Below are 60,948 nucleotides of genomic sequence, written 5' to 3'. Positions count from 1 at the left end.
GAAGGCAGAGTATTATAATGGCAGTACACGGAGAGCCCGCCTGCCGGCGGGTCAGCTCTGCTCGGGCACGCTGTGAGTCACAATGACTCGGTGTCACGTAATGTGTTGTACACAGCGTGTGATGTCAGCCTGACTGGAAGAGGCAATCCCACAATGCTCGTCTGTCTGCAGCTCCCCCTCCCGCCAGAACAATGAGATCACCGCTGACTGTGAGCCATACCTGGGAACGTACCATAGTTACAATTACGAGGGGGGAACCTGCTCAGTGTACAGTAACACAGACTACACAGCATCTACCCTCCACCCCTACAACCCATTCATCCGGGCTCCCAAGCGGAAGAGGAATTACCTCCCGCCTTCTCCTAGCAGCACGTCACCATGGCAGTGACGTCACTCCTTACGCTGACGTCAAGCAAAGGCCTACCGGACGTCGGACTAGGTGTACCCCCTGTGCGGATGAGGGCGCTGTGTCCCGCCTGGACTTGGCCCCGCTGGGTTTGGCAGTTTCTCGGTTCCGTGTGTGGGACTTTGTGAGGTTCTTCCTGTGACGGGATCCGAAGAGGAGGCGGCTCCCCTGGGGACCCGAGACGTTCACCCCGGTGATTGGCTGGAGCGGCTCCCTGAGCTGTGAGTTCAGAGGACGCAGGTAATTAAAGCAAAACAGCCGCCTGGACGGAGGAGGAGCGGAGAGCAGGGCGAGAGCACCTGGCCGGGGGACGGGGAGCCGGCCGGAGGCTTCCTGGGGCCCGGCGCCCCCTCCTGAGCATTTCCCCGCGCGTGCCCCATGTGGTGGCGGTGCAGCAGAGCTGGCTTTGTGCTCAGTGATCAGGGCCAGGGTGTCCTGCAGGAGCCTTTAACCCTTTGGTGGCGGCAGGACCTGTGCAGCACTCCCTGCGGATAATAAAAAGTTCTTTGGCATCCACTTTATTTATATTTTATTGCCCCTTTTCCCCCCATTGGTCAGTAGTGGCATTACCAGGTAGCGGGGGTCCCGCCAGTGCTAGACTATGGCCTTACTGCCTGATCAGCGGGGGTCTGACTGCCAGCCCCCTCCCCCTACTGATCCCCAGAATGAAGGGCGTCCCTGCACAGCTAGGCTTATGACTTGAACTCCATTCACTTGAGGTCTCAGAGTTACTATCCTGGTGATATCAGAGTTCTGATCGTTATGGCAGAACTCCTCATCTTTGAATTGTTGATTTCAGTTTCCCTGAGGGCGGACCTCCGTGTGAGCGGTGGAAATGCCCCGTGCTTGTCTGTTCGGCCCCGTTCACATTCGCAACCGCATCCGATCCACATTTTGTTGCAGATCCGATGCCGACCCATTCATTCCAATGGGGGCGCGAAAAATGCACTGTCCACCGGCCTGCAAAAAAGACGGAACATGCCATATTCACCTTCAGTTTTTGCAGACAAATGTAGGACATTTCTATAGGAGTAAAATGCGCCATGCTTGTGGACCGCAAAACACATCCTGCCACGTGCACGGGGCGTTACATTGGTCTCCACAGAACGGAGGTGGGGACATCAAGGCTGAGGGGTCACCTTCTAGGTACAGCGGGGGGCTAGGATATCCTCGGTATGCCCCCACCGATGCGGTCGTTAATAACAACATATTTGTTTTAACCCCAGCTTCTCTTTCGGGGGACGGGTACACGGGCAGACCTTCCGCGTAGCACCCCTGGTTATGTGCCGACTTGTCCAGATTCATCGGCAGATTTCATCCTAGGCTTTGTAAAGGGTGAGATCCGTGGAGGAAATCTGCATCATTTAAAGGGGTCGTCCAGTTTCTTTATCTATTACCTATCCGCAGGACAGGTCATCAGTATGAGATTGGTGGGGGTCCGACACCCAGCAGCCCCGTGATCAGCTGTTTGAAGAGGGGCCACCGCGCCGCAGAATCCTTCCAGCTTTCCTGTTCACTTGAATGGGATGAACGGCTGTAATTACCCTGCACCGCCGAATGGAGGCATCGCTCACATGAGCATCGAAGCCCCTTCAAACAGCTGATCAGCGCAGGCGCCGGGGCCCCCACCAATCTGATAATGATGACTTATCCTGAGGGTAGATCATCAATCTCGCCAAACCAGACACCTCCGTAACATCTGCGCTACAGGTGAATTCACTTTGCTGGCACTGTCACACACGGCCACCACCACATGCATCCATCACGTCGGCTGGATTTCTGGAGGTCTGTAATACCTGTCCCCGCCTGTGATATAGAAGGTGAACCGTGCTCGTCCCCACAAGGGCATTGAGACTAAGCCTAAAAGCCCCTGTCAGCTGAGCCCCCAAAAGGACTGTATTGGGCACTACCTCAGCAATGGCTTAAAGTGGTTTCCTGAGCTATTTTTACTGATGACCGTCCTACCCAGTCCCACCCCGCAGATCAGCAATTTGAGAGGGCAGTAGCGCGGCGGCCTTCTCCAGTTTTGCCTAGGCCATGTGACATCACATTCTTCGGTCACATTGACATTGAAGTGAATGGGGCTTAGCTGCGATGCCCCACAATGTATGGCGCTGTGCTTGGTGAGAAGGCCACGGTGTTACTGCGAGCGTCGCTGCCTTCTAAGACGGCTGATCAGCGGGGCTCCGGGTGATGGACCCTCCACCGATCAGATACTGATGACCTATCCAGAGCATAGGTTATCAGTAAATATCTCGGAAAACCCCTTTAAATGTATCTCCTCTCCACAGGATGGGGACTGGTGGGGCTCTGACCACAGGGATCCCCACTGATCATAAGTGGGGAGGTCCTGGGTATGATGGAGCAGAAGTCAACCATGCTTATATCTATGGTACTTCTGGAGATAGCTGATGGTGAGTTTAGCAGCATGCCGGACCACCGCTCTGTTCATATGGGGGGCACCTGCCCCCTGTGTTGTGGATGGAGGTCTTGGGACGATCCCTTTAATCATTAGGCCTTCTGAGGGAGTCGCCAGTATCTAACAAGTGGCACTCTCCGATACTTTTATGTGGCTGTCGGCCGTGGTTTGCTCGCTCCCCACACATCCTCCAGGGGAGCTGTGCTTCTCTGTAACAGGCATTTCAGTAATAATATTTACATTTTATGTCAATCTGAAGTTTAGAAGACGTTGGCAATTGCATAAATAACAATACCCTAATATACGGGTACATTATAAGATAGTAAGTGGAGTCCGTGTGACAGGAGTGAGGCCGGGATTTACAGCAATCTGTTTACATTTTTTTTTTTTTTTTTTTTTTTACAAGCAAGAATATAGAGATTTGGGAGTTGCGAGATGACCGGTCACCTCTCCCGACATGCCATGTCAGGAGCTACTTGCATTCCCAATAAAATAACAACTGTAGGTCATAATTTCTTATATCTCGCTTGTGCTGCCCCTCTGTTATTCCTACTAGAAGTTTATGAAGGAATTGCCAGCAGTCTGCAGTGTAGGTCCAGATGGGTGTTACCATTCGGGGGTGTCCCTGCACAGTGCGACAACACTGATTGGGCCTTTATTGCAGACTGCTAGCAATTCATAAACTTCTAGAAGGAATAATAGAGGAATGGCACAACATAGCCAAACAAATAGATGCTCATTGGGAGACCAGGCAATGTGGAGCAAGACAAAAAAATAAAGGATTGCTGCCAGTGCAGGGGACGTCAGGGTCACATTATGTCACCGTTTACTTGTGATTTGTAGTGTCTTTATCGTGGGAAATCCAGGCATTGTGGGGAATTCCTGGGGGATTACAGTCATCTATAGAAAGAGAAGAGACAAAGATGGCATCTCCCGTCCCCACTGACCCACGCTAGGGGACATCAGGTGGATTTTCCGTGGCGTTGCACTGGGGAGCTCATAGCTTATGTTAATTTGCTGTGAGTTTCTGCTGATGTAGCAGGAAAGTGATGATCTGACATTGTGGTCACATTGAGTCATCGTCTGAACGTACGGCATGCTGCCAGTGGAAGGTTCCTTGTGAGCCCCAATCGCACCATGGTGATTAACGGCATCACACGGGCGTTTTTAGAAATAATTGAAGTCCGTGGGGCTCTCAAAATAGGAAGATTTTTTTTTTTTTTTGGGCTATACGGACCCCATTGAAATTACTAGACCGTTTTTAGGTCATCAGTATCTGGTCGGTGGGGATCTGACTCCCGGGACCCCTGCCCATCAGCTGTTTGAGAAGGCAGTGGAGGTCGCAGTAGGGCCATGGCCAGTGACGACACGTTCATCAGTCACATGGCCCAGGAGCAGCTTAGCCCCACAAAAGTGAATGAGGCTGAGAGCGCGATACCAAGTACAGCCGCTATACAATGTATGGCGCTGTACTCACAGGAGCGCGGGGGTGTCGGACCCTCCACTGATCAGATACTGATGACCTATCCCGAAGATAGGTCATCAGTTAAAAGATCCTGGAAACCCCTTTAACAGCCATGGAGACACAAGTGTACCCGTCTAACCGCCATTAAAATGGGTTTCACCCGAAAAAAGGGCCTTTCCAGGCACACTCGCTCCTCACCGTAGGGAACAGAACCTGTGCTCCCAGCGTGATGTCACATGTTCTCACTGAGAGCGCAGGTCTGCCATGAGATGTGAGGGTTTCAGTATTTTAAGGTGATTAAGTAGTTAAAGGGGTTATCAGAGTAATGTGGGGGGGACATTATAAAACTCATCAGGACTTAAATATACATTAGTTAAGATTGATTTCTTTAAAAAAGAAAACCCACACTTACACCTTTGCATGGTTCTGTTATTCTTGCTTTGTTTACATGCTGCAGCAAAGCTGTGGGGGCGTGTCCAACAATGCCTGAGCTCTCCCTCGTGAATATTTGTGGGCGTGAATAATCTGCTCTTCCCCGCCCCCTGCACGGCACAACCTAACCTTGCATGCAAACACTGTCACATGATCATCTCCTAGCTCATACAGGCAGATCTGCACTACATACATCGCACACATGTATACATCCCACGCTGCCCCACACACATGTAGGTAGTGAATGCAGACAGGCTATTATAGCCAAGTGATAAAGTACAGAGAAGATCTGCCATATTGGACTGGACTTTATCACTTGGCTATGATTGCCTGCTGTTAGACCAGTAATGGTTCCCTGGATAATACCCACCTCTTAGGTCCCATTTACACCAGCGCTATTTATTTCTGTTGTTCTTCTCATCTAATGGAGCAGTATAAGGGAAGTGCTGGATCAGGCACGTAAGGTTGGGTTTTGTCATATGCTCAACATGCACAACAGATGCCATACTGTGACATCATCACCATGGAGCTCCATTGTAAAAAAAATTGAGGACTCTGCAGGATGTGAAAGTGTAGTGTACCACGTTTTTCCATCCTGCAAAGTCCAGGATAGATGATAAATTATATATATATATATATATTCGTATTTACCAATCTATATCACTATATGCACATTTCTTTATAATGTATGTATGTGGAAATCGTATCGTCCGACGCCCGGGACATGCAGTTCCGGGCACCGGCAGGTAGTTTGTTCAGTAGCTTAGCCCTGCTGCGGGCAAGTAGTAGGGCTGAGATGGCTTTGTTTACGGGGCAGTGGATCGGCGACGAGCTGGGCGTGGAAAGGCGTTCCCATGGTGATGGGGACACTTGAAGTTAAAATATACCATCGGATTGGAGAAAACTCAGATCCGATGGTATGTTCTAAACCTGAGGTGTTCCCGTGATGATGGGGACGCACCTCTGACCGCGGCACCTGAGGTGTTAATTGCACGGACGGCAGCTCCCTGTCAGACGTCGGGTGCCGGGAATGTTTCTACAATGTTTGCATTGGTGGGCAGACATTCCCCAAAAAAGTATTGCGATACTCGATACCACGCAAAAAAAAAAAAAAAAACACCAAAAAAGCCGCGCATTCCGCATTTTATGGAATGTTCAGCCCTACCGTATTTTTTGGGGGGGACAAGGTTACAAAAAAAAATGGGGAATCGCGCTGTTTTTATTAATTTATTTTCTGTTACGGCGCTCACCGCTTAGGACATTTTTTTAAAATATTTTAATAGTTTGGACTTTTCGACATGATATGTTTATTTGTTTATATATTTTATATGTAAAATTGGGAAAGGGGCTGATTTAAATGTGTTATTTTTATAGTTTTATTTAATAACTATTACCCCCCCCCTAAGGGGCTAGAACCTGGGATATTTTAATCCCTTGTCTATTCACCCTAATAGAGCTCTAACTCTCTCCCTGCTGCCCTGTGCCTAGTACACAGCAGCAGGGAGCTGACTATGGCAGCCAGGGTTTCAGTAGCTTCCTGGCTGCCATGGCAACCGAACTGAGCCCCAGCATTACACTGCTGGGGCTCCAATCAGAAGCTGCCACTGGACCACCAATGATTTTAATACTAGGGGAGTTGAGGGGAGGGGACGCACTGGGCCACCAATGATTTTAATACTGGGGAGGAGGGCGCACAGTGCCACCAATGATAATTAACATTAAATAAAGCAGACGGGTGCAGCACCTGAGGGGTTAACTGCCGCTGATTGCAGCTCCCCGCCAGCATCCGCCTCCTGGATTTGTATTAAACATTTACTTTCATTGGTGGCGCAGTGCACCCGCCCCTCTCTCCTTATTGGTGGCAGCGGTTCCTTCTCTCCTGTGCTGAGAGCAGCGCGATCCATGTTCTCTGATACTAGACTGTGCAATAGCGAAGCCTAGTATTAAAAAAAGGCAAATCCTGGTATCTAGGTCGATACCAGGCAAAAGTATCGAAAATTCAATACCCGAAACAACCATATATAGATCTATATCTTTGTCAGCTATATATAGCTTCAATCATGGGCAAGACTTTACTTGTATGTGGTTGTCCGGGGGCAGGTGGCTTTGGGGTCCAATCACCAGTGGGTCAGGGCTCTTCAGCCAGATACAGGGGGAGAGAGCTGCGGGCACCCAGGCTCTCACGCTTCGTGTAGAGAGCCGGGCCACTCCCTGAGGCTACATGCACACGACCATAGTTCTGGTCCGCATCCGAGACCTAGTTTTTGCGGCACTGTGCTGTCCGCATCAGTTGCTCCGTTCGCAAAAAAAATATAACCTGTCCTATTCTTGTCTGTTTTGCGGACAAGAATAGGCATTTCTACAATGGGCCTTCCGTTCCGCAAATTGCGGAAGGCACACGGGTGGCTTCCATTTTTTGTGGATCCGCGGTTTGTGGACTGCAAAAACCCGCACAGTCGTGTGCATATAGCCTAAGGCAGGGATAAGCCTGTACACGAAATGTCAGCACAGGGGGTCTGGTGGATGACGTCGTGGGTCACGTGACCCGCATCGGCCCTGCAGAATCCCAGTACTGTACAAGAAAAATGTAAATTACAAAAGTATTATTAGATAATTATAAGGCACATGGTCATATATTTATATAACTCTGAGAACCCCTTTAAGATGAGTTTATCTTTGGTCCCGCTGAAAGGGGCGATTTATAATACTGGGGCCACAAAAGGGGCAAATTACATTGTCCCTATGGGGACCATTATATATACTGATGGTATTACAGGGTTTGGGATAAAAAAATAAATAAAATTCCTCAATTTTTAACAGCCAACAAAAACTGATGCAAAACGGCCAGAACATTGCTGCACACACTAATGCAAAATGACCATGGGGGCTTTGTTCGGCCAGTCAGGGTCTTCCACACCAAACTCGCCCAACCCTGCTTTTACGGACCTTGCTTTGTGCACTGGCACAGTGTAGGGATGAGTGAAACTTGTTTTATGGTCCATGGTAGCGGAATCCAGAACGGAATTCTTAGATAAACCGAACTTGAAACACAAGTTCGCTCAACACTAGTGTAGTCATTCTGGATCAGAAAAGGGCCTTTCTCTAACTGTTCCACGAAGTTGGAAGCATATAGTTCTCCAAAGCGTCTTGATATGGTGAAGTGTTGAGATTTCCCCTCACTGAAACTATGGGGCCTAGGCCAACCCCTGAAATACAACCTATAGCATTATCCCTGCTCCACAGTGCAGCCAGGCAGGTCACCTTCTCTGGCACGTGCCACACCCAGACTCGACGATCAGACTGCCAGAAACCCATGCCATGAAGCTCCCGGCACAGGTTTTGCCCGAGTAGGTTTGGACTCTAGAGTTATGGAGTCAGCAGAGCGTTGGTGTCTTATGTTCTATGCACCTCAGCAGTCGATGACCCCGCTATTTTCATGGTCTCCACTTTGATTTGCGGTGGTTCCTAAATGCTTCCCCTTTGTAGTTATACCACTGATTGTGGAATATCTAGAAGGGAAGAAATTTCATGGTGACCACACTTGAATTCAGTGAGCTCTTCAGAAGGAGCCATTCTTCCACAGATGTTGTAAAGGCAGACAGCATGGCTAGAGGCTGGATGTTATACACCTGTGGCAATGGGACTGAATGAAACACCTGAATTCAGTGATTAAGGTGTGTCCCAATACTTTTAGCCATATAGTGTATATATAGCTTGTCCACCTCCAGAGTTGGATACAATTGGATCCCAGTGTAGACAATCTTCTGAGCTAAACAGCCTGGACCCCAGCAGTCACAGGAGAGAGTTTTGGCAGTGCCTGTATCTTGCACAGTTTGATCAGGATGAGTGTGGGTCCCAGAGCTTAGATTGCATATCCTAGGAATAACGTGGGAATATCCCTTTATATGTTGTAAATGCTGATACCGGCTGACATACCTGTGAGCTACATACCGCTCCCACTTACTCACTGACATGTATTGTCATCAGGGGCGTAGCTAAAGGCTCATGAGTTCAGCTTGGGCCCCCCTTTCCTCAGTGCTTTGTGGCCAGGGGCAGGGAAGCACATAGCCTTTATGCTGCACGAGGCAAAAATTCTTGACCTAACCCATTCCCTCCAGCCAGAGGTGAAATCTGACCAGCATGCACCTTCTATAATACCGGTGTCCTCTTATGTGGCACAAGGGTCTTTGGGCCCCCTCAGGCTCCAGGGCCTGGTAGTGACTGCTACCTCTGCACCCCCTATAGTTACACCCCTGCTTGTCATTTATCACCAGAAAAGACCTCTCCAAGCCCCGGACTACATGGGGAATTTTTAGCATCACCCCTGCTTGATCAAGTAACAGCTGCATACAGCTGGGTTCTGGTTTTCAGTCATAGGTGTACCTTGGAATCTCCAAAAACTGTGTTCATTTGTATAGCGCTTCAGATCCATTACCCTCAGCAAGGCAATCTAACCAGAGGATTCTTCTTCAGACTCTGTTTGATCAGTTTTCTGTATTTTTGCAGTGTAAAATGCAGTATGAGCTCAGCCTTAAAGGGGTTGTCCCATTACAAACGCTTATCCCCTTCCAACTGGATAGAAAATAAATGTCTGATCATGGAGAAACATAGAGATCAAGCGCTCTGTTGTCTCCAGCAGTCCCATAGACTTGCATGGAGCAGCATCATGTAGGTGTGATCAACACTACATTCAAGTGGGAAACAAAAAATAAGTGGGCATACCATAAAAAGGTGCAATCCATGTAAGGCTGGGTTCACATCACGTTGTTCCCATCCATTTAACATATACAAAAAACGTATACATTAAATGGAAGCCTTAGACTGATGCCATACAGTGGCATCCGTTCACCATAGAGTTCCATTGTGTGTGTGTGTGTGTATGTATGTGTATATATATATATATATATATATATATATATATATATATACAAACACACACACTGTTGTACCATTGTGAAAAGAAAAGTGTACTTTCTTTTACTGGACTCTGCAGGATACAAGAACGTGGTGTGCTGTGTTTTTGTATGTATACATCAGAGGCATAAAACATGATGTGAACCCTGTGCCATATGGCCGATGCAGACTGATACAGCCCCATTCAACTTCAATGGGTTTGCGATCTGCCTGCAGAGCAAAAAAAATAGAGCATGTTCTATTTTTTTGCAGTGCAGAGGCACGGACCGAAATGCCACAGAAGCACTCATTAGTGAACGGGTCTGCATCTGTGACATGGTGTGCAAATGTTTGCGGGCCGCAATACGGCCTCAGCCAGCACATGTTTGTGTGCACGAGCCCGAAGCCTGATAACATGACCATCTACTGATTTATACATGACCTCAAACCATCATAAATTAGACAAATCTAACAGCAGTGCAGAGGGGAGACCAACACTGGTGTAAAAAGTCGTTCTTAGTAAATGTGTCCCACGCTGCATCCCACCTTGGTGCTGTGTAGCTGCAGACCCCTGTCCACCACCAAAAAATGCCCTATAGTGGTCACTTAAAGGGGGTCATTTCACTTTAGTAAGTTGCATTTATCATGTAGAGAACGTGAATACAAACCACTTCCTAATGTACTGTGATTGTCCATATTGCTTCCTTTGCTGGCTGGATTCATTTTTCCATCACATTATACACTGCTCGTTTCCATGATTACAGGCCACCCTGCAATCCATCAGTGGTGGCCGTGCTTGCACAATATAGGAAAAAGCACTAGCCTATATGTGCTCCCATGGTCCCCACCACCAGAGGCTGACTCTTACTCCTGTAGTGTACAAGCATGACCAGCACTAATGGATTGCATGGTGGTCTGTAACCATGGAAACGAGCAGTGTATAATGTGATGGAAAAATGAATGAAGCCAGCAAAGGAAGCAATATGGATAATAACAATACATTAGTAAGGCTAGTATTGCACTAGCGGCAGGGGACTCCGGCAGGCTGTTCCAGCGGGTGAATCCGTCCTGCCGCTAGTTCACGTGTGCCCCCGGACTGCTGCTCCGTCCCCATTGACCCCCATTGGGTGCGGGGGCGGAGTTCCGGCGGCGCACAGGGCGAGAGGCAGCCAGACTAAAAGTACTGTATGTCGTACTTTAAGTCCGGCTGCATCTTGCCGTGTGCTGCCACCAGAACTCCACCCCCATTATAGTCAACGGGGACGGAGCGGCAGGACGGATCCGACAGGCTGTTCACCCGCCGGAACAGCCTGCCGGAGTCCCCTGCCGCTAATGTGAAAGTACCCTACGTGGCTTGTATTAACTTTCTCTACATGATAAATGCCACTTACTGAAGTGAGACAACCCCTTTAAGCATCCAAACTCAACTTCGGATCAATGGAAGAAGCTGATCCAGTCTTCTGTGGACAAACGGCTGCGTCATTTACTTGGAAAGGAGATGGCAGATCAGAAGATGTGGGAGGCGGTGTGATGCTCCGGGCAATGTTCTGCTTGGAAACCTCGGTTTCTGGCATTCCTTCCTATATTTTGGCAGGTTACACTTACCTAATATTACCTAAAATATTGTTGCAGACCTGGTACTCCCATTGATGGTAACATTATTTCCTAATCTCAATGGCCTCTTTCAGCAGATAATGCACCTGCCGTGTTACAGAAATGTTCTAGATTAGAGATTGATCGAGCATAGGTGGAATGTGCTGGACCATCTATGGAGGCTCCACCTTGCAACTTACAGCTTGGACTTTTTTTAGACCTCATGTGGAGTCCATAACGTGATGAGGTAGAGCTGTTTTGGCCAACATGAAGGGGATCTACACTAAAAAACCCAGAGGAAGCTGCATTATTGCACGTCTTTTTCTACCGTATGTGAAACCATCATTTTACGTAATATATGTAGCAATAAGTAAAAACAGAATCCTGGCGATATGGCACTGAATGAAGAAATAAACGTTTCCAGCGAAGCCATTTTTGCGTTTCCCAGACATCAAGATGAATGACAGGACCAACCGTTGAGGCTCTGACATGCAACAAACATCCACATCCAGACTCTCTGAAAAGCGTAGTGCCAAAAACCTACACCTTTCTCACTTTTCCTTATGATTCATGCATTTCCTGTACCCCGTCAGAACACTCTTGCCACTCTGAAACCTTTTTACGATGCTACGTGGTGTAAAAATAAGTTGCAAATGACAGCGCACACAATATTTTCGACTTTGCACTTCTCATGCCACTTTTCCAAAAATGGCAAAAAAATATGGGGTGGTGCTTAGCAGAAGGGGGAGGGGCCTCCACAGCTAAAGAATTTGTATAATTTACCCTAAAAAGTGGGGTGATAGTTCAGCTTATAGCTAGTGTAGATTTGAATTTCTGGCGCACAGACTGCCTAGAAATGCGCCAAATTTATTAAGAGGATTGTGACGAAAAACCTTGTACTAAGGCTGGCATTTTCTGTACCAGTCTTAGTGCATCTACCCTATTGATTTCAGTGGTCTGTCATGTATGAGCTAAAAGTGGTTGCTGAAAACCAGCAGTATAATCGCGGCTGTTCTCTCCTTTGTCTTCTCCCTACGATAAAAATGGCCACCATGTGTAGGTGGGCCAGGAGAGCAGGACTCTTCTCAGGCAGCTGTGACTCTCTTCCAGCGCGGCCTCTGACAATTAGACACCAGGTTCTCAGCCACCAGTTGCTTTTTATCTAGAGATGGGAGTTCAATGATTCGGATTTTGTCCCATCAGCAGGACTTCTGCAATACCAAGCACAGCCAATATCAAATGGTCGGCGCTGTGCTTGGTGAGCGGCAAGGAGGCTACGGTGCTCATTGGAGCTTCAGTGAGCGCCGTAGCTTCCTCAAATGGCTGATTGGGGGTTGCTAGGAGTCAGACCCCCGCTGATCCTGAAGACAGGCCATCAACAAGAAAATCCCGGAGAGCCCATTTAAATTAATAAAATGGTGGTGACTACGGAATAAGTGACATTAAAGCGGTTGCATGGGGGGATATGTACCAAGACAGTACACAACTGTGATACCTCTTGGCGCAAACACGACTCCAGTAGAGATTATAAAAAATAATAATAATAGTGTGGAGTGACAACGCGTTTCGGAGTGGATGTACTCCTTTTTCAAGTCTTTTGGGTCAGTGCTAATGCAGATAGCGTAGCTTCTCACATATGGATAGTCCAAGCTGTAAGATCCAAGCGGCTGCAGGCAGGGGTTGCGGAAAGCTTAAAAGGTTAAAGGTTATCCCCTATCCTGTGGAGAGGGCATAACTATCTGATTGGTAGGGATTTGACTGCTGGGACCCCGCCTATCCCATCGGGTGTAGCGGGGGCACATGTGCTGTACTGATGTCTTTACCAGTCCCATAGAGAATGAATGGATTAGCAGCACACATTATCGACCTGTTCTTCATTCACATGGGAGAATGGGGCTCTGTTTTTGGGTTCGGTGGGGTCCCTGCAGTCAGGCTGCCACCAGTCAGATAGCGATCCCCTATCCTGACAATAGGGACAACTTTTAAACATGGCACGAGCAGATGAATGGGATCAGACCTTATTGATCACTCCTCATACTTTTTAATTTGGAATAGAATAGGACGTGTGTTGTCGGTAGCTTTTTCTTTAACAAGCATACAAATGTCTTGTCTCTCTGCTACAGCTTATTATGGAAGAGGTTTCTAAGAAAACGGATAATTCAGACACCGTACATACCATTTCTTTCCCAGCTTCAGCTTTCCAGGCATCACATCTGGCTCAACAGGTAAGATCCTCCTCAATAGGTCATCGGTAGCTGATCGGTGGTGGTCTGAACCCCCGACGCTCCTGTCGATCAGCTGTTTGAAGAGGCTGCTGTGCTCTGGAGAGTTCTGCAGATTCTTCCTGGGCCAGTGACGTCACGTTCATCGGTCACACAGCCTAGGTGCAGCTCAGTCCCATTCAAGTGAATGGGCCTGGGCTGCAATACCAAGCACAGCTGCCACACACTGCACGGTGCTGTGAGGAGGCTGCTGAGCTCACTATAGTGCTGTGGCCTCTTCAGACAGTTTGATGGGGTGTTGGGTGCCTGACCCCCACTGATCAGATCGGTTCAGTGCATGAATGTTAAAGGGTTTCTACCACCAGAAATACTGTTATGTAGCTGACTGACATTAGCGATGCGCTAATGTCAGCACTTCACTTCATAACAGTATGTTTCGAACATTAGTCCCTGCAGCCGTTTTTGTAAAACAAAAATTACATTTATAATATGCTAAAGAGCCTCTAGGTGCTATGTGGACGTAAAATCAGCACCTAGAGGCTCCGTCTACTCACCCTTTATCCCGCCTAATCCTCTTGATTGATGGCACGGTCCACCGCATCTTTGACAAAATCCAGCGCCTGCGCCGTTCACGTCTGTCTTCGGCGCAGTGAGTGAATGATGCGCTCCTGGTGCCCGATTTCTCACTGTGACGTAGTTGGCGCAGGCGCAGTGAGGAATCCAGCACCAGGAGCGCATCATTCACTCACTGCGCTGAAGACAGAAGCGCAGTGCTAAGAAATTACATTTGTCCCACATGAAACAAGGCCTCGGGCAGCCAAGTCAATGAAAAAATAAGTTATGGCGTCTTAAATGCAGACTTGAAAAAAATGCTTGTCATGAAGGCCTTTTCATGGTCAGGAAGGGGTTAAAGGGAATCGGTCAGTGGGCATTCACTGGTAAACCGGGTACAGTTCCTTGCAGGGCTGGTTCAGCTGACTGCAATGATGCATTTCAATTAGGGATTCGTTACTCCATTCTGGATTGTTTTAATCCATATGCAAATAGAGATGTGGGAGGGGCTGGCAAAGGAAGCAGGAGGAGCAAGGGTGCACAGAGTGGATTGGTCCCCCGGTGCGCTTAACTGCTCATTTGCATATGGATTAAAAGTACTTTTTCTCAGAGAAAAAAAAGTAGCAGATCAGTAATTGGAAGGTATTACATTCAGCTGAGCTAGGCCTACAGTGAATATCAGTGACATTCCTGGTGGCAGAGTAAGATCTCTGGCAATTATGTGGACTTCTGTTATATGCCAGCTGCGTTGACCACTATTTGAATTCATCATATATTAGTATTTTTTCTTTACTACAAAATTTTTATCATGAATGGTTCTCCCAAAGGGAGTAAAAAAGCCTTCTGTGTTTTCTCTGTGGTTATTTTCACATTTTGGCATATTGCATTTTCTTTTTCAGATGGCTCTAAGAGGTACCCCCCTGACTGTTGTGTTGCCTGGAGAACAGCAGATCCAGGTACAAGGTGTTATCCAGACTGCTCAGTCCTCCGTCATCCACTCTCCTCAAGTTGCTGCATCACAGGTAGCTCACTGACAGGACTCTTCCTCACCGCATCTTATGTGTTTTGACGGTCGTTGACTTGTTTGGTAGCAAATTGTCCAGATATTGAGACATAAGTAAGCCATGTTTTGTTTTTGTAGGCATCGTCACTATCAGATAGTGAAGACTCTCAGGACTCATCTGACAGCATTGACTCCTCAAAAAAAGCCCGTGGCATTTTAGCTCGTCGACCTTCCTATAGGTAAGTGAAAGTAGCAGGCTAAGGATACATGTACACAACCATATGTATTTTGCTGTCCGCAAATACGGATACGTTCCATCCGCTTTTTTTTTTTTTTTTTTAATGTGTGGACCCGTTGGTTTCCCTATTTGACTTATCCGTGGTGTGCATGAGGCCTAAGAAATATATCTTGACTCATGTGATTTAGACACTTCCAACACTTCCTATGTTGCTTCTGATTCCTTTAACCCTTTTGGCATATTATACTTTATTTCCAAACATATCATCTAAGGCTACTTTCACACTTGCGTTCGGAGCGGATCCGTCTGGTATCTGCACAGACGGATCCGCACCTATAATGCAAACGCTTAGATCCGTTCAGAACGGATCCGTTTGCATTACCATGAACCAAAAAAAATAAATTTTTTTTTTTTTTTTTCTTCATGGTAATGCAAACGGATCCGTTTTGACTTTACATTGAAAGTCAATGGGGGACGGATCCGTTTGAAAATTTAGCCATATAGTGTCAAATTCAAACGGATCCGTCCCCATTGACTTCCATTGTAAGTCTAGACGGATCCGTTTGCCTCCGCACGGCCAGGCGGACACCCGAACGCTGCAAGCAGCGTTCAGGTGTCCGCCTGCTGAGCGGAGCGGAGGACAGACGGAGCCATACTGATGCATTCTGAGCGGATCCGTTCGGGGCCGCTTGTGAGAGCCTTTAAACGGAACTCACAAGCGGAGCCCCGAACGCTAGTGTGAAAGTAGCCTTACAGAAATGGTCAAAATGTTAATATACAAAATAATACACCCCCCCCCCCTCTTCTCCTACCTCCGGATGGCAGCATAGAAAAGGGGAAGCACAAAACCAAAATCTGCGCAACCCAGAATTCTTCTAAACTGCATTCTCTACTTCATCTTCAAATAAATTTTTGTTGGAAGATTTTGTGACATATTTAGAGCCTCCTTCAAAAAATATGATTTTGTTCCTCTAGCAGTTGCATTCATTTTAACGGCTGATCGGCGGGGGTCCCGGATGTTGCACCCCTGCAGATCTGATACCGATGACCTATCCTGAAGATAAGTTGTAAACATCTTTTACTGGATAACACCTTTAAAATGATCCTTTCCATCTTTGTATATCAATACTATCAAATTTGCTATTTTGTCATATCCCATAGGCATTTTCAAACAATTCCAAATGCTCACTTAAAGGGGTACTTCTGTTGATTCATTGTTATTTTACAATACCTGTTAGTAAAACAGTAGGTGTAGGATTTGGATGGCAGTATGACAGCCCAATTCGGTTCTCTAGATAAAAATGTCCACAGAAGAGCATTGCCTTTTTACAGTGTAAGGTGTGGTGCTCTAATTGAGTCACTCATCCCCCTTAGGGCTTATGCACACGACCGTATCTCTTTTTTGGTCTGCAAAATACGGATGACATTGTGGTTTTTTGGCAGATTTATTGTAACAATGCCTGTCCTTGTCCACAAAACAGACAAGAGTAGGATATGTTCTTTTTTTATTTATTTTTTTTATTTTTTGCGGAACGGACATACAAACGAAGTGCACATAGAGAAATCTCTGTTTTTTTTTTTTCAAGCCCCATTGAAATGAATAGTTCCGTACACAGACTGGTAAAAAAAAAACCTGAATGGAAACGGAAGAAAAATACGTTTGTGTGCATAAGCCCTTACTCTGTGCAGTCGGAGTGAGAAAGTTAAGCAAGGCTGTCTGCGTGCTGTCCGAACAAAGAAGGAAGTTAAAGAATCAGGAAAGGAAGTAGAACACGTGGAGTGACCTCAAAAGGTTATGTAAACCGTCTATTGAACGGATTAGTGTCGCATTGCGCCTCGCAAGGTGTTGCAACCCCACAGTTGCGAAAAAAAAATCCATCACTGCAGAATTTCTTGGAATTCTGGCAACTTGCGATGGCTGCATTACTGCACAATGATCATTGCTCGCACAACGTCATGACCAGCATCTCTGAGTAGCCTCAGCCTTAGGGCTCATACACATGACCTTTTTGCGGGTCAGATGCAGAACCATTCTCTTCAGTGGGGCCACAAAAGATGCTGTCTGCACCCGTGTGTCTGTTCCATGGCCCTGCTAAAATATATAACACGTCCTATTCTTCTCCGCATTACGGACAAGGATATGACTGTTCTATTAGGGGTCGGCCGTTCCGTTCTGCAAAAGGCACGCGACCGGTATCCAGAATTGCCAATCCCTGAAGCCTGCAACTTAAAGCGAACCTTTCACCAGGATTTCACTTAATAAACTATTACCAGTACCTTATAGATTATCCTCATTGTGTTTCAATGCATTCTTGTGCCGCTTTCCTGGGATGGATATTCATGGAAAAAAACGACTTATAAAGTCCTCGTCTCCAGCTCCTGAAGTCACGCTAGCAGTCAAGGGGGTAGCCCTTCCCTCACTCCGGGCTGTAGCGCCCCTGCCCTAACCCCGCCTCTAAGTAGTGTAACTGACACCCGGCTCAGTCGCCGGGACCGCGCTTGTACAGACGGCGCATGCGCCGTCGGACTCGAGCGCGATTCTGTAACTGAATGGCGCGTGAGAAAGAAGTCAGGCAGGCATCGGGGACGGCGCATACGCGATTCAGTTACAGGATCTCGCTCGAGTCCGACGGCGCATTGAAACACAATGAGGATAATCTATAAGGTACTGGTAATAGTTTATTAAGTGAAATCCTGGTGAAAGGTTCGCTTTAAAGCTAAGGGGAGCAGAAAACACTGCATCATAGGGTAAAGCTTGTCCAATCATTCATTGTGGCTTGTTTTCCTGCACTATAAAGTCTTATTTCACACAGGCCAGTTATCTGGAATAAATATGTAAATGTTTCGCCAATCGCCCAATGAGCGAGCATCAGCTGAAGGCGTCATTGATGTCATCATTTCTAGGCTGCAGGTTATGCTGTGAAAACAGGGATCTGCTGCCCAGAAATCAACCTGTATGGAAACAGAAGCAATTGTCCCTGTACAGAGGAGATGCTTGCTGTATGCAAATGCAGCTCTCACCCCCTCTCATTATCAGGAACCAATGTTTTTTTTACGATAATTGACTGGTCAGTCGGCCTGTGTAAAAGTGCCTTAAGGATATGCCTTCTTTGATGCATACAGGCTTACATTAGGCTCTGTCAACATGTCTTTGTGGCAGAACCTAAAGAACCTCTTGTAATAAGTCAGTATGTCTGTTGGTCAATTGATCTGGTATAGTCATGTAGCTTGCGTTACATCTGAATAGAGCCTTATTACCCACTCGCATTACTTTCAGTGAACCCTCTTTTTCTAATTATGGTTGTAATTTGCTGATATTTTCTCAAGGCAAATCTTGAAAGATCTCTCTTCTGAAGACACTGGAAAACGAAGTGAAGAGGGTGCTGGAGTATCTGCTGCAACCACCACCATATACCAGACCAGCACTGGACAGTATGGTGAGTCCCACTATGGTGCTTTAGTGTCACATCTAAAAATTCCAATGTATGATATAGAAATAATTGGTAATATTTTATATGCATGCTATTGGCCCTATTATTACGACTTGCATCAGTACAGATATGCATGCAATGTGATTTTAATTATATTTCACTTGGTTTCCCCTCTAGTAACCATTGGTCCTAATGGAACCTTCCAGCTCGCTACGGGGGTAGATGGGTTACAAGGCTTACAGACATTGGCAATGGCCAATACTAGTAATAGCCAGCAGGGCACAACTATACTTCAATATGCACAAACATCGGATGGCCAGCAGATCCTTGTTCCCGGCAACCAAGTGGTTGTACAGAGTAAGTATTTGGAGATTGAATTTGATATCCAGCTGAATTCTGACTGCATTATTCACACGCATGTTTGTGAATTACCTGTGTATTTCAGCTGCAGCGGGAGATATGCAGACTTATCAGATCCGTACCACTTCAACCACCACCTCACTACCACAGACTGTGGTTATGACCTCACCCGTTACGCTGTCTTGTCCCCCAACGAAGTCAGACGACCCACAACTGAAGCGAGAAATAAGATTAATGAAAAACAGGTAAGAAAAGGCATCTAATACTGTGTGAATTAAAACTGTTTTATCTTTCATCCTTGTGCTGTCCGCAAACTGATGCATTCCTTTTATGGAGCCACGCACATCCATATTTGTGGATCTTTGACTGTTGCGCATACCATACCGGAGCCGGACGCTCGGCCTCACTATCAGCGGGGTCTGCGCTGCTCTATTTTCTCCACTCTTTGCTATTTTGTTGCGGCCACACACCATCAGTTGTGACCACCCTGTATCTGCGATTACCGAGCTCTTACAAAAATAGGATTGTGCTGCAAATATTCCTGAAGTCCTCTTTCACACCATGCGGTTATACATCATCAGATCCAAGCATGGGTCAATATAACGACGCCAAACAATAAGCCCTCCACATTCCTCCCCTCCCTTCAGGACTGGGTCGATGTTCTCTCCCTCCCACAATGCCATAAAAAGGTTTGCGAGACCGGGGGCAAATTTCGCACCCATCGCAACACCAGAATGCTGTAAATAAAAAGTGTCGTCATAAAGGAAAGGTTTTTGGACTATTTACCATAAGTATCATATTGGTAGGTTGGATAATAGGACCTTTGTGTGGGCGGGGGTAATCTGTGAGTGGTTACCATTTCCATGTGATCGTGGCCATGTGAGCTAAAGTTTGGGTCACAGGTCCGGTCATGTGATCCAATATGTAGTGGTTGCATACAAATTAGGTGACTAGCTTTTTAAAAAAAAGTTTGAAGCAAATTATTTTAACTAAAGGGAACCGGTCACCAGGATTTTGGGTATAGAGCTGAGGACATGGGTTACTAGATGGCCGCTAGCACATCTGCAATACCAAGTCCCCATAGCTCTGTGTGCTTTTATTGTGTAAAAAAACGATTTGATACATATGCAAATTATCTTGAGATGAGTCAGAGCTTGAAAATATGACTCTTCTCTGGTCACACAAATATGACTTTTATGGTAATTTGCATATATATCAAATCGTTGTTTTTTTTTTTTTTTAACACAATAAAAGCACACAGAGCTATGGGAACTGGGTATTGCGGATGTGCTAGCGGCCAAAAGAAGAAAAAAGGCCAGCAGCACTCCAAAAATATCAAAAAAGCGTGTGGTTTATTCACCCAGAGTCAACAGCGACGTTTCAACAGCTTGTTGCTGTCTTTTTCAAGCCATCTAGCAACCCATGTACTCCGCTCTATACCCAAAATACCGGTGACAGGTTCCCTTTATAGGCTTGGATTTAATTTTTTTTGTATTGTATTATGTATGTATGGATGGTATCAGAGTGTTACACGCTGGGAGAGGGAGGGCTAATGAAGGGATTAAGAACAGCCGTGTTTGAGGCTAAGCAGACGCCCCGACTGACGAACCTCAAGCAGCGAAACCTGGGTCAGGCAGCGTGGAGAGTTTAGATTTGTGACATGCTGATTACAAGTGTAACTTTGTGAGTACAAAAATCCTTTTTACGGGACATATATGTGAAAGTGCTTCACTATTCTGCGACCCCCTTGGCTTTTATAGGTTTTGGAAGAGGGGAGAAATATTTGTGTACTTGCATTTTGACCCATGCTTGGATCTGATGATGTATAACCGCATGGTGTGAAAGAGGACTTCAGGAATATTTGCAGCGCAATCCTATTTTGTACGGGTTTAATTTCTGCGTTTCTCCAGATTATTACTCACTCATCTGGAGCAAAGTTTGGACTTTAAGTGAACTTGACCCACATCACTATATTAGGATCTGCATTGCAAGGAGTCCAGGCAACGTATCGGAGACTTTTTTTCTTTCTGGGTTTTGAAAATAAATAAGGGGAATATTAGTTGTTGTTTTTTTACCCCTGTCATTGATGACTTGGTTATTACTGTTTTTGACTACTATGAGGGGTTGGATGATTGTTCTTACTGATTTATCCTCCCTCAATTGATGCGCAGTACTTTTTGGAGGCAATGCCTGCGATGTTGAAGGCACCCTGGCCATTTTGTGAGTTTTAAACTACCTTCAATAAAGATTTATTATTTTAATTTTAGTATCCTTTCATGCAGTGACTTTTATTTAGAGTTAGATACATATTTTCTAAGAACATATTCTTCAGTGGCTTTACCTTTTTAGATCTGAAATATAGCCAGAATGGTAGAATGCAAGCTGTGATGTGTTTTCTGGATCTGATGGAGGGCTTTTAACCCCAAAACATGTTATGTTTGGACACTTCATCATTATAGAGATTGTCCAATGTCATGATATTGATGACCTGTTAACAGGATAGGTGATTGACTGTTTGAAGGGGCTGTGGCGTTTATGGACGTGCTGCGTCCGCTTCAGTGTTTACCGGGACACCATCTGGACTGTGGAGGCAGTACAGCTTCTTCTCCCATCTAACTGAGAGGGCCAAACTGTTGTGATTACTTTAGACAGCGTTCATATAAAGTTTGAAGAGGACACATCGCTCGCATAATCACCGGGGCTCCTTCAAACAGCTAATCAGTGGGGATGCCGGGAGTTGGATCCCCATCTGTCTGATATTGATGACATTTCCTAAGTATAGGTCATCAATATCTAACACGGACACCCCTTTTAATAAAAGCCTTCTTAACAACATCTTACATCCTGTATGTCTTTCTGACTGTATTCTGAATATTCAGGAGGGGGTAGCATGTTATGCGGGCGGTTTATTTTTTTCCCCCTCCAGTTCGAGCATTTTGCAGCAGGTAGGTGGCCACAGTTTGAAGACCACTGATCTGCTGGATATGGAAAAAATAAGCAGTGCTTACTAAATCCAGTCATGGCGACTTTGGACGTTGAAAATGCCATCTACGTATAGTAATAAATTTTCAACATGAAATTATGCACATTCTGTGACCTTTCCAAATCCAGGGTAATTTAGCAGCAAAATTAGCATGTGGATTTTTCTGTGGAATGCTGCAGATTTACAGCATATGATCCATTGTGTACAGACTCCGTGTTTGGATTGAGCCTAAGCCTCTTTCACATGGGCCATACAATAGTGTCAGGGTCGGTTCAGTGAAAAACTGATGGTTTTGCAAGTTGAATCAGTTTGGTCTGCAGTTGCGTTCAGTGTTAGTTAGCTCTGTAATTTTTCACACACATGAAAAGAAATTTAAAGGGGTTATCCAACCCCAAATTGCCTGGGCCATCTCACACAGATTGTACTTGCCTCGCTCCCTGGAACCCACATCGCTCCTGATGCCCACACGGCCAGGGCTCCATCTCCTCATCGCGTGGGGTCAAAACATACAGCCTGCTATTGGCTGTCCCACCACTTGGGGTGCACCTGGTATCGAATTATCGATACCCAATCAATACTTTTGTACCGGTATCGATTCGATACCAGGATTTGCCTTTTACCGATGCTAGACTGTGCAGCCTAGTATCACAGAACATGGCACACGCTGCTCTCAGCGTTCTCCATGTTCCCTCAGCAGCTCAGTGTGCCCGCGCCCCCCCCCCCCCCCCCCCCCTCAAAACCCCCAACGTGGGTGCTGAGGAGCCAGGTAAGTACAATCTGTGTGAGGGGCCCGGGCATTTTTGGGGCTGGATAACCCCTTTAAGACTTGCACACCATCTCCTATCAACTATCTAGATGTCATGCATGTGTTGTCAGTTTTTTTTTTTTTCACTGACCTGTCCTGTGTGAAAACCGGATGGACAGAATGTGCTGCAAATTATTTTTTTTTTTTCCCTGAGCGGACAGATGCTCAGTGAAAAACAATCCTCGTGCACATACCTATTGAAATTAATGGGTCTTGGTTCGGTCCGGATGCTGTCCATGTGCAAAACAGAACACGTCAGGATAGAAGGCTTGCTTGTGTGAAATTAGCTTTAGGACGTCCAACTTTGAGTACAAAGTGTTATTTAATTTTACCTGTCTATTTGCTTTCAGGGAGGCAGCCAGAGAATGCCGGAGAAAGAAGAAAGAATACGTCAAATGCTTGGAAAACAGAGTCGCTGTTCTTGAAAATCAAAACAAAACTTTAATTGAAGAGTTAAAGACTTTAAAAGATTTGTACTGCCATAAAGCAGTGTAAATCACTTTGGCTATCTGTACACACATTTTAGATGATTTTCTTTTTTGTTTTTTTCCTTTTATACCAAAATTTTCTAAATTTTACAAGAGGCCACAGACGACGCCTTTTTTACCTAGTTTTCACACTATTAAACAGATAATGAGATACAACATGCCTCCCTATTATAAAGGTGTGAACATTTGCTGAACGTTACTTGTAAACAGAATATACCAAACCAGTCTTTAGGAAGGATCACATTAGCGCTCAGGCTGTGGCTCTCTAAACAATTGACTAAAAGTCTAAGCCAGTAACTGGCACATCATGTTGGGACTCCGAGTCCTAGATTTGAAAGCCATGGTCGTTCCAGGCTGTACTGGTGATAACGCAGAGAACAGAGATTTCACAATGGAACATATTTTCATATGTAACAGTTTTTTTTATTTTATTAATTCCAGGTATATTTTTATGTATTTTGTTATGTACATATTTTACCTCCTTTCACTTGCTTCCAATTACAGGTTAAGGCTTACTTTTGCTCAGAAAAAAAAAAATTATAATTTTTACAGTAAAATGCTTATTTCAGCAGGTAATAGTGTAATTATGTTGTTTGTGGTGTTTACTTTATAATATATCCATCAGGGTCTAAAGGGGAATTTCTGACTTTTACTCCTAATTTCCTAGCCGGAACATGCTAAGAATTGATCCAGTTTACTGAAGGTTAGTTATGGAGATGGCCTGGAAGAAAAAGACAAGGTTATGAAATGTGTTCTGATAATTGGCTATTAGGTGTGACTCACATTTCTACAAATAAATGATGTGCGATGTTTACTTCATGTCTACGTGCTTATGTCTAAATAATTTTTATTTTATTTTTTTCGTAAAAAAAAAAAAATGTTGAGGAAATGGCCTCATTTAATGGTTGGTCACCCTTTGATTCACAGTCAGGACTCTATATGCTGGACTGTATTTCAAATGTAGAGGTGATAACTGTTCCTATGGGAAAACCCATTCATGTCCATAATGCAGTGGTCTCTGGATATGCTTTTGTGAATGAGGTCGAAGTGACACCTAGGTTAAAGGTTGTCCAGTTTATTGTAAATAAAGCTTATTGAAACAGACACTCTGTTCTAAGATGCCGTTTGCATTGATCCCATTCTCAAGAGGAGACCAGACCTCTTTTTGGACGTTCTGTAAAAACATCAGATTTAGGGCTCGTGCACACAAATGTATTTTCCTTCCGTGCCCGTTCAGTTTTTTTTTGCGGACTGTATGTGGAACCATTAATTTCAATCGGTCCCCCCCCAAAAAAACGGAAGTTACTGTATGCATTCCGTTTCCATATTTCCGTTCCGCAAAAAAAAAGAACATGTCCTATTGTCTGCATTACGGACAGCGATAATACTGTTCTATTAGGGGCCAGCAGTTCCGTTCAGCAAAATACGGAATGCCCATGGACGTCGTCCGTATTTTTTGCGGACCGCAAAATACATAGTCGTGTGCATGAGCCCTTATGATGCTGTTTTTCCTAAGTGTTCATTTCAATAAACTCTATTTATGGTGAAGCTGATGACAACTTTTAAGTCAGAAAACAACGCTGTTCCACTATAAGTGCAAGAATAAAAAATAAAGTCATTCTGTAACTGTTGTAATGTTACATTTTTCCCTCTTTTTCATGTGTAAAACGTTATTTAAAAGAAACTGTGAAATGAGAAATGAAATATCTTCTTTGTAAACATCTCGGCTATGGAGTAGCACTTTAGCAATAAAATCTGATACGGATGTAATGTGTTCGGGTATATTTCTCCAATTCTGTTAACCAGGGTAAGTATACAGAAGCCTTCCTCCTCTAATGAGTATGCTTCTTAAAAGGGTTGTCCAGTTGCAAGAGGAAACCTCAGAGGATAGACCTGTAATAAAGAATAGATGACAGATCCCACGCCAATGCTCCAGTTCTCCTGGCTAGGCTGTGTTTTACTGGCTTCAGCGGTGACAACACATGACTGCTGCAGCCAACCACTAGCCTCTTCAGTGCACCACCAGTGATGGACTCCAGTGGTTAGCTGTTGTCAACATGTGGTCACTGCTGCAGCCAAGAAAACGGGGACCAGCTGGGAGAACTGGAGAAGCAGAGCAGGAGCTGCCAGGTATCTTTATTACAGCTTAATCGCCTGAGATGTCAGGTTTCCTCTTGAAACTGGAGAACTTTAACTAATTCACATGTTACTTAACTGCAGAGTAACCATGTGATGGCTCAGAGCATAATTGGGAGGTTGTTGGGTAGCAGCAAATATCTTAACATCGGGTAGAGAGTTCTATTTTTCTTACACGGGGGTTCCTAATTCTTTGGGTTTTTTTTTGTCATTCTTTAAAAATTGGAAAACAAAGTATAAATATATTGTCAAAATTCCTTGCTGGTCACCAGCACCAACAACTACTGGCCAATGGCTGCTGACTTTGATAATGCCCATTCTCCAATGGCATGTAATGTCCCATGTGAAAAGCATCCAGGTAAGGGTCCATTCACATCCGCAAAATGGGTCAGCATCCGTTCTGCAATTTTGCGGAACTGGTGCAGACCAATTCATTTCCAATGGGGCCGGAATGTGCTGCCTGCATTTGCGGATCCACACTTCCGCATCCGTCCTTCCGTTTCCGCAAAAAAAAAAAAAAAATAGAACATGTCCTATTCTTGTCCGCAATTGCGGACAAGATTAGGCATTTTCTATTTTAGTGCCGGCGATGTGCGGTCTGCAAATCGCAGAATGCACATTGCCAGTGTCCGTGTTTTGCGGATCCGCAACACACGGACGTGTGAATGGACCCTAAAGGTGAGTTCACACATCAGTTGTTTCGATCAGTTATTGTGAGCCAAAACCAGGTGCGGGTCAAAAACACTGAATACTTGCAAATGAAATCATTACATCTGATCTCTGAGGAGGCTGCTTTTGGATCACAATAAGCCTGGTTTGGTCAATCAAGAAGGAAAGGGAGGGGCTTGGAGAGGAAGGAGGTGGGGCTAGATTGTATTGAGGGCTGTAATTGGTGCACTTAGTAGCTCATTTACATGTTAATAAATAGCCATATTTCTCTCCTATGCAGCATCAGCTCACTTAATAAAAGTTGTAATGAGATTAGGCTGAGCCAGCCCTACCAAGTATTGTGCCTACTGCTGACAGATGCCCTTTAATAAAGCTGGCAAGCCATTTGATTTCACTTTATTGTAAAGATTTCAGCTATATGAATATTCAGAGATAAAAGAGCTACAGAGTAAGATTTCACACTGAACCGAACTGAGCAGCTTGCAGTATGTGAGCACACGCAGGTGGTAGATGACAAATGGGGCACATTTTTTCATTAAATATTTTTTCCAAATAGTTTTTATTAAATATCACAGCTTTTTTTTTATTTTCAAAATAAAACGAACCATAAGGAACAGAGTGTGTCTCGGTATTGAAGCGAGAGTGGTTCCATGAAGTTAAATTGGTCAGGAAGAAAAGCCATTACACAAAAACAGAGTGTGAGTGACCTACATCAGCCCCTGTTAGGGATAGATAGATAGGGGGGGGGGGAGCATACCTCCAGTATTAAAGGCCAATCACATGTCCTCCAGGTCCAGAAACAAGGACCCGTCTCCTCCAAAATAAATAAAGAACAAAGGATGTAAAGTAAAAGGTGCAATGTCACTCTGCAAAATTATGCAGTATTGGTATAGGGAGTATGGTAAATGGTCCCAAAAGTGTCGTTAACTTTGAAGTAAAAACACAAACCTGTCTTGGTGGTGGTATGGGGCCCATGACCCTTATTGCCTAGGGTCCAGATGATTATCAGCTCGCCCCTGCTGTTAATCATTTTACATAAAAGTTGTAATAAAGGCTAAAGTTCCAACTGCATTTATAACACAAGTCTTAACAGCGCTGGCAAGAACTCTTGTATCATGGATCCCGCCATCTATATGGTTTGTGACTTTCTCCATCTGTATTACCGTCCAGTTGGCATAATTTTCTACTCGTGTATAGACTCCAGGATAATGGGCTTTAGCACAGCCAATGCCAAAGCTTGTGATGCCTAACTGGTAGAAGCTTGATCTCTCTGCTATATAACAGACAAACGGTCCTCCGCTATCTCCCTAGAACATGACAGTACAGCATGTTATTAAATATCCAAGACACTTCATATATGTGCAAGTAACCAGCCACAGTAGTGCTAGGCATAACTAATGGGTGTTGGCTGAATGTTTGGGCGGCAGCTCTCTCCTCTTCCCATACACGTTTGTGTATGTTATGGGAGAGCGGAGAAAGCCGCTGCCAGACACTTCAGATGGTGGTTTATCTCACTAGAGAATAAAAGGATCAGGCAAGTATGTCCAAGAGTTGTGAGTTCACCGCACACAGTGTGTCGACTGAAGTACCTGCTGTTCTTGGCGGGTTTGGCCTGTTGAAAAACTGTAGTTCCTCTACTTAGCTGGGAGCAGGGCTAGCAGTTGTTAGCCCAGCGCTCTGTGCCTGCGCTGATGCTCCTACACGCAGGCTCGGGCTCCTTTAGTGCCTCCTGCTGCAAGTGCGGGCAGCAGGTATGTTATGTGTTGTATATGCCCTGTGTGGGCGCTTCCTTCCCTGCTGGCACGGGTGCAGCTATGTAGTCTCTGCCATCCTTCTTCCAGCGCTGAGCGGAGCTTGCTCTCTCCGGCTCAGAGTCCTGTACTGTTTGTTGATGCGTGCACACCCTCTGTCTTCCCCAGCCTATGCAATGTGCATTTAAAGGTGTCCCTTGTCGTCTCCATGACACCACATCCTGAGATCGACTTCCTCTGATAGGACAGGAAAAACAGAGAGGTTTAAATCCCACCCCTCCCCTCCATCACCACCAGGATAGGAAGCAGGAGAGGTGCATGGAGGCTCATTGGGCCCCCCTGTGAATCATAATGCAGTATCCTTTATTCAGCATCAGGGAGGGATGAGACACCATCTGCTTCAAAGTTTAGCAAACAAAATATTTTCTTGGGTGGAACAAATTATAATCTCGATCTCAGCAGTTTACCTAAAGAGATCTTTAAATTTAAAAGCAGATTACCTGAGCTGTCATGTTCTGGACCCGGTGGAATGGACATTATGCCCAGAAGCATTTCAGCTGATAATAGAAAAGTGGGGCAAGCCATCAATAGATCTTTTTGCCTCCCGAAAAAATAATCAAATAAATCAGTTTTTCTCCCTCAACCCAAAAGATCTCCCAACTGCGGTGGATGCCTTCAATCAGGACTGGACATCTCTCCCAGTTTACACATTCCTGCCCATTCCCCTAATTCCCAAGGTCCTTCAGAAGTTTCAGAGAGAGAGAGATGTACCTTAATTTTGGTAGCTCCCTTCTGGCCCAAGAGGAGCTGGTTTGCACTACTAAAGTCGCTAAGCATAGAAGCCCCCCTTCTACTACCTCTGAGATCGGATCTGTTATATCAGGGTCCCATTCTCCACCCAAATTTAAAAATCCTAAAGATGTTCGCCTGGATTCTGAAAAATCCATCCTCTTAAAATTGGGGTTATCTAATAAGGTGGTTTCCATCTTACTCCGTAGCAGGAAACAGAATACAAATAAGGCGTATTGGTGGAGGAAATTCGCCTCTTGGTGTGGAGATTCGTTCGATCAGTTTAGGCCCAATATATTGGCGATCCTATATTTTCTTCAGGACGGATTAGACCTGGGGCTTTCTCCTAATACCCTTAGGGTTCAGGTTTCAGCATTGGGGGCTTTATACAATACTAGTCTGGTAGAGTTTCCCTGGATAGCCAGGTTCCTGAAAGCAGCAGACAGGCTTAGACCAACAATCAGGAATATGGTATCTCTTGGAACCTTAACACAGTTTTGTCAGTGTTAATTTCTGGCACCTTTTGAACCATTAGAATCAATTTCCATAAAATGGCTCTCCATAAAAAACATTTTTCTGGTAGCTATAACATCAGCGAGACGAGTCTGTGAACTCCAGGCCTTGTCTATTCAAGATCCTTTCCTTAGTATTTTTCAGGACAAGTTAGTATTTAAGGCTACTTTCACACTGCCGTTTCAGGATCCGCCTTGTGAGATCCGTTTCAAGGCTCTCACAAGCGGCCCCAAACCGATCAGTTTGGCCCCAATGCATTCTGAATGGATGCGGATCCATTCAGAATGCATCAGTTTGGCTCCGTTCCGCTCTGGAGGCGGACACCAAAACGCTGCTTGCGGAGCCAAACGGATCCGTCCTGACCTACAATGAAAGTCAATGGGGACGGATCTGTTTACGATGACACAATATTGGTGCAATTGTAAACGGATCCTTCCCCCATTGACTTTCAATGTAAAGTCAGGACAGATCCGTTTGACTTCACTTAGACTTTAGACTTTTTTTTGACTAAGTGTATGCAGACGGATCCGTACTTAACGGATACCATTGTTTGCATTTATAGGTGCGGATCCGTCTGTGCAGATACCAGACGGATCCGCACCTAGCGCAGGTGTGAAAGTAGCCTTAGTTAGATCCCAGTTTTTTGCAAAATGTTGTTCCTACTTTCCATAGATTGCAAGATATAGTAGTACCCTCATTTTGTGCCAACTCCAAAAATGATCAAGAGGCTATTTTTCATACCTTAGACGTCAGACGAGCAGTACTAAGGTATCTAGAAGCGACAAAGAATTGGAGAATTGACAAGAATCTTTGTATAATTTTGTGGGCCAAATAAAGATAAGAGTGGCGAAAAGTTATATTTCCCACTGGATAAGAACAGCTATTTCAGAAGCCTATAAATTGGAAGGGAAGGAAGCCCCTTCTTCACTTAGAGCACACTCTACAAGAGGCATTGCTGCTTCTTGGGCAGAAAGATCGTCAGCTTCTCTACAACAGATTTGTAGGGTGGCAACCTGGAAAAGAATACATACCTTTACCAAGCATTACAAGCTAGACATTTTTTCTAGCAAAGACATGGCCTTTGGACAAAGTCATTTGTGCTATTGTCCCCCCTAATATATTCTTTGTTATTTCTCAGGATGTGGTGTCATGGAGACGACTAGGGAAAAGAGTATTACACACACCTGTAATCCGGTTTCCTGGAAGTCTCCATGACACCACATACTTCCCACCCATTTATTTTAGTACATAGATTATCTTTTTGTTTTCTTAAATCTAAGTTACTTATTCCTTTATCCTGGTTACGTTGAAAATACACTGGTGATGGAGAGGTGGGATTTAAACCTGTCTATGTGTTTCCTGTCCTGTCATGGAGACTTCCAGGAAACCGGATTACCGGTGAGTGTAATACTCATTTAAAGGTGTCTCCGTCAACTAGGAGGCGCCTGAGCAATTAGGTTCCTAGCTAGTCTAGCTGTCTGTTTAAGCTAAGGTGTTCTACTGTTTTTTGTCATTTTGTGTACTGGACTTTGCCTGATTGTCGCCTGCCTTCGTACCCTGACTACGCTTCTGTCTGATCAGCTTCTGGCCTCCCAGCATCCACTGGGTGTTTGTGTCACCTGGAGGCCAGTGGGTCCACACTCAGGTTCCAATTCCCCTCTGAGGTAGCACCTGGTACACCCCTCGGGAAAGTCTCTCCTCAGATCAGAGGTATCGAATGAAGAACGAGGGGTGCGCTCAGACATTGCCCTCAGAGGGAGTCGAACTTGTTGGACAGCGGGTTCTCACCCGCTGGTCATAACAGCAGTGTACGATTCTTTAGCTTCTGAATAAAAGCAAAAAAAAATATCTCATTCACTGACAGCAAACATATCACCTACACAGTGATTAATAGGGTATTCTCAACTTTCACATTTATGGCAGATCCACAAAATACCTATGAAGAATGGGGCCACTTTAAAGAGGAGAATAAATGGGGAGTTGTGTACTGATTACACAGAAACAGTCAAACAACTATTCTTCCCATGGATGTGGTGCAAGCAATGGCCATGCCAGGCAGGTTGGGGGGACCCGCATACTCCACATAAATGGGACGTGCATCTATCTGATATTTATGGCATTTTCTGTGATCCATTTTATTTTTCTTACACAACTGGTCCACAACATAAAATGTGAACTTCGTATTTTAGGCTCTGTTCACACTTCAAACAAACACTAGACGACTCTCCTAAATCAAAGAAGGGAGAAAAAAGATATTCTATAGAGAGCTTGAAATATAGTAATAAAAAGCAGGGGCTCTAAGCATATATTTCCCAAAAATTATTTTAATACTAAAATAACATTTTAAAAATATATCATTATAAATACAAATAAATCAATAAACATTCACCAGAAGAAAAAAAGAAATAAACATAATACACTAATCCAGTTAATATATAAACTGTGGGCCCTGCAGTTATAAATGATGTGGATCCACACTATAAATTATTAAAATAGCAGAGTCGCTAATTTGGAACTATCACACATCATTGTACATCATAGTCTACTTTCACACTAGCGGTTTTTTTCGGATCCGTCATGGATCTGCAAAAACGCTTACAATACAATAAATACAACTGCATGCATCTGTCATGAACGGATCCGGTTGTATTATGTCTTCTATAGCCATGACGGATCCGTCTTGAACACCCATGAAAGTCAATGGAGGACGGATCTGTTTTCTATTGTGTCAGAGAAAACGGATCAGTCCCCATTGACTTACATTGTGTGTCAGGATGGATCCGTTTGGCTCCGCTTCATCAGACGGACAGAAAAACGCTGCAGGCAGCGTATGGTGTCTGCATCCAGAGCGGAATGGAGACTGAACGGAGGCAAACTGATGCATTCTGAGCGGATCCTTTTCCATTCAGAATGCATTAGGGCAAAACTGATCAATTTTGAACCGTTTTTGAGAGCCCTGAACGGATCTCACAAACGGAAAGCCAAAACGCTAGTGTGAAAGTAGACATATTCTGTCCTAATTATTGCATTTTATGTTTACTAATTTTTTTATTAAGTATTTTAAATTATAACAATTATAATATATTAAGGCCATCTAGCACATGAACAATCCAGACTTAGGATCTCACAGGATCCAAATTGCAGTACAACAGATAGACACATACCAGGGCTGTTCATATTGCAAACAAACATGTATCCATGTGAATATACAGTATATGTTGAGTCAAACGTTTGTGGGAATCACACATTGATATCTGTAAAAGTATAAGCAAGGCTGACTTCTGTTCTCAGTGTTCTTCGAATCAACGCTTCTATATAGAAACTCAAATTAATAGGCCATTAAATAAAATTAAACAAATAAAATAAATGGGAAAGAACAAAATGTAAAGGATGTAGAAGGGAAACAGGGGGGAAAGTTATGTGTGGAGAAATCCTAGGGGCAGGCCTAAGCTTGGTATGCCAAGAAGGGTCACATCATACTCTTAAATTCTGGGGATTCCAAGAACGTGAGTAAAGGATGACATCTATTCATAAATATCTCTGACTTTTCCTGTTGATCTGCTATCAGCTCTTCCATGCGTAAAATGTACTGTAGTTCCTTGGTCCATTTACAAATTATGGGTGAAAACCTGGATTTCCAGTGTCTCAGAATTGCCATTCGTGCAGCCGACAGGAAAGGTCTCAGGACCCCCTTCTTAACTTGAGCCAAGGAGCCAGGAATAAGAGATAGCAGGGTTATTTGTGGAGTGTTAGGGATCATCTTGCCAGAATACTTAGCGTATATCTGTAAGATTTGGTCCCAGAAAGAACGAATTGCCGGACAGCTCCACCATATGTGTAATAGAGAACCCCTATCCTTCGCACAACTCTGAAACTGAGGGAAACATATGATGTAGCGTGGTTGGACAGTAATACCGTCTAGAGAGAATTTTGTAATTCTTTTCTTTAACCTGCGCCGCCAACGATATTCCATGGGAGAACGTACACATCTTCCTTACATCTTCCTCCGTGAATTGGACCTGCAAGTCAGATTCCCATCTGTCAAAGAATGGGGCCCTATCACGGCTTCGTAGATCTAAGAGAACCCTGTACAATGTGGACAAGATACCCCTTCCATCCCCTGCGTGTAGATAAACTTTATCAAAATTTGTCAGAGGATCCGTCACATTGTTTGAGAACGTAGCTCTAAATAAATATAGCATTTTAAATACCACATTCTGTGCCCAAAATACTGCATCTAAAATACCACATTCTGATGATGTAACCATATGAAGAAGATAGCACCTTATATATATAATAGTACAGTGGTGCCCAACCATTTTTCGTCTGAGGGCCGCACTAGACATAGTATAAATTTCACGGGCCAGAACCAGGTAGCTTTGCCAGAAAGAAATGTAAACACTGTGAGGGGGCATGTGTGAGCATTACTACTGTAAAGGGGCAAATATCTGGGCATTTTTTCTGTGAAGGGGAACATATGGGCATTTTTACTGTAAAGGGAGAGAATGTGAGCATTTTTATTGTGAAGGGGGCACATGTGAGCATTACTACTGAGAAGCGAGCACCTGTGAGCATTACTAATGTGAAGGGGGCACATGTGAGCATTACTACTGAGAAGCGAGCACATGTGAGCATTACTAATGTGAAGGGGGCACATGTGAGCATTACTAATGTGAAGGGAGCACATGTGGGCCTTACTACTGTGAATGAGGCAAATGTGGGCATTACTACTGTTTAGGGGGCACACCTCGGCATTACCCCTGTGCAGGGGGCACATCTGGGCATTACCCCTGTGCAGATGGCACATCTGGGCATTACCCCTGAGCAGGGGGCACATCTGGGCATTAACCCTGTGCAGGGGACACATCTGGGCATTACTACTGTAAAGGGAGCATGTAAGCATTACTGTGAAGGGGGCATATCTCTGGGCATTACTACTGTGAAGATGACACATCTCTGGACATAGCAAGACTAAGGTGTGGAATGCAGGAAACTCTCTCTAGAAATGCCTTGTGGTGCAATATTATGGTTACGTAAATAACTGGGCAGTGCTTCCCCGCCGGCCAGGCACAGAGGCCGGTCCCGACCCGACTGGCCATTAAACCGTTAAAAGCACTTGCGCCGCAAAACTAATAATAGTACTGCAACTGTGTGCAAGCACGGGCCACATGACACAGCTTTGAGGGCCAGATGTGGCCTGCGGGCCCTAGGTTGGGCATCACTGTAATAGTATATCAATAAATACCGCATCTTGTGAACACAAATATATCTCAGACGTTCAATATTATAGATACAATACAGGCTTTGTTAAATTAATATGCTATATATGCCTCTGCTATTTAAAAAATTGATAGTGTAGATCAACATCATTTATAACTGCAGGGCCCGCAGTTTATATATTAACTGGATTAGTGTATTATGTTTATTTCTTTTTTCTTGTGGGGAATGTTTATTGATTTGTTTGTATTTATAATGATTTATTTATATTTTATTTTAGTATTAAAATATTTTTTAGAAATATATGCTTCGAGCATCTCTTCACACTTTGCAATATTGTATTTGCAATGATAAAAACATCAACTAAAATAAGTAACCTGCATCTATGTTTTTACTTTCTTTTTCTGTATTCTTTCTCGTTCTTCTTACCTGACATGTGTCGACTCCCCCATCCTCAAAGCCAGCACAAATCATGTTGTCAGTAAGAAGCCCATTGTACCATCCGCTACTGTTACATAGTGAAGTGGGAATCAAATCTATTTCTGCCTCCTGTAAAATATCTGATCTTCCACCTGCAAGTGTAACACAATGTACTTGGAATGAAATTGAATGCAACCTTCTAATAGCTACCATTCACAGAAGGGATGCTTTGATTAAAACTAATCTTTATTAAATATACAAACCGGATTCCAAAAAAGTTGGGACACTAAACAAATTGTGAATAAAAACTGAATGCAATGATGTGGAGGTGGCAAATGTCAATATTTTATTTGTAATAGAGCGTAGATGACAGATCAAACGTTTAATCCGAGTAAATGTATCATTTTAAAGGAAAAATACATTGATTCAAATTTTCACGGTGTCAACAAATCCCAAAAAAGTTGGGACAAGTAGCAATAAGAGGCTGGAAAAAGTAAATTTGAGCATAACGAAGAGCTGGAAGACCAATTAACACTAATTAGGTCAATTGGCAACATGATTGGGTATAAAAAGAGCTTCTCAGAGTCTCTCAGAAGCCAAGATGTGTAGAGGATCACCAATTCCCACAATGTTGGACAGAAAGATTGTGGAGCAATATCAGAAAGGTGTTACCCAGCGAAAGATTGCAAAGACTTTGCATCTATCATCAGCAACTGTGCATAACATCATCCGAAGATTCAGAGAATCTGGAACAATCTCTGTGCATAAGGGTCAAGGCCGTAAACCCATACTGGATGCCCGTGATCTCCGGGCCCTTAAACGACACTGCACCACAAACAGGAATGCTACTGTAAAGGAAATCACAGAATGGGCTCAGGAATACTTCCAGAAACCATTGTCAGTGAACACAATCCACCGTGCCATCCGCCGTTGCCATCTGAAACTCTACAGTGCAAAGAAGAAGCCATTTCTAAGCAAGATCCACAAGCTCAGGCGTTTTCACTGGGCCAGGAATCATTTAAAATGGAGTGTGGCAAAATGGAAGACTGTTCTGTGGTCAGACGAGTCACGATTCAAAGTTCTTTTTGGAAATCTGGGACGCCATGTCATCCGGACCAAAGAGGACAAGGACAACCCAAGTTGTTATCAACGCTCAGTTCAGAAGCCTGCATCTCTGATGGTATGGGGTTGCATGAGTGCGTGTGGCATGGGCAGCTTGCATGTCTGGAAAGGCACCATCAATGCAGAAAAATATATTCAGGTTCTAGAACAACATATGCTCCCATCCAGACGTCATCTCTTTCAGCGAAGACCCTGCATTTTTCAACAAGATAATGCCAGACCACATTCTGCATCAATCACAACATCATGGCTGCGTAGGAGAAGGATCCGGGTACTGAAATGGCCAGTCTGCAGTCCAGATCTTTCACCTATAGAGAACATTTGGTGCATCATAAAGAGGAAGGTGCAACAAAGAGGGCCGAAGACGATTGAACAGTTAGAGGCCTGTATTAGACAAGAATCGGAGAGCATTCCTATTTCTAAACTTGAGAAACTGGTCTCCTCGGTGCCCAGACGTCTGTTGAGTGTTGTAAGAAGAAGGGGAGATGCCACACAGTGGTGAAAATGGCCTTGTCCCAACTTTTTGGGGATTTGTTGACACCATGAAATTCTGATTCAACATATTTTTCCCTTAAAATGGTACATTTTCTCAGTTTAAACTTTTGTTCCGTGATTTATGTTCTATTCTGAATAAAATATTGACATTTGCCATCTCCACATCATTGCATTCAGTTTTTATTCACGATTTGTATAGTGTCCCAACTTTTTTGGAATCCGGTTTGTACCTTAAAACTAAAGGAAATGACAAAAAACGAGAGAAAACCACCCCAAAAAAAACACCCTCAAAGAATATAAACCTGCATGCGCCACTCAGTGACCTAACGCGCATACTGGTCCGCTATGTCACTTTTAGACCCAGCTGCGCAGTCACTCGGGTGCACATACACCCTGACTGCTGAAGTTGCTCTACGTGTTTCGCCAATAATGGCTCATCACGAGCACAACCAAGAGCCTTTACTATTCACGGTACATTTTGCAGCAAACAAGCCGCCGGCCCCATGTGCAGAGGCCGCGGAAAACAGCACTAGAGTAGCCGTACGCGGCCGCCAGAATGTGGGGATTATGAGAGATCGAGCCCCTGGGCCAGCCAATCACCAAGGATGGGGCGTGGTCCAGCTACGGTTAAGCCCCGCCCCTCATGCCGGCCCACTCAACGGAGCGATCTACCCAGGATGCCAAAACATCACATGTTAAAGTTCCTAGGGACCAAGACGGCGGTCCATGTATCAAATGAGCAGGAATCGATGCAAAAGAAAGGTAAGGTGAGAGCTATCAGGGGCTGCTAACCCACTCCAATCGTAACAGGATCAGCATGCCCCTGCATAGTGTACTAAATTAATGATGAAGACACATAAAACACAACCTTAGTTAGCTTGGCAAAAACAATGGATCGCACAATGAGATATAATAATTGTGCAATAAACCAGATGTACCCATGCTACAAGTGGAAATGATGATCGATATATAGGAGCCGCGGATAAACCAGGACCTGGGTTGCTTTAAATAAAGCAAGTAAGGCCTCTTTCACACTTGCGTTGTCCGGATCCGTCGTGTACTCCACTTGCCGGAATTACACGCCGGATCCGGAAAAACACAAGTGAACTGAAAGCATTTGAAGACGGATCCGTCTTCAAAATGCTTTCAGTGTTACTATGGCAGCCAGGACGCTATTAAAGTCCTGGTTGCCATAGTAGGAGCGGGGGAGCGGTATACTTACCATCCGTGCGGCTCCCGGGGCGCTCCAGAATGACGTCAGAGCGCCCCATGCGCATGGATGACGTGCCATGCGATCACGTGATCCATGCGCTTGGGGCGCCCTGACGTCACTCTGGAGCGCCCCGGGAGCCGCACGGACGGTAAGTATGCTGCTCCCCGCTCCCCACTACACTTTACCATGGCTGCCAGGACTTTAGCGTCCCGGCAGCCATGGTAACCATTCAGAAAAAGCAAAAAGTCGGATCCGGCAATGCGCCGAAACGACGTTTAGCTTAAGGCCGGATCCGGATCAATGCCTTTCAATGGCCATTCATTCCGGATCCGGCCTTGCGGCAAGTCTTCAGGATTTTTGGCCGGAGCAAAAATCGCAGCATGCTGCGGTATTTTCTCCGGCCAAAATACGTTCCGGTCCGGAACTGAAGACATCTTGATGCATCCTGAACGGATTTCTCTCCATTCAGAATGCATTAGGATAAAACTGATCAGGATTCTTCTGGCATAGAGCCCCGACGACGGAACTCTATGCCGGAAGAAAAGAACGCAAGTGTGAAAGAGCCCTAAATGAGTTGTAATCATTAAGTCCCTCTGGTTTAACCGTGTGCATCGTAAATATCCACGGTGTTTCTTTCTGTAGCAATTTTTTGTCAAAGTCTCCACCTCTTGGGGATCTTCTGATTACTTCCACACCTTGGCTGTTCCCCTGCCGGATCTGTACTAATACTAGCCCATGTGTGCTGCCGGAAGTCCGCTCCCGCCCCATTCACTATAATAGGGATGGGCCGGAGGCCCGGCCGCAGCACGGCAAGCATGCTGCATTTTTTTGTCCGGCCGCCTCTCGGCGCGTTTGCCGTGCTGCAGCCGCATCTCCCGCCCATCCCTAGTATAGTGAATGAGGCAGAAGCAGACATGAGCTAGTGTTAGTATGGATCCGGCAGGCTGTTCCCCTGCCGGACCCTGCTAGCACAATTATGAAAGTAGCCTTAGACAGTGCACTTTATTAGTTAGCAAGAGCCAGCTGCAGTCCGTACTGTCGTACCCTGACAGGTGATGTAGGATTCAGGGTCACATCACAGTTTATACCTGAGACATAGATTTTGTATACATTTATGCTATTACACATTAAAGTATAATTCAATTTATGATCTAAACCCATAAACTGAATTTCAATCTAATTTCATGAGATTACCTCTAACGGAAGTTGTCCCCCAGCCGGTTATAAAGCACATTGCCAATGGGTCTACCTGCAGTGTCCGTGTTGCCAAGCAGACTGGTAGGACATAATCTGTATATTTCACTGGATTTGCTAATTCCAACAGAGTGACATCACCATCCAAAGTGTTAGCGTCAAAGTTTCGGTAAATCATAATGTTTTTGATTCCAGATGTCTGCTTTGTGCTCTCTGGATTTACAATATCATTTAATCCAAAAACTGCTCTCCAAACCCTGCGATTACTGAGAAGAAAGGAATATGGTATTACTCACAATTCAAGTGTATTCTGAGATCCCCTGCATACAGAGAGAGAGCCCCTTTAAACACTCCATCCGCAAACACAGCCTGAGACATACAGTGAGTAGCTCCAATCTGTTTCCATCATTAGGGTTAGATTTCCTAAACAGTGTTTCATTTAACAGTGACCTCTACAGCACCTCGCCTCCTTAACATTGACCTCCACAGTACCCAGTTACCTTAACCACTTCAGCCCCGCTAGCTGAAACCCCCTTCATGACCAGAGCACTTTTTACACTTCTGCACTACACTACTTTCACCGTTTATCGCTCGGTCATGCAACTTACCACCCAAATGAATTTTACCTCCTTTTCTTCTCACTAATAGAGCTTTCATTTGGTGGTATTTTATTGCTGCTGACATTTTTACTTTTTTTGTTATTAATCAAAATGTAACGATTTTTTTGCAAAAAAATGACATTTTTCACTTTCAGCTGTAAAATTTTGCAAAAAAAACGACATCCATATATAAATTTTTCGCCAAATTTATTGTTCTACATGTCTTTGATAAAAAAAAAATGTTTGGGCAAAAAAAAATGGTTTGGGTAAAAGTTATAGCGTTTACACACTATGGTACAAAAATGTGAATTTCCGCTTTTTGAAACGGCTCTGATTTTCTGAGCACCTGTCATGATTCCTGAGGTTCTACAATGCCCAGACAGTACAAACACCCCACAAATGACCCCATTTCGGAAAGTAGACACCCTAAGGTATTCGCTGATGGGCATAGTGAGTTCATAGAACTTTTTATTTTTTGTCACAAGTTAGCGGAAAATTATGATGATTTTTTATTTTTTATTTTTTCTTACAAAGTTCCATATTCCACTAACTTGCGACAAAAAATAAAAAATTCTAGGAACTCGCCGTGCCCCTCACATAATACCTTGGGGTGTCTTCTTTCCAAAATGGGGTCACTTGTGGCGTAGTTATACTGCCCTGGCAATTTAGGGGCCCTAATGTGTGAGAAGAACTTTGCAATCAAAATCTGTAAAACATGACCGGTGAAATCCGAAAGGTGCACTTTGGAATATGTGCCCCTTTGCCCACCTTGGCAGCAAAAAAGTGTCACACATCTGGTATCGCCGTACTCAGGAGAAGTTGGGGAATGTGTTTTGGGGTGTCATTTTACATATACCCATGCTGGGTGAGAGAAATATCTTGGCAAAAGACAACTTTGCCCATTTTTTTATACAAAGTTGGCATTTGACCAAGATATTTTTCTCACCCAGCATGGGTATATGTAAAATGACACCCCAAAACACATTCCCCAACTTCTCCTGAGTACGGCGATACCAGATGTGTCACACTTTTTTGCTGCCAAGGTGGGCAAAGGGGCACATATTCCAAAGTGCACCTTTCGGATTTTGCAGGCCATTTTTTACACATTTTGATTGCAAGGTACTTCTCACACATTTGGGCCCCTAAATTGCCAGGGCAGTATAACTACGCCACAAGTGACCCCATTTTGGAAAGAAGACACCACAGGGTATTCCGTGAGGGGCACTGCGAGTTCCTAGAATTTTATTTTTTTTGTCACAAGTTAGCGGAAAATTATGATTTATTTTTTTTTCTCTTTTTTCCTTACAAAGTCTCATATTCCACTAACTTGCGACAAAAAATAAAAAATTCTAGGAACTCGCCATGCCCCTCACGGAATACCTTGGGGTGTCTTCTTTCCAAAATGGGGTCACTTGTGGCGTAGTTATACTGCCCTGGCAATTTAGGGGCCCATATGTGTGAGAAGTACTTTGCAATCAAAATCTGTAAAAAATGACCGGTGAAATCCGAAAGGTGCACTTTGGAATATGTGCCCCTTTGCCCACCTTGGCATCAAAAAAGTGTCACACATCTGGTATCGCCGTACTCAGGAGAAGTTGGGGAATGTGTTTTGGGGTGTCATTTTACATATACCCATGCTGGGTGAGAGAAATATCTTGGCAAAAGACAACTTTTCCCATTTTTTTATACAAAGTTGGCATTTGACCAAGATATTTTTCTCACCCAGCATGGGTATATGTAAAATGACACCCCAAAACACATTCCCCAACTTCTCCTGAGTACGGCGATACCAGATGTGTGACACTTTTTTGCAGCCAAGGTGGGCAAAGGGGCACATATTCCAAAGTGCACCTTTCGGATTTCGCAGGCCATTTTTTACACATTTTGATTGCAAGGTACTTCTTACACATTTGGGCCCCTAAATTGCCAGGGCAGTATAACTACGCCACAAGTGACCCCATTTTGGAAAGAAGACACCCCAAGGTATTCCGTGAGGGGCACGGCGAGTTCCTAGAATTTTTTATTTTTTGTCGCAAGTTAGTGGAATATGAGACTTTGTAAGGAAAAAAGAAAAAAAAAGAAAAATCATCATTTTCCGCTAACTTGTGACAAAAAATAAAAAATTCTAGGAACTCGCCATGCCCCTCACGGAATACCTTGGGGTGTCTTCTTTCCAAAATGGGGTCACTTGTGGCGTAGTTATACTGCCCTGGCAATTTAGGGGCCCAAATGTGTAAGAAGTACTTTGCAATCAAAATCTGTAAAAAATTGCCTGTGAAATCCGAAAGGTGCTCTTTGGAATATGTGCCCCTTTGCCCACCTTGGCTGCAAAAAAGTGTCACACATCTGGTATCGCCGTACTCAGGAGAAGTTGGGGAATGTGTTTTGGGGTGTCATTTTACATATACCCATGCTGGGTGAGAGAAATATCTTGGCAAAAGATAACTTTTCCCATTTTTTTATACAAAGTTGGCATTTGACCAAGATATTTTTCTCACCCAGCATGGGTATATGTAAAATGACACCCCAAAACACATTGCCCAACTTCTCCTGAGTACGGCGATACCAGATGTGTGACACTTTTTTGCAGCCTAGATGCGCAAAGGTGCCCAAATTCCTTTTAGGAGGGCATTTTTAGACATTTGGATCCCAGACTTCTTCTCACACTTTCGGGCCCCTAAAAAGCCAGGGCAGTATAAATACCCCACATGTGACCCCACTTTGGAAAGAAGACACCCCAAGGTATTCAATGAGGGGCCTGGCGAGTTCATAGAAATTTTTTTTTTTTTGCATAAGTTAGCGGAAATTGATTTTTTTTGTTTTTTTCTCACAAAGTCTCACTTTCCGCTAACTTAGGACAAAAATTTCAATCTTTCATGGACTCAATATGCTCCTCACGGAATACCTTGGGGTGTCTTCTTTCCGAAATGGGGTCACATGTGGGGTATTTATACTGCCCTGGCTTTTTAGGGGCCCTAAAGCGTGAGAAGAAGTCTGGAATATAAATGTCTAAAAATGTTTACGCATTTGGATTCCGTGAGGGGTATGGTGAGTTCATGTGAGATTTTATTTTTTGACACAAGTTAGTGGAATATGAGACTTTGTAAGAAAAAACTAAAACAAAAACAAACAAAAAATTTCCGCTAACTTGGGCCAAAAAAATGTCTGAATGGAGCCTTACAGGGGGAGTGATCAATGACAGGGGGGTGATCAATGACAGGGGGGTGATCAATGACAGGGGGGTGATCACCCATATAGACTCCCTGATTCCCCCCCCTGTCACTGATCACCCCCCTGGTAAGGCTCCATTCAGACGTCCGTATGATTTTTACGGATCCATGGATACATGGATCGGATCCGCAAAACACATGCAGACGTCTGAATGGAGCCTTACAGGGGGGTTATCAATGACAGGGGGTGATCAGGGTGATCACCCCCCTGTCACTGATCACCCCCCCTGTAAGGCTCCATTCAGACGTCCGTATGATTTTTACGGATCCATGGATACATGGATCGGATCCGCAAAACACATGCGGACGTCTGAATGGAGCCTTACAGGGGGGGTGATCAATGACAGAGGGGTGATCACCCATATAGACTCCCTGATCACCCCCCTGTAAGGCTCCATTCAGACGTCCGTATGATTTTTTACGGATCCACGGATACATGGATCGGATCCGCAAAACACATGCGGACGTCTGAATGGAGCCTTACAGGGGGGGGTGATCAATGACAGAGGGGTGATCACCCATATAGACTCCCTGATCACCCCCCTGTAAGGCTCCATTCAGACGTCCGTATGATTTTTTACGGATCCACGGATACATGGATCGGATCCGCAAAACACATGCGGACGTCTGAATGGAGCCTTACAGGGGGGGGGGGTGATCAATGACAGAGGGGTGATCACCCATATAGACTCCCTGATCACCCCCCTGTAAGGCTCCATTCAGACATCCGTATGATTTTTTACGGATCCACGGATACATGGATCGGATCCGCAAAACACATGCGGACGTCTGAATGGAGCCTTACAGGGGGGGGGTGATCAATGACAGAGGGGTGATCACCCATATAGACTCCCTGATCACCCCCCTGTAAGGCTCCATTCAGACGTCCGTATGATTTTTTACGGATCCACGGATACATGGATCGGATCCGCAAAACACATGCGGACGTCTGAATGGAGCCTTACAGGGGGGTGATCAATGACAGGGGGGTGATCAGGGAGTCTATATGGGGTGATCAACCCCCTGTCATTGATCACCCCCCTGTAAGGCTCCATTCAGACGTCCGCATGTGTTTTGCGGATCCGATCCATGTATCAGTGGATCCGTAAAAATCATGCGGACGTCTGAATGGAGCCTTACAGGGGGGTGATCAATGACAGAGGGGTGATCAATGCAGGGGGTGATCAGGGAATCTATATGGGTGATCACCCGCCTGTCATTGATCACCCCCCTGTAAGGCTCCATTCAGACGTCTGTATGTGTTTTGCGGATCCGATCCATGTATCAGTGGATCCGTAAAAATCATGCGGATGTCTGAATGGAGCCTTACAGGGGGGTGATCAATGACAGAGGGGTGATCAATGACAGGGAAGTGATCAGGAAGTCTATATGCGTGATCACCCACTTGTCATTGATCACCCCCTGTAAGGCTCCATTCAGACGTCCGTATGCGTTTTGCGGATCCGATCCATGTATCTGTGGATCCGTAAAAATCATACGGACGTCTGAATGGAGCCTTACAGGGGGGTGATCAATGACAGAGGGGTGATCAATGACAGGGAAGTGATCAGGAAGTCTATATGCGTGATCACCCACTTGTCATTGATCACCCCCCTGTAAGGCTCCATTCAGACGTCCGTATGCGTTTTGCGGATCCGATCCATGTATCAGTGGATCCGTAAAAATCATGCGGATGTCTGAATGGAGCCTTACAGGGGGGTGATCAATGACAGAGGGGTGATCAATGACAGGGAAGTGATCAGGAAGTCTATATGCGTGATCACCCCCTTGTCATTGATCACCCCCCTGTAAGGCTCCATTCAGAGGTCCGCATGTGTTTTGCGGATCCGATCCATGTATCAGTGGATCCGTAAAAATCATGCGGACGTCTGAATGGAGCCTTACAGGGGGGTGATCAATGACAGAGGGTTGATCAATGACAGGGAAGTGATCAGGAAGTCTATATGCGTGATCACCCACTTGTCATTGATCACCCCTCTGTAAGGCTCCATTCAGACGTCCGTATGCGTTTTGCGGATCCGATCCATGTATCCGTGGATCCGTAAAAATCATACGGACGTCTGAACGGAGCCTGACAGGGGGGTGATCAATGACAGGGGGGTGATCAATGACAGGGGGGTGATCAGGGAGTTTATATGGGGTGATCATGGGTGATCAGGGGTTTATAAGGGGTTAATAAGTGACCGGGGGGGGGGGTGTAGTGTAGTGTGGTGTTTGGTGCGACTGTACTGACCTACCTGAGTCCTCTGGTGGTCGATCCTAACAAAAGGGACCACCAGAGGACCAGGTAGCAGGTATATTAGACGCTGTTATCAAAACAGCGTCTAATATACCTGTTAGGGGTTAAAAAAAATCAGATCTCCAGCCTGCCAGCGAGCGATCGCCGCTGGCAGGCTGGAGATCCACTCGCTTACCTTCCGTTCCTGTGAGCGCGCGCGCCTGTGTGCGCGCGTTCACAGGAAATCTCGCGTCTCGCGAGATGACGCATATATGCGTGACTGTGCGCAGGGCTGCCACCTCCAGACCGCACATCTGCGTTAGGCGGTCCGGAGGTGGTTAAAGGGACACTGACAGGCCCAATTAGCATATTTAGGTATATATATGTCAGTACAGGTCTTATAAAGTCTATTAAAATCATCTAAGTAGCCCCCCTGTCCACCTTATAAATACCGAAATATAAAGTTTTATAACCTGCTTGTCCGGTCACCAATCTGCCCAAGGGGCGGCGTTTCATGTCAAAATGCGCCCAGCCAGCCGCTCCCAACTGCCGTTCTGAAGCCCCGCCCAGCTCATCAATATTTACTTAGCTGGCCGGCGGCTACAACTCTCCCGACTCAAGTGCCCGGCGCATGCGCATAAAGCAGAGGCTGCAGCGCTCTGTACGCAGGCGTGATGTGACCCCGGCCGGGCGCATGCGCTGAAGATTGAACAGAGGACGTGCCTAGAGGATTGAATGGGCCATGCGCAGGATCGTGAGTCGGGAGAGTTGTAGCCACCGCCCAGCGAAGTGAATATTGATGAGCTGGGCGGGGCTTCAGAACGGCAGTTGGGAGCGGCTGGCTGGGCGCATTTTGACATGAAACGCCGCCCCTTGGGCAGATTGGTAACCGGACAAGCAGGTTATAAAACTTTATATTTCGGTATTTATAAGGTGGACAGGGGGGCTACTTAGATGATTTTAATAGACTTTATAAGACCTGTACTGACATATATATACCTAAATATGCTAATTGGGCCTGTCAGTGTCCCTTTAACTGTGACCTCCACAGTGCCCATCCCCTTAACAGTGACCTCTACAGCACCTCGCCTCCTTAACATTGACCTCCACAGTACCCCGTTACCTTAACTGTGATCTTCACAGAGCTCGCCCCCTTAACAGTGACCTCTACAGCACCTTGTCCCCTTAACACTGACCTCCACAGTGGCCAGCACCCTTTACAGTGACCCTCCACAGCAGTCTGCCCCCTTAACAGTGACTCCCCCACAACAGCACACCCCCTTAACAGTGAGCTCCATAGCATTCTGCCCCCGTAACAGTGAGCTCCTCAGCGGCCTGCCCGCTTAATAGTGCCCCCCAGTGCCCTGCACAGCGGCCAGCCCCCTTAACATTGACTTGCACAGGGCCCCTCCCCTTTAAGAGTGACCCCACCACTGCACCACACCCCCTTAATATAGGACCTCCACAGCACCCTGCCCCCTTACAATGTGACATCCATAGCACCTCGCCTCTTAACAGTGACCCCCAGAGCACCATGCCCCCTTAACAGTGACCTCTAACAGTAAAAAAAAATGGCGTTATGGAAACCTAGTGTAAGTATGTATGTCATGACTGAAGGACCTGCGAGTTTCTATTGGATAATAAGGGTCGTGACTGGTGTGTGAATGGCAGAATGTGAGTGAAGCTGCCAGCTCCTATTGGCAAATTTTTTTGGGAATATCTGATGTACCTATGTGCCAAATTTGGTGCAGATCGGTCCAGTCGTTTGACTGTGCATAAAGAACAGACAGACAACAGACATAAATTCATTTTTATATACTGTATATAACAGATAATACATAATATATACATATAGCCATATAATGTCCTTCTTTTGCACTTATCCATATACAAAGGATAAAGAACATAGGGGGTCATTACTAAGGCTACTTTCACACTAGCGTTAATATTTTCCGGTATTGAGATCCGTCATAGGGTCTCAATACCAGAAAAAAATGCTTCCGTTTTGCCCCAATTCAATGTAAATGGGGACAAAACGTAACTGAACAGAACGGAATGCTCCAAAATGCATTCAGTTCCGTTCTCATACCGGAGAGCAAACCGATGCATGCTGCGGTCCAGCTGGCCCCTAATAGAACAGTACTATCCTTGTCCGTAATGCGGGCAATAATAGAACATGTTCTATTTTTTTTTGTAGAACAGAAATACGGACATACGAAAACGGAATGCAAACAGAGTAACTTCCGTTTTTTTTGCAGACCCATTGAAACGAATGGTTCCACATATGGTCCGCAATAAAACGAACGGACACAGAACAAAAATACGGCCGTTGCCCGTATTGTGGTCCGCAATCAGCGGGTCTGCCATATGCGGGCAGCGGCTGTGTGCTCACCACATCACAGTTACAGAACCATTGACTTGAATGGATCCGCAATCCGGAGGTGTGGTGTGGAACTTGTTCTATTTCTTTGCGGTGTGAACAGATCACGGACCCATTCAAGTTGAATGGGTCTGGATCCGTTTGCTGCAGCCACACGGATAGTGCCCGCGCATTGGGGACCACAAATTGCGGTCCCCAATGCACGGAACGGCCGAGCAACGGCATTGTGCAAGAGGCCTAACACAAGGCAATAACATGATAATACCTACCGTCTTCCTATGAAGCAATGGGCAGCCGTCATCACCCACTGCTTGTGAATAAGGGATCCACCACACACGTGTTTATAGCCATGTCCAAAAATGAAATATTGCAGGCTAACCTGCCATGGCCAGGCCCCTGGAAGTGCATGATGACCACCTATAATGCGGGATCCAAGTGTATCGACCAGAGGACGTTGCCCACAAACTAAAAAGGATAGAAAGTTAGGAGAAAAGCATGACCAGATTAAGAAGTCCGCTGTACAAGGTGCAGTTCTTCCAAATGTATTAAACAAATTCTACCAAATGGTGTATAGCAGCACAAGCAAAGCCTAGAAGACCAGATAGCTGTGCAAATTATTGTAACGCGGGTTTACACAGGGCGAGGAGCAGCCGACTATCAGGAGGAAGCGTTCCTTCCTGACAACTGGCTGCTTGTTCAGTTGGGGTGAAGCGCTGCATTTACCGCGATCACCTCCACAGTATGAGAACGAGGGGTCGATATTGCGGTTGCTCATCCTCATACAGAATCACTGTTTAGAAAGCATGATCTGCTGCATGAGAACGATAATTTACTTGCCTACACAAACGACAGTTTTACCCGATGAATTAGTGTTTCGCAGGCTCGGCAGGTGATCGGCTGCAACTTTACCCTGGCAGATTGTCAGGAACGAGCTTTCCCAGGAACCCGCCATGAGGCATCGCTGCTCCAGAAGAAGGCGAAAGAAAACCAGGCCGATGCCGGGCAATAAGTTAGCTATGATTCATTACAACAGACGCCAGTTGGCGCTCGTGTCTTTCACACAGCCAGACTCAAAGTGAAAGGGAAATGAACAATCATTAATATGATTATTTGTCCCCATTCACTTTGCACATTGTCAGCAGCATATCCTGTTCTACATGAACGGTGCGACTAACAAGCACCTTTCTCATTTGTTGGTTGATCAGTGGCACAGTTACACAGGCCAATTATTAGGAATTATTAGGAATAGAAAAGTTTGGTCCTATCCTCACGCATTGTGGAGCTACTGCCCCACTTCCTGCTGACGTCCCGATACAGCAGGAAATGGCTGTGAATGTCACTCAGCCAATCACTGGCTGAGGTGGGTCACTGCTGCAGCCAGTGGCTGGCTGATGGATATTGACAGTCATATCCTGCCATGTCAGCTCTAGCCTTAACGCCTCACTGCACATGCACCACAACTTCCAGAGAAGAGCTCTCCCGCTGTGCGGTGCATGGGCAGTGAAGCCTTGACCCCAGGGCTCTACACTCATAGTCACTGGGCATGTGCTGGAAATGCAACCAGAGCCTGAGCAGGATCTGAGGAGGTCGGATGATGTCATTTCCTGAGCTAGGGAACGTCAATCAACCGGCAAGAGGCATGGTGGCTTCGGCACGGAAAGCTTGACTTTCAGGATGAAAGCGCCGGTGTTTGTTAGATTTCCCTACCTCGTGAGATTTCCCTACCCTCGTCACTTCCGGCCGCACCGGACATGACGTGAGAAGGTGTGCTGCACCACGCAGGCGCACAACAACGGGGTAGGGAAATTTCACAGCAGAGTTAGCTGGACCCTGGCGACACTGCACATGGGTCGGGAGCCTCACCAGCGGTTAGGGTAGGGAAAAATTACGCGCCAGTGCGCAGGCACGGTGATCGGATGGATGTTCTCAGCTGGACACCGGCCGACACTGCGCATGCACTGGGAGCCTCACCAGCGGTTAGGGTAGGGAAAAAGTACTGGCCCGTAATTTTTCCCTTCCCTAACCGCTGGTGAGGCTCCTGGCGCATGCGCAGTGTTGGCAGGTGTCCAACTAACTCTGCTGTGGAATTTCCCTACCCCGACTTTGTGCGCCTGCGTGGCGCGGCACACCTCCGCACGTCATGTCCAATGCGGCCGGAAGTGACGAGGGTAGGGAAATCTCACGAGGTAGGGAAAGCTAACGGAACACCGGCCTCCTTGACTTGAAGCAGTAGGGTGAGAAAAAGGATTAACGTTGATTTTCTGCAGATTTACAAGTTAGAGAACAATAGTCACTTCTGGTGCGCCATGAGCATATTGCAAAAGTACTGTGGGCAGTTGACATGACGTGAGCTGTCAAGTTCCCTTGAAACTGTGTAGCTGGATATGCCTGCATACAGGGTCAGACTGGCCCACCAGAGTAGCAGAGGATCCTCTGGTGGGCCCAGACTCTGATCCCAAAGTGGGCCCAAGGAACCCCAGTCCAACACTGCCTGCATACTCTGTTCATATGTGCCCGCATTGCTGAGAAAAATAATGTTTTAATATATGTGTAACGCCCGAGAGTGGCATTACCACTTCTGCACCCTGCTACTATCTCTAATGGGCTAACAAAGCATTATCTTATGTATTTTGTTCAGGTCCTATACACTGTGCATTTCTAATGTTTGTAACCGTTATGTTCCCATTGATTGTGCCTGGTTCACCAGCAGGTGGCAGCAAACACGGCAGAGCTGTACTTAGAGAGAATGGAGCTTTCCGTACCATTCTAACCCCCCTCTGTGGAGGAGTGGGCTCGTCCCACTTCCTGCAGGAAGGGTGGGGACCAGTGAGAGTTAGTCTAGCTTAACCCCTGCTAGGGAAAGGTGGCAGGGTACGTCTCTGCTGGATGTGCCAAAGCCAGCCAGAGCACCCTAAGCTCTGCTGGCCATGGAGGTCAAAGCTTAAGAGCCTCAGAAGCTAGAAGCATAGTTCCCTGGCATAATTTAAGAGTCAGACTACAGAGAGAAGGTGCAGCAGACAGAAGAATCTGAGTTATACAGTCAGCTTGTCAGTACAGTAGAGCCAGAGAGAAACAGATGTAGCATTAGTCGAGTTTGCCTGCCAGTTTTAATGCTAAAGCCTGCTGGGACCAAGATAAGGCTTGAAGATTGTTTCTGATGAACGTTTACCAAAGTAAATCTGCTGTTCAACTACATACAAGGTCTGGACTCAATCTTTCTTTCAAATCCCTCAATTATTCCCCCTGTTTGTTGCTTCGGAGCCAAGACCTGGGGTCCAGCCGTATCCAGGTGGGAGCACCGTGACACACATGAAGGAACATTTTGGGCCGCACTACACCACTCGGCATTCCTATACCTGGGTCACAATACATAGAGGGCCCTAGCTGGAGGCGCCAGTTGCATATGTAAATGAGCCTCTAGGAGCAATGGGGGCGTTACCATTACACCTAGAAGCTCTGCTCTCTCTGCAACTGCTGCGCGTCTGCACTTTGACTGACAGGGCCAAACGTTATGATGTTTAGTTGCAGAGAGAGTAGAGCCTCTAGGACTAATGGTAACGCCCCCGTTGCTCCTAAAGTCTCATTTGCATGTATTATACCTTCATTTTTCTCAGTAATGCGGGCACATATGAACATGGGACCAACACAGATGCCTTCGCCGGCCAAGAGCACATGGAACAGGTCAGCCAGTGTCATAGGTACAAATCTGCTGACAGATGGTTTCAAAGATTTTATTTTTTAAAGGGCAAGTGTTGCCAACAGTAATGCACTGTTTGCGGCCTGGTCCTCTGTTTAGCTCTAGCACCAGATGGGAAGATCCGCTTGTGTGTAAAAACTGGACCCTGGATGGAGATCCGGGGTGATGAAGCACAGACCTGCTAGAACTGCAGCACTGCACAGTGTGAATATAGATATATATATAAAGGGGGGCCCACGAAAGAGTAGCTCACCTCCAGTGATAGTATGAAAAGATGAACCAGAAAGTGTATTTTTTTATTTTTATTACTCACAAGTTACAAAAGAGTGGTCCCCGTTCACATGTGTGCATCTTTGGGCACCTCAGATTATGTTGGCTGATACTGTCTTCAGCAGTGATGCTGCGGATAGTGTTTGTGATGTTTTCCTTGAGTTCATCCAGGGGATGGGGATTGTTAGCGGACACTTTTGGGGTCATTTATCAAACTGGTGTAAAGTAGAACTGTGGTGGCCTGGTGGCCATAACCCCTTGCTCACAGTTCGCTCCTCCGTAAACAGTGAACCGGTGCCAGTGAGTTCCCTGAGATGCGGCATGTTGCCCCATCTTGTTGTAAAAAGCAGGACATTTTTCCTCCTGGTGCTAGTTGTAAAAATGTTCAGAGATGTCCAGGTAAATTGCAGTATTCACAGTTATTTGATGAAAGATGGGCCCACTATTCGTGTTCCTGACAATTTTCTGGTCGTGAAGTGTTGTTTCATGAGTGAGATGGGGATTTTCAGCGGACCAGTATCTCGTATTCTGGGAACTTACATGACCTGATGTATGAAACCAAGCTTCATCCGTCATGAAGTACAGCAATGGGTCCGAATGTCTGTCAGCAATTCCAGTAACTCCTACGTTTATCTTTGTCAGACTCCTTCAGGTCCTGCACAGACATTATTCGGTACAGGTTCAGGGATGTCAGCACTCTCTGACATCAACTTGCTGAGACAGTCTTCGAGTTTATTTTTGGGGGCTACTTGCAATCCGCTGCTGGATTTCATGCACAACTCCTGCCGTCCTGATCGATGGAGGCCTCAGTTTCTTCATGTTTGCAGCAGAGCCAGTTTGATGCCATTTCTGAACCAGACTCTAAGGCCCCTTGCAGACGAGCGTGTCCGGATTAGGTCCACATGCGTTCAGTGAAAAATGTGCGATTTCGCAGGCAAAGTCATTCAGTTTTGCCTGCGATCGTGTGCAATGCGTTTTGATGCGTTTTGCACGCGCTTGATAAAAAAACTGAATGGATACAAACAACATCTCTTAGCAACCATCCGTGAAAAACGCATTGCATCCGTACTTACTTTCATGTTCCAGTTCCATTCACTTCTAAGGGGCCAGCGTTGCGTGAAAATCGCAGAATATTGAACATCCTGCGATTTTCACGCAACGCACAAGTGATGCGTGCAAACCAACGCACATGTACACAGCCCAATTGAAATGAATGGGTCCGGATTTCGTGCGGGCGCAATGCGGAATACTCGCTTGTCTGCAAGGGGCCAAAGTACAAGGTTTTGTTCTTGGGTATTTGTCGGCAAAGTTCTCTTGCATTTCCTTAATCGATCTGCTTCGCACATAGCCTTCCACAATCAGAATTCACACTGAATAATAAATCATTCTTAGTTGCCCATAGCAACCAATCAGAGCTCAGCTTTCAGTTCCTACAGGGCTCTGAAAATATAAAAGCTGAGCTCTGATTGGTTGCTAAGGACAACTATTAGGTAGTTTGATTTGGAGACATTGGAGAGGGGCTACTTTTTGGTGGTCCACCCTGTATAATATTACTGGTTGATTCATGGGGGCAGTATTCCAAACCTAGCATCGAACTGAAAATAATACATACAGTATATCCAATATGTTCAAGTAACTAAGCTGATTCAGGTTAATGACTTCCAGTGGGTGAACATTTCCACACCTACCTTCAGTCTCATTTCCCAGCACTACTGCAGCCCACAACAATGGATACACTCTGCTCAGGGCAGTGTCCATTTTGTCTCTACAATCTAGCAGGCGGCTACAATCTAGTGAGCGTCCAGCAGGTGGCGCTGTTGTACACACTGCTCCACTGAAGTCATTCAGCCTGCTGGGCTGGAGCATGCAGACACAGAGGTGAAATCCGTAAAGACCATGCGCTCCTCAGCGCCCCCTGCTGTCTGTCCTCCTGTGTCACACTTAATAATAAATGAACGCTCATGAAGGACAGGACAGAGCTCATATCCACCTTGTCGATGACTGTGCACAAAAGACCCTTTGTATGCCAGCAACTAATGTAAATGGTCACAGCAGTCAGCAAAAGCTGTAGACAAATAAAAGCAGCATCGGACTAGGCTTTGTAGGCCCCACCAGTAAAATTTGTTTTGGGGACATGTTGGGGCAAAAAACCCAATGCCGGATGAGCGGTGGACTCCTAATTAGTTAATTATATGAGTACTCAGAGAGAATAACTGGTACACACGCTCAATGCCATGTACCGCGTTTCTCTAAACTTTATTGACAGAAAGCAGAGATTATAAGGCAAATAAGACATAATTAAGCATTTACGTCATAACTCACAATCTGAAATAAGCATTTCTTGGCTATACGCCTGAAGCATCCCCTTAATCTTAAATGTGGGTGCTCGTCAAGGACTTATCCTTTTAATAAACAATTTGAGAAAAAAAGGAAATGGATCGCACATCCACTGCAAACGCTATGATCTCATCCCTGCACTTCTGCAGGAGACAGCACTAAATAGCGCATGTGTACCACCTCTATGCTACTCGCTAAATGAGGCATTAGTGTACATTTTGATCAAAAGGCGTAAGCCCACTCACCGCGTCAAGGTCGCCTCAATGAGTGGGTCCTAACCTAAAATTGGCGCGGCGCTGCACGGCGACCACCAGCGCTGTGGCGCCATCCCGGCCGGCGGCGGGACCCAGTGGCCAAACAGCACCCCTGCTGTCTGACCATGCCAGACCTAGCTCTGGGCACCACCAACCAGCCAGGAAAACAGCACAGTGGCCCCCGTGCAGCACCGCACCATGTGAACCACTGTGGTACTCGGCAGAAGTGGCCCAAATCATTAAAAATAAAAAGCTAGCATTTTGTAATTATAAAAAAAACCAGAGCAATGAAGATAAGGAAATCTACAAGATTAGGCAGAAAGAGGCCAAGCAAGTTATAAGAACTTCTAAAGCGCAGGCAGAAGAAAAACTAGCTCAGTCTATGAAAAAAGGGGATAAGACATTCTTCAGATATATAAATGAAAAAAGGAAATTAAAACAAGGAATAACTAAATTAAAAACAAAGGACGGAAGGTATGTAGAAGAGAATAAAGGGCTAGCCGACTGCCTTAATGAATACTTCTGTTCAGTTTTTACAAAAGAAAAAGAAGGAGAAGGACCTCCACTAGAAAGGATGACTATTAAATCGTTTGATGCATGTGTCTTTACAGAGGAAGATGTTCTAAGTTTGCTGTCTAAAGTGAAGACAAATAAGTCACAGGGGCCTGATGAGATACACCCAAAATTATTAAAAGAGCTTAGTGGTGAGCTGGCAAAACCGTTAACAGATTTATTTAACCAATCATTAGTAACAGGAGTCGTCCCGGAAGATTGGAAATTGGCAAATGTCGTGCCCATTCACAAGAAAGGTAGTAGGGAGGAATCAAGCAACTATAGACCAGTGAGTCTGACATCAATAGTAGGCAAATTAATGGAAACCCTATTAAAGGATAGGATTGTGGAACATCTAAAATCCCATGGATTGCAAGATGAAAAACAGCATGGGTTTACTTCAGGGAGATCATGTCAAACAAATCTTATAGATTTTTTTGACTGGGTGACTAAAATAATAGACGGTGGAGGTGCAGTAGACATCGCATATCTAGATTTTAGTAAGGCTTTTGACACTGTCCCACATAGAAGACTTATCAATAAACTGCAGTCATTGAGCATGGACTCCCATATTGTTGAGTGGATTAGGCAGTGGCTGAGTGACAGACAACAAAGGGTTGTAGTCAATGGAGAACATTCAAAACAAGGTCATGTTACCAGTGGGATTCCACAGGGATCTGTACTGGGACCAATTTTGTTTAATATCTTCATAAGTGACATTGCAAAAGGCCTCGATGGTAAGGTTTGTCTTTTTGCTGATGACACAAAGATATGTAACAGGGTTGATGTTCCTGGAGGGAAACGCCAAATGGAAAAGGACTTAGGAAAACTAGAAGAATGGTCAGAACTCTGGCAACTGAAATTTAATGTGGATAAGTGCAAGATAATGCACCTGGGGCGTAAAAACCCAAGGGCAGAATATAGAATATTCGACACAGTCCTGACCTCAGTATCTGAGGAAAGGGATTTAGGAGTAATCATTTCAGAAGACTTAAAGGTGGGAAGACAATGTAATAAAGCAGCACGAAATGCAAGCAGAATGCTTGGATGTATAGGGAGAGGTATAAGCAGTAGAAAGAGTGAAGTGCTTATGCCGCTGTACGGAACACTGGTGAGACCTCACTTGGAGTATTGTGCGCAGTACTGGAGGCCATATCTCCAGAAGGATATAGATACTCTAGAGAGAGTTCAGAGAAGAGCTACTAAACTAGTACATGGATTGCAGGATAAAACTTACCAGGAAAGGTTAAAAGACCTTAATATGTATAGCTTGGAAGAAAGAAGAGACCGAGGGGATATGATAGAAACTTTTAAATACATAAAGGGAATTAACTCGGTAAAGGAGGAGAGCATATTTAAAAGAAGAAAAACTACCACAAGAGGACACAGTTTTAAATTAGAGGGGCAAAGGTTTAAAAGTAATATAAGGAAGTATTACTTTACTGAGAGAGTAGTGGATGCATGGAATAGCCTTCCTGCAGAAGTGGTAGCTGCAAATACAGTGAAGGAGTTTAAGCATGCATGGGATAGGCATAAAGCCATCCTTCATATAAGATAGGGCCAGGGGCTATTCATAGGATTCAGATATATTGGGCAGACTAGATGGGCCAAATGGTTCTTATCTGCCGACACATTCTATGTTTCTATGTTTCTATGTTTCTATGAACAGTTGTCTAAGCTCACCTGCTCTGAAGCTCACAGGAACTCCAACTGAGAGCATGATAGGCTAATTTAACCCTTACTACAGGATACTGGGCTAATCAAAATCACCTGACTAGTGGACGGAGTGCTGATCCAGGGACAGAAGCTCTATATAATAATAAACAATTTGAGAAAAAAAGGAAATGGATCGCACATCCACTGCAAACGCTATGATCTCATCCCTGCACTTCTGCAGGAGACAGCACTAAATAGCGCATGTGTACTACCTCTATGCTACTCGCTAAATGAGGCATTAGTGTACATTTTGATCAAAAGGCGTAAGCCCACTCACCGCGTCAAGGTCGCCTCAATGAGTGGGTCCTAACCTAAAATTGGCGCGGCGCTGCACGGCGACCACCAGCGCTGTGGCGCCATCCCGGCCGGCGGCGGGACCCACTGGCCAAACAGCACCCCTGCTGTCTGACCATGCCAGACCTAGCTCTGGGCACCACCAACCAGCCAGGAAAACAGCACAGTGGCCCCCGTGCAGCACCGCACCATGTGAACAGTTGTCTAAGCTCACCTGCTCTGAAGCTCACAGGAACTCCAACTGAGAGCATGATAGGCTAATTTAACCCTTACTACAGGATACTGGGCTAATTAAAATCACCTGACTAGTGGACGGAGTGCTGATCCAGGGACAGAAGCTCTATATAATAATAAACAATTTGAGAAAAAAAGGAAATGGAGCTCTATTAGGGTGAATAGGACCTCACACTCTCCCTGCTGCCCTGTGCACACAGCAGCAGGGAGTTTACCATGGCAGCCAGGGCTTCAGTAGTGTCCTGGCTGCCATGGTAACCGATTGGAGCCCCAGGATTACTCTGCTGGGGCTCCGATCACAAGCTGCCACTGCCACCAATGAGGAGGAGGGGAGGGGACCCTGCCTGTGGCCACTACCACCAATGATTTTAATACTGGAGGAGGGGTACACTGCGCCACCAATGATTTTAATACTGATGGGTTGGGGGGGCACACTGCACCACCAATGACTTTAATACTGGGGGGGCGAGGGCACACTACGCCACCAATGTTTTTAATACTGGGGTGGGGGGGAGGGTGCACTGCACCACTAATTATAGGCAGGGCTGATGCCGGCCCGGTCTATAATGCCCCCCCATATGCCCGGGCCCCTCACACAGATTGTACTTACCTCACTCCCCGACACCGGCGTCGCTTCTGATGCCCGCACAGCCACCACTGCATCTCCCTGTCACGCTGATCAAAATATTCGGCAATGGGGGGCAGCCAATAGTAGGCCACGACGGGAATGAGCTTCCGTAGCATCGCGGGTGACAGTTAATTTAATATGATCCTCTATGCCAGAAATTGATGTAACAAAATTGCAAACCCAAAGTTTGCAACCTTATGAATGCGATTGTGCCTAAATTTGGGTTCAAGTTGCATTTCTACACCACCCTTGCCACTTTCTGAAAAAGGGGAGAGGCAGGGGTGGGGCTGGAACATGGTGTGGGCAGGTCCATTGGTTCTGGCAGATTCACTATCATTTACACCAGTTTACTGGCATAAATGAAGATTGAAATCTAGTCCAGCTTCACTTCACTTATTACACAGCTGTCTGCAGCTACCACTAAGGGGGAGCTGAATGCATAGGCATTCATACAGTTGCCATTGTCTACAGTGGAAGCTGTAATTATCCCTATGCATTGAGCTCACCGTAGTGGTGGCTGAATGAAAATGCAGTGTTTTTACATCGGGAACAGAAAAAAGAGTTCAGCTCAAAAACCCTCCTTTCCCACCCTCCATAACTGAAGGTATGCCACCAGACTAGAGCTTCTTAGGTTATGGTCACATGGCTATATTGTTATTTGGAAATATATGGAAAAATCTGATAGCTCACCTGATAGCTCAGAGAATAGATCATCAATATCTATAACATGGAAAACCCCTTTAAAAAGATCAGACCCACATCAGCCTTAGCTTAGACCCGCATCAGCCTCAGCTCAGACCCCATCAGCCTCAGTTCAGACCTCTATTAGCCTCAGCTCAGACCCCCATCAGCCTCAGTTCAGACCCCTATTTGCCTCGGTTCAGACCCCCATTAGCCTAAGCTCAGACCCCTTTCAGACCTCAGATCAGAAATGAAAAAAACATAAATAAACTTACCTCTCCTGCTCTGAACGGAACTGCCATTCTGCAGATCCTCCCTGGTCTTCTTCTAGGCGCTCTGCACTGTAACCTGACGTCGCACAGCATCAAGTCATCGTGCGCGCTTATGTGCACTACTTCCTGACAGCACACAGTGCAGAGTGGGGCCTGGAAGGGTGAGTAGAGGCAGAGCATCGCTTCTCTCAGCGCTCCCCATGCCATAATAGAAGCGGTTATTGGCATTCACACTATAAGACAGATTGCCACTTTTCCTTCACTTTTGCTTCTTATAGTCCAAAAAATTCGGTAATTGATTACTTCTAGCAGGAATAATAAAGAAATGGCACATCATAGAGTCATAATAATAGATGCTCCAGAATTGTTATTACATAAGGAACGCAAGTACTTACTAAAATAAATCTATCAGGATGCAAAGTGGCGAGGATGAGTAATCAGACAAAAAGCCACCCCATTCCAGCAAGGGAATAATAGACTTGAGATCATCAAGGGTGCCAGTGGATGGACCCCACCAATCAGACACTTATTGTCACGGTCCCTCAGGTGACTGGTGTCAGGAGATCAGAGAGACTGGCTGAGGGTGGAGGAATCTAACTGCCTCCTTGATTTCTCTTTATTCAGTGTTGATAGGGTTAATGACCACTTCCCGTTTCTCAGCTGTTGCTCAATGGTCCACCCTTTATAGTCTGACCCCACCCTTCTGACTATGCGGTAGATAGCTTCATTTGGGTTTGGCTGAGCTGGTGTGAGGTCGTCTCTGGATTTCCTGTTCTTCCATCTCTACAGAAGTTAAGTGTCACGTTTGTTTGTATTTGTTATATTCCCTGTTTTTGTATCTGGGCCTGAGACAGAGACTTCCATTCGTCCATCTGGGGAGGAATGGGTTGTCTCTGGTCCTTAACTTATACCAGGGCCTTATAGGCAAATCAGGGCCCAGGTATACTGCTTATGAATATTCCTACCTTCAAGGTCCATTCATATTGATAGGTAGTCAGGGCCCGGATTAGGGTTGTCTAGGAGGTGACCTGTTTCTTCCCTAGTTTCCAGGCCCACTTACTGTTCCCCTTCCCTCTTGTGTTGAGTGTGGAGTTCCCCCCCACACTGATCATGACAACAGCGCAGAGATTTTGCCAGTGATTCTTTTAAACCCAGGCCTGTAACCATGAAGAGAGGGTATCCACTACGTCTAGGCAGTCTAGTGCAGTGAGATTATGGAGCTCTCTGTCAGAGGAGGTTGTGATTTTAATGAACAAGTTCAAAGAGCGTCTGAATACCTTTCTTGAATGCCCCTCTGGATCAACACTGTAGGATTACACGGTGGACTTGGTAAACCTGTGTATATGTAATTATGTAGAAGATGTCAGCTTAGTAGATAAATCAGGAAAACCAGAGATCAGGGCTACAATGTGAGCCATCGAATTTCACTCTGAATGCATACAGGCTGCAGAAGCCAAACAATAGCACATTTTTATTCACAACCAATTACAGAAACTATTAGATTTTTTATACCAAGCAAAATATAGATAGAAACACCTTTTAATCACATTTATTTTAATGCATAACCAAAAATATGGTCTCGAACTGGGCTCCATTTAAATGGTGCTAAAACATGTTTATATTTAACATCAGAAAATTTTGTTCTTTCCAGGTATTTCCATGTTTGCTTTGTAAGTTTACATCCATCTCCTATGTGTTTCCAAGTTGGATCTAAGATTATCTGGAAAAAATATCTCCACGAGGAAGGATCTGCAGTTACATGCTCCAAGAAATAAAATGCTCCACCCTGTGAAAGTCAGAAAACAGTAAGAATATTAAAACTCATTTGCCAACAAGAGAAAGTCTTATGGCATCTGAATGTGATAAACTACTACAAGTGGGTTCAGGTAAAAACACAGATGACACTTTAAAGGTTTGCACCCAGAACTGTGGAGTCAGACATATGAGGTTGGAGTCATTTTTACGTGGAGTTGGTAGAAATGTAATGCCTTCAAAGTTGGCTTCAAAATAAAAATATTACATGATGTTGATGAAAACAATGAAATTTCTAATTTTAGCACAATTTTACAGAATCAAATTTGTTATTACTAGTTATAAATGAGGCATTCATGAAGCAGTCAGCTGAAGTCAGTACAATAATGACTGCAGGCAACAGTAAACAGTGAAGCATGGGGAAGGTTCCTTGCAAGTTTGGGGTTCCATTTCAGCAAATGGAATTGGGAATTTGGTCAGGATTAACGGTATCCTCAATGCTGAGAAATACAGGCAGATCCATCATTCAGTACCATCAGGGATGCGTTTAATTGGCTCTAAATTTATTCTGCAGCAGGACAATAATCCCAAGCCCAATGACCCAATGTCATAAGAACTATCTTTAGAGTAAAGAAGAACAAGGAGTCCTGGAAGTGATGATATGGCTACCACAGATCTCTGATCTTTACATGGCCAGGTCTGTTTGGGATTACATGAAGAGACAGAAGGATTTGAGGAAGCCTACATCAACAGAAGATCTGTGGTTAGTTTTCCAAGATGTTTGGAACAATCATTGAAAAATTCTGCAGGCCACTGTGCTTTTGGGAACTCTCTGTCCAGCAGAATTTTTGTACCCTTCTCCAATTCTGTGCCTCCACACAATACTGTCTCTGAGCTCTACGTGCAGTTCTTTCCTCCACATGGCTTGGTTTTTGCTCTGATATACATTGTCAGCTTTGAAACCTTTATATAGACAGGGCTGTGTCTTTCCAAATCATGTCCAG

General features: G+C 45.3%; 3 protein-coding genes across 3 annotated transcripts in view; 1 reads left to right on the top strand and 2 right to left on the bottom strand.

The window, feature by feature from the left end:
- The first annotated feature begins 369 nt into the window (after positions 1–369).
- Positions 370–24,109, top strand: LOC122932384 (cyclic AMP-dependent transcription factor ATF-1-like). Its single transcript, XM_044286757.1, has 8 exons — positions 370–646; positions 13,332–13,433; positions 14,882–15,004; positions 15,124–15,224; positions 18,551–18,660; positions 18,832–19,011; positions 19,100–19,259; positions 23,153–24,109. The coding sequence occupies exons 2-8, from the start codon at positions 13,338–13,340 to the stop codon at positions 23,295–23,297; spliced, it is 915 nt and encodes a 304-aa protein (XP_044142692.1). The 5' UTR covers positions 370–646; positions 13,332–13,337; the 3' UTR covers positions 23,298–24,109.
- Positions 23,985–51,891, bottom strand: LOC122931403 (transmembrane protease serine 12-like). Its single transcript, XM_044285478.1, has 6 exons — positions 51,852–51,891; positions 47,527–47,722; positions 38,810–39,075; positions 34,795–34,937; positions 27,259–27,402; positions 23,985–24,011 (listed from the first exon to the last, which is right to left on the bottom strand). Exons 1-6 carry the CDS (start codon positions 51,889–51,891, stop codon positions 23,985–23,987), a joined length of 816 nt encoding a protein of 271 aa, XP_044141413.1.
- A 7,752-nt stretch (positions 51,892–59,643) lies between these two features.
- Positions 59,644–60,948, bottom strand: part of METTL7A (methyltransferase like 7A) — a 9,272-nt gene continuing 7,967 nt past the window's right edge. The window contains exon 2 of the mRNA XM_044287345.1: positions 59,644–59,978. Within this exon, the coding sequence (XP_044143280.1) occupies positions 59,742–59,978 (237 nt within the window). The 3' untranslated portion in view covers positions 59,644–59,741. The remainder of the gene's footprint in view (positions 59,979–60,948) is intronic.

The sequence above is a fragment of the Bufo gargarizans genome, chromosome 3 (genome assembly GCF_014858855.1).
Source record: "Bufo gargarizans isolate SCDJY-AF-19 chromosome 3, ASM1485885v1, whole genome shotgun sequence".
Classification (NCBI taxonomy): domain Eukaryota; kingdom Metazoa; phylum Chordata; class Amphibia; order Anura; family Bufonidae; genus Bufo; species Bufo gargarizans.
Note: the sequence above shows the minus strand (reverse complement) of the source record. Positions and strands in the feature narration are given on the sequence as shown.

Excerpts from the sequence above, each read along its gene's own strand:
- LOC122932384 (XM_044286757.1), top strand. The coding sequence starts at position 13,338 with ATGGAAGAGGTTTCTAAGAAAACGGATAATTCAGACACCGTACATACC. Across the intron at positions 19,012-19,099 it reads CAACCAAGTGGTTGTACAGA|CTGCAGCGGGAGATATGCAG; the intron begins GTAAGTATTTGG and ends TGTGTATTTCAG. Across the intron at positions 19,260-23,152 it reads ATAAGATTAATGAAAAACAG|GGAGGCAGCCAGAGAATGCC; the intron begins GTAAGAAAAGGC and ends ATTTGCTTTCAG.
- LOC122931403 (XM_044285478.1), bottom strand. The coding sequence starts at position 51,891 with ATGTCTGTGCAGGACCTGAAGGAGTCTGACAAAGATAAAC. Across the intron at positions 34,938-38,809 it reads GGGGACAACTTCCGTTAGAG|GTGGAAGATCAGATATTTTA; the intron begins GTAATCTCATGA and ends TTACACTTGCAG. Across the intron at positions 27,403-34,794 it reads GGGGAGTCGACACATGTCAG|GGAGATAGCGGAGGACCGTT; the intron begins GTAAGAAGAACG and ends GTCATGTTCTAG.